The sequence below is a fragment of the Aythya fuligula genome, chromosome Z (assembly GCF_009819795.1).
Source record: "Aythya fuligula isolate bAytFul2 chromosome Z, bAytFul2.pri, whole genome shotgun sequence".
In the NCBI taxonomy this organism is placed as follows: Eukaryota; Metazoa; Chordata; class Aves; order Anseriformes; family Anatidae; genus Aythya; species Aythya fuligula.
In genome coordinates this window covers 45670948-45743036 of record NC_045593.1, presented here as the reverse complement: position 1 = coordinate 45743036, position 72089 = coordinate 45670948, and the positions used below count along the sequence as shown (strand labels likewise).

General features: G+C 37.1%; 1 protein-coding gene across 4 annotated transcripts; it reads right to left on the bottom strand.

The window, feature by feature from the left end:
* Positions 1–13746: 13746 nt before the first annotated feature.
* ERCC6L2 (ERCC excision repair 6 like 2) lies at positions 13747–67079 on the bottom strand. 4 transcript variants are annotated; one of them, XM_032205430.1, is made up of 19 exons: positions 66930–67079; positions 63256–63680; positions 60351–60470; positions 58605–58798; positions 56150–56311; positions 54485–54692; positions 52939–53079; positions 51270–51383; positions 49868–49987; positions 43509–43580; positions 42165–42310; positions 36221–36316; positions 34753–34852; positions 33634–33786; positions 32902–32982; positions 30194–31385; positions 29352–29506; positions 15687–15871; positions 13747–14936 (listed from the first exon to the last, which is right to left on the bottom strand). In XM_032205430.1, exons 1-19 carry the CDS (start codon positions 66946–66948, stop codon positions 13967–13969), a joined length of 4653 nt encoding a protein of 1550 aa, XP_032061321.1. In that variant the 5' UTR covers positions 66949–67079; the 3' UTR covers positions 13747–13966. The 4 variants fall into 4 exon arrangements, with proteins under 4 accessions (XP_032061321.1, XP_032061322.1, XP_032061323.1 ...); XM_032205431.1 differs by lacking the exons at positions 58605–58798; positions 60351–60470; positions 63256–63680; positions 66930–67079 and adding an exon at positions 58218–58281; XM_032205433.1 differs by lacking the exons at positions 13747–14936; positions 15687–15871; positions 29352–29506; positions 30194–31385; positions 32902–32982 and having other exon boundaries at positions 33628–33786.
* Between the last annotated feature and the right edge of the window lie 5010 nt (positions 67080–72089).

Genomic DNA, 72089 nt, shown 5'->3' with positions numbered 1-72089 from the left:
CCTCACTACTTAAAAGCCTTGCAAAATAGAAACAAATTACCTGGCAAGAAAGATTGAAGAGCAGGCTGTAATGCTTAAAATCCCTGTGTTACTGCTTCAGCCCATGTATAAGTTATCCCTCTAGAGGCCAGCAAAGTATCAAAAAACAGTTACTGTGAACTAGACCATAATACCACTGTAGAACCAACTCTTACCCAAATTATTAACATTTAAAACTTCTTCCAGCTGTCCAAAGGCTGCCTTTTGTACTCAGACTGAACTGTCTCACAATTATAGTAAATATAAAAAGCATGCCATAGTATTATCTTTATCGTGATCTAAATTCTGTGGAGTCATAGATGTTAGAAATACAGAATACTCACTAAAAAAGATATATTACCCTCATTCATATGGGAAGATTTGCTCAGTTAAGAAGCATGTTTGAGATTACTGCATACCGAGGAAAAACCGTGTGTATTGTGGATAGAGCCAGGAATAGGACTCTGCTGTACTCTGGCATTGATTTGCTGTCTCTGAACTTTGTGCCTTAGTTTTACTATTTGTAAAATAGATAGTGTAATAGTTAAAATGCACAGTGGACGTGGGAGAAACATGTCCTGCCTCACAGAAGTGATACAAAGATTAATTACTGTAATCAATACACAGAATAGCCTCAATAAAAAGTGCAATGGGAATGCAAAGCAATGTGAGATTTGGCAAAAGAAACAGGTATGCTCATGCCTTAGTTTTCAGGAAGTACATTTTCTTCTAACCAGCATGCTGATCTAACGCTTTCATTTAGAGTGGGTTTTACTTAAAGGCTTGTTCTTGCAGCCCTCACACAGCCACATTCCCACAGAAGTTTGCTTGAGGAAGGCCTTGAGATTCAGCTTTGTATGTTTTGTCTTGGTGCCAGGAAATATTATCCTCTTAATTAGCAGGTCCATTTCTTTGATAAGTGTTCAAGTGGCTTCGCTGCAATTTCATCTCTTCAGTTGTCATCCAGCACCTGGGAGGTAAGGAAAAAGGAAGCAAGCACTGAATTTTTCCATCCTTTCTAAAAAGTGATATTTCTGGGACACTGTTCTTGGGTGGGTGGGCGGATGGATGGATGGATAGACAGACGGAAAAGGGAGTTTCCTTTATGGGATTCCAATAATTGGTATGTGGTTTACATTCCATTCATCTGAAGGTCTCTGATTTTAATCAGAAACAGGCTTGGGCTACTAAACTACCTCTAGTGTTCAAAACATGCCCTGCTTTCAGCTAGTGACTTTTCTCACATGCATCTTTTCTCTGACACCCACGGGCCCCAAAGAGTAATGTGGTCATTTACCACCAAGAACTCAGTGTCAGGTCCCATAATAGGAGCCAGTTCAGAGCCCTCTTCTAGGCAGAGGTTTTCTGATTGCTAGCTTCACAAGTAGAAGCACTTTATAGTGTGGTATTTGAAACTGGCATTGATTTCATTAAGAGTTGGGTTTTTTTCTTTGCTTTTCCTAGGCTCATCCAACTCTGGGAAAGCCTTGTCTGGACAGTGTCATGGAGGTCTGGCAGCAGCGCTTGGTCTTAGTAGCCAGACACTAATGCAGACAACTGCCGAGAAAAGTCCCATATTCGGCAGCTGGACTTGCTGTGCATTAAGCACAAATGAATGAGGGGCTAACACCTTGTCCAGAACTAGTCAGACTAAATAAACAACAACAGAAGATGAATTTCAGCTTTGGGGCTGGTGAAAATGTGGAGAACTTCAACATAACTGCTGTTATCCAAGGCCAGGGAAAACACGTAATGACTTTTATACCACACTGGTGTACTATTATTCAGAACTCTCTTTGGAGCATTTGTGATTGGCCTGCAGAAAAAAAATAAAACTTTCCTTCAATCCCACCTTTCCCCATCAGCTAAGCTGTCTATTTCTCTAGATTCATTTACCCTTAAGTTTTAATTAGATATGCCCCAACACTTCTTTTCTGTACCTACATTGACTAAGCACTCTAGATTGTAACTGCACACACTGTAAAGATTTCCATACCATCATCCTCAACTGTACAAAGTGCTTCATGTCTCCTCTCCTGTGCCCACTGTTTGGGCAGTCAACCAATGCAGTGGAAGATCTGATGCAGGATGCTAAACAGCCTAAGAAAAGAAGAAAAGGAATAAAAGTTCAGGCCTGTGGCAACCTGGGACCATCACAGGCTTTTTGTGTGTGCTGTTTACACACCTTTTGCCTCAGTTTCCCATTGGGGTGGAGACAACTAGGGACAGATGCAAATCAGATATCAAACGGAAGGCTAAGCCCACCCTCTCCATCCCATGTTGCAAAATATGATGGGGGAGGTCAGCAGCACTGGGCTATGGCCACAGATAAGAACTGCACAGCATTGCCAGTGTTTTTCTGGCTCCCTGTATCCTGTGAAGACAACATGCAACATGGCTTTGGCATGCACTGGCATCAGTTTTTGGCATGCAACTAAGAATTGCTAATGTATTGAAGGAAGCAAAAGCATCAAGAACCTTTTTCTTCAGCCCTGTGCTTCAATAACCTCTTAACATTCATTTGTCCCCTGTTTATTCAGAAAGTGAGCCCCTTGGGACACTCTTGTTCAATGAATAATACAGTGAGACGCTGACACAGGTTACTAGCAGCCACTTAGCAAACCCTATCAGGCCAAGAATTAACATTGGCAGGTACGAAGTATTCAAACTTGCCCTTTGGGTTGCAAAGGTCTCAGAAAATCCTCCAACTATAACCCAACTATTTCCCCTCTCATGCCACAGTGAAACAGAACCTCCCTCCCTGGGCAAAGGCCTTTAGCCCTGTACTCTGCTCTGAGAGGTGTGGGTCTGTCCTGTGCTAATAAGGGCAAGATCATGCTATACACCTGTTGGAGGATGCCTTGATCAAATTACATTACTGTGCTTTACCCTGCATGGTCTTTCACAGATCCTGATCTCTCAGGCTCCAAGATCACTTTGAAAGAGATTCGTCCAGCTTGACTTAACTCAGACAGATAATGAAGTTAATCCTGTAAATACATGGGTCAGACAGTTGGGGCATTAGCTACACTGTTAATTTAGAGTAAATTTATCAAGATCAGTGTTAGTCTACTGGCCTGAAAACAATCTGCAGTACACAGCCCTGTTCTGGCTAAATAATTTCCATTTAGAAGAATAACAATGTTTTGTAAGACTCCCTGGTGTTGTCTTGTCATTTAGGTTTTTCCCACCCATGATTACTCATTTGCTTCATTAGTATCCTGACTGCTTTCTGGGTTTATTTTATTTTATTTTTTTTCTGCCATTAAATAAACCAAAAGTTATTTTGGATACTGAGATTTAACACTGAACTAGTATTTGCTGCAGTAACTCTTTGCTGCTGGACATCCATGGTTTTCCAGGTAGCACCGTTTGCTTTTGTTGGACACCAAAACAGCCTGATACAAGGTGTCTTTGGATTCATCTTTTCAAGCATGACTATATTGGGTCCACACCACATTTGATTAAGGGAAGGTGAAATCCTGAATAAATCATGGCCAGCACACCCCAGGGGACTCCTAGCAGTACAGCCAGTTCATTTAATCATCCCGCTGTGCTCTCCCTGGACTGATCAGACAGCACCTTTACACATCAAGAACTATAATCCAGCCTTTAAAGTTAATTAAGGTGTGACTGCTTAAACTTCTGCATTTTTTTCCCCTTCTCTTCCCTTGGCTGGCCACAACTGTTCAAGTGTTGCTGAAGGTTATTATGTTTAAGTATTAAAAAATGCTTAGCTAAATAAGTTAGCTTATTTGGTTTTGCTGATAGTAGCAGTCCACCCACAGAGCCCTTTCAAATCTCTTCAGTGTTTTGGAAAGTGGATAAGGGACTTATTCAGTGACGTGCAAGTTTTGCCTGAGCCAGGAATGAAGCGTGCATTTCATGAAATGAGAAATAACCTCAGACCACACACACAGTGTAATTTCTGAACTCCAACTCATGCTCTCTTCCCCTCATCCCCACACACACATACACACACTCCTGCTAAAAAACAAGATGATGACTGACATCCCTAAATCCTTTAAGCATTCTTCTACAGCTAACGGCAGAGGGAGGTTTTCAGAGCTTAGGTGGCTCATTATTAGCAACAAGCTGATGAAAAAATGGATTACTACAGTATGTGCATACCATGCCAAAAAGAAATAGTGAAAAGCCTATGCCATCTAAACACAGCTTTCAAGAGGAGAAACTGCTGATGCAAACATCTTAAAGCTATTTTTACTGCATAGGGAGATGACAAGGAGCCCTCCCCACAATTTTGTTAAAGAATAATGTTGGTTCTGTCACTCCTTGTTTAGTTTAGCTAAAATCAGTGAGTGTTTCAAATATTATTTTCCATTATAATCCCATGAAGTAAAACAGACAGATAGAGTTTATAGCATACAAGAAAACCTCACATCCTTTCCTCTCCCAAGCACAGGAATTATGGTGTATGGTGAGAACAAACTACATGCAGAATAGGCAAAGGGCAAACTTTTCCACAGCTGTTACTCTAGTGCTAAAATATTATCTCCAGAGTTTAATTCCCCAGCGTCTTGAAGCAAAACAGTGCGCTTAACCACTGACACATTGGCCAAACCCTTGCTCAGGTCTCCTTAAATACGTCCCACATACTGATCCAAAAGTAGCAGTTTCATTGTGTTCGGCAGGTAAGGAGTTCTCATGCATGAGGATTGCATCATGGCTGCTGAGCTGCCCCCATAGGGCTTAAAGAGAGCAAAAGTGCCTACAGACTGACTTCTTCTTCTCATTACTTTATACCTAATCAGAAATACCAGGAACTGTCTCACCCACTGGTATCTGCTCTATCATGGTGACACTGCATAGCTGCTTATGCATACAAATTTATATCTGTACATGTATTTTAAGCACGGCTGTTACTCCCACCAACAGCTAAACTTGCTTAACACTTTCCATTATAGGACCTTGCTTTCAGTTGTTTATAACTTCGCCAAACTCTCAGTGCTCCAGCTGAAATTTTCCATGCTGGGTGTCTGCATCAGGCTGTTTTTTTTTTTTTTTTTCTTTTTTTTTTTCTTTTTTTCTGTTAAGTTTCATGTAAAATAGTACAGCTGTTCTGAATATGGGGTTAAAGGAGAGCAATCTCCTTTTTTCCCCATTCCCTCCCTACCCCTGAAAGCTATCGAGAAGCTATTTTGTCTGTATGCTTTTTAGAGAGATATGGAGGCTGGGAAAATGTGTTTCACTACTGTAAGGCATCAAATTGTCAGGGTCATGCCTGGTACTAGCTGACTGAAAATGTCCCAAACTTTGGGACAAGTTATAAATTTCTAAAAACTGTGCTTTGCCCATGCTCTATATAGGTTTCATAGAGAGCAGCACCATTATTTTCTGTATATTCCTCTTCGACAGAAGGAGACCTTAACCTCATACATCTCCTCCATGTCCATCATCAGACCATGTGTGCATCCTTCCCACAGGCCAACTAAGAAGCATCCTCCCAGGTAGAAAAGGATATACGGGGCAGTTTGGGACTTTTTATGCAGTTTCTAGTTCTGGCCCCCAGGAGTTGCTGTGGCACCAGATCTGAAAGCATAGAAATTCTGTTTATTACACCATCAGTATCCATTGATGGTACTCATGCAGTATACTTAAGGAAGCTGCTTAACTTGAGAACAAGCAAGAAAGAAATAAAAAAGCAGAGGAGACACGGAAGGACAGGTGCAGTGAGAAAGTAGAATAGTCAGGGCAGAATGATCCATTGTGTTTTAAATACATAATACAATCTCGCCAGACTGTAGAACAGAAACAATAATTCACAAATCCCAGCACTCCTTTGTTTTCAGTTAGTATCTGTGACATCTACTAGCATCTATATCCTTTCTTCCTCTAAGTGTTTGGTCCATAGAAGAGACTGCAACCTACTAGTTACTGCTATGAGCCATTCCAATTGGACAAATGTCAGAAATTGTGATTCTAAATGTTAATGATGATCCATGTGGGAATCACTCATGTTTGAATTGCTTTTCTTTTTGCTTTTTTATTTTTTTCCTTAAAGTTTTCCAAAATCACAGCGTCAAAACCATGGCAGAAATATTAAGGCTACAAAAACAGTCAAAAGTTAGAAAATGCCAATGTTAAAACTGTTCATGGAAACTTCCATATATGTACCACAGCACAATCTTTAGCAGTATTCTCATTGATACTAACTTCTTTTTTCCCAGGCCATCGCCCTTTTTCTTTGCACAGAACAACATGATCCTGGAAATATGCCTTTATTTCTTTCCCTTTCAGATTTGCAATTCTTCTGTATAAAGAGTCCCAGAAGAAAGCCAAGAATGAAGAAATTCCAGTTTGCACCTCCAGTTCAGCTGCAGCCTCTCTGCGGCTGTGAAGAGGCCACAGCTGCACATTGGCTTCCATCTCAACTCATCCAAATTAAGCTACTGGTGACTATAATCTTTTCTAGCCCTCAGTTAATTCCTGGTTCCTACATGACCAAAACCAAAAGGTGAAACCAGACACATATCACAGACTTCATGTCTGTCATCCTGTAATCCTGCAAGGCTAAAAATGTTCAAGTCTAAAAAGCTCTCTGCAGTAGGTGGAACAGATTCACTGCAGCTTCCCAGCAATTCTGAACACTCGTTTCTTGCCTCTGAAAGACTGAAGCAACAGAAGAAAAGCTGGTGACATGCTTAAAACATAGTAACTAAATTAAAGAGGACTTTGTGTGTTTAAAACCCAGATACCCTGAGTTTAAGAAAAATAATGGTGCTACTCTCTATGAAACATACATGGAACATGGACAAAACAGTTTTTAGAGCTTGGCCGAAATTAGGCAGGCTTTCAGAAGGCTGGTTCCGTGTACGACCCTGACAGCCTGATCTCTTATAGTAGGGAGACCCCTTTCCCAACCCTCAATATCCCTCCCAAAGCACGCGGACAAAATATTCCCTCCAGGTATAAAACTGTTAAATCACAAGTCATGTATTGTAATCCAGTAATTTGTAAAGTGCAACTACAAAACTGTGTGGGGCAGGCAGAGGCAAGAGGAGCTCATACAATTTCTGCATGTAGAAGGACTAAGGCAAGTTCAAATCTGCATCTACTGGGGGGGTGTAGATACCAAAGCACAAAAGAGATGTTCTAAGAAAGCAGCTTTCTCGGAGGTACGTAAATTATATTCCCAATTAGACCACAGTATGGATTTATTTTCGTTGTCATTGAATAATGAACCAGGACAACTCGGAACTGCTGTAACTTCCACCAGAGCCTTAATCACAGAGAGGCCAGCACTGCCTACAGTTGTGAGCATTTACTTCAAACAACATAAATATACATCTGGTATTTGTTTTTAAAGCAATTGGCATAGAATGATTTTCAGGGTGATACAGGAGATCATGTTTACATGAGCGTCCACTTGATGGAAACAACTTAGTATCAAACCATAGAGGAAGAAAATCCCTTTAGTATAAACAGTTCTAGTGAAGTAAAACACAGATTCATTCTGAGTTGAGCTGGTATTCATTTAGCATCCGAACTATCCATGCTGCTTTGCCATTGTCTTTAATGAGAGCAACGTTAGGGATTGCTAACGTTAATACCAAACATATTACCAATACTTAGCCATTGGTACATGTTACTATACACTGATGCAAATTCTAATGCAATTTTTCTCTGTGTATGCACTTTCAGAAAACGGTGCTTTAGTGCAGCAGGCCTGCCCATGTTCCAGTTTGTATAGATCACTATGTGCACAATCTCAGTTGAACACAAGGTCAGAATCTGACCACTTGATTCCATCCTCTCAACTCAAGCAAACACAAATAACTCTTAAGTATCATGCATATGGGGAATACCTACATCAAGTTACTTCTTTCATTTTGGAATAGTCTTCACTTGGTCTTTGGAAAAAATGCAATTTAGCCTTTTGGATGCCAATTCAACAAAGGTTAGGATGTCAGCTGAACAACTCTGAAGCCCACCAATCTGTGCAGACCCATTTTCCTCTTTTAGAATTAGTGTCTTCTGTGCACAATCATATACAAAATACAGGTTCAATTACTATCACAAGGATGATTCTATGGTCCACACATGTTCTACAGCAAAAAGTGCGTAACATCTTAAATGTTCTGAATCTTTGTGTACCTCTCACTTGCACAATCTAGAAGTACAATTAATATCCCAGAAATTGAATGGTCTGAGTTACGTTGAGCCAGTTACCTGTTTTTTAGGTGCACTATTCAGGAAGGTAGATCCTGGTACGAAGTCTACTTAGATGGTCGTTACTTTTTTCCATAGGATGCACTGAATCAAGATGTATGGAATCGTGGAATGTACAAATGCAAGGAGAGCAAGTTTTCATAAGAATATTACCTCATTTGTTGCATAAGCTGGAAGGTATGCAGTGAATAAAATATGCAGGGCACTGCTGGAACAGGAAAAGACCTAATAGCAAAGGCAGTTAAATGCTTCCTTGGAAGAACAGAATCTTCTCCTTCTGCTGCAAAGATTCTTAAGCAAGTAACTTAAATAATCTTTCTCATACACCGTAACTGTATTCTCATCTTCGAAGTATCTAGTGATAATTTTTACATTATGATTATACTGTTAGCCATTTCTCTTCTCTAATAATTAATTATTATTAATTATTTCCTATTAATGCTGCTTTCACTCACTGTGCTCAGGCTATGGTGCTGGCGTTGGTCTGCCTTTCAGTGCTTGAAGTCATGACCCGCTAAAGCTGAGCAAATACATCCTTTCAAACTGCCTTTTTGTGTTCATGAAATGTTTGTATGCACACACGGACTTTTTTAAACACATTCATTATTGGAAATTATTCATTCTCCCTCCCCCAGACCGAAAAATGAAATGTGTGTACCACATGGCTATTCCCAAATCCAGTTATAAGCATAGCTCTAATTTGTAAAACATGCTTAAGATCCGAACTGCACTTACAAAACAGACCCAGGACACACACACTGTTTTTAAGTGGGTCTGGTGACAGTTTTGTAAACAGGTTGCTGACAGAGCTGCATTTGTTACTGCAGGCAGGGTCAGATTTCTTGCCATTTCACTGGCATCCTATTCCCCCACCCCCTGTCAAAGAATTCCCACCAAAGCCAAAGGGAACTATTGAAACCTTCTGTCGGGTCAGGGACCCAGAGCCAGAACCATCAGAACCCCATCAGCTACAAGAACAAGGAAACTCCAATAAGGAACAGGAGAGAAAAAAAAAAAAAAAAAAAAGAACACAAACAAAAAACCCATGCAAGCTGCTTTCAGCTGGAAACAGGGTCAAAAAAAAAAAAAAAAAAAAAAAAAGACATCCTTCTCCTCTTGGCTGATTTAATCAGGTGATTTAATCAGGTTAATTGAGATCAGGTGATAAATGCCAAGAAGCCATTTCCTTACAATTGGAAGCTGTTAGAATCTCCCAGTAGTCTGTGCCTCACTGCAATCAAGCAGGAACCTGTGAGTGGAAGCTGCACAAATCTCACTCCACTGAAATCCTAAACACAGAATTCCCCAAAGCCTCCTTCATTTTCAAATCCAAACAAAATGATAGTCACAGATTTCCATTAAGAAAAAAAGCTGTTTACTTTTAACATTTGAAGGATATGCCTTCAAAATGTCATACTTTTTGAATTAGTTTACCTTTTTAAAATCATACACACATCTTATTCATGACAAAAATATTTTATACACACATCCCTAGGGCACTAAATTGCACTATTTATGGGTTAGGTGATACTCCCTGGTAAAATAAGTTAAATTTGCATAGGAAGATACAGAGTAACATAAATCTTACTTCAAGACATCACCCCGTAGCTCAGCTTAATTACAGATTAAAATAAAAATGCATTTCCACAAATAAATTAGCAGTACTTGGCATAGATGTGAATAAAACATGCATTTCTATGGAGGTTTTGACATACACATTTCGTCATCTTACAGATGAGAAACAAATTTCCTCATTACTTCAGAAATCCGATGATGACTTCTTTCTTGGGAATTAGTTTGCATTTCAGCCTTGTACCAGTACATTTCTACTGCATGAAACATTCTAAAAGAAAGGAAAGAAGGAAATGTTGACCAAACTCAATATGATCACATCTTCCCCATTATCTATTGATTTAGACCATGACTGACAATCCAGTGGTGCTGGAGTGAAATCTCTCCCTAGCACTTTGGTATCAACTAAAATAGACATTATTTAGCCCCTTCCAGCTTTCAAATTATTTGAGAAGCTACCAGCCCTTTCATTTTCCCTAAAATATGTCCAGTTATATCCATGTAATTTCTAACAGATATTTGTCTCGCATTCTTAATGACGTCCAACATTGGCACTCCTCCCTAAGCAACATATTACACAATATTTACTCTTAGAGACTTGTCCTGTTACCTAACCTGTTATCTTTGGTGTGTGCTGTCTTTTCACAGTGGAAGTGAAGGCACTATGCCCTTTCTCTGCAGCATTTTTATGCATTTGAAGGCCATATTCTTTGTTCCACCAAATCTTCTCCTCTGTACGTTAAGCAGACGCAGTTTGCCTCACTAAGCAGAAGAATGCTGATCCGTAAAGAAAATCAGTATTAATGCCATCAATCAAAGGACTTAATTTATGCCCTACTTGGTAACATCAACAAGAAGGGTCCGGATATTCCCTATCGTACATTGACTTCTTTCAACTGTACATAATTCAAAGGCACCAATAACTAACAGTTTTAAAGCTAAAAGATTAAAAAACAAAACAAAATAAAAACAACAAACAGCTGCTCCAATTGACTGTCCTGAATTTCATTTTGCATCTTAATGTCATTGTATAATAAAATGCTAACAGCATAGATTCAGGGTTAAAGAAAGAGAAATGATTAGGGAACACATTTATTTTATTCACATTAGTTGTCTATAGAGACCAAGCCTCTTACTACTTCATCGTGTACGTTCAGAACTAAGCTCCTCATTCCAGGTAACTAAGTCAGATTTCCCAGTTCGGTTTTTAGAAGGCTCCCACTTACAACAAGCGCATAACAGTTAACAGACAGAGCAAAGCCTACAACAGCTTCCCATGACCTAAAGTAGAAGCTGCTCCAGATCAAATTTAAGCTTATTTTCCAATGGGCAGTCATCCAGACCACAAAAACCACCACCATTCACAGACTGCTGCTGTGCAGCTTCAGTGTCCAAGGTTTTAAAATTTCATAACATTTACCCTTCACATAAAACAATTTATACAGTATACTCAATGTAAAACCCTATGCTAATACAGCATTAAATTTAAGATGTCAAAGCTTACAGAAATCAAAGATTATGGTTAAGGTTTCCAGAGCAACATGAAGTCTTGGTCTCTTTTGGTTGTGTGTTATGATAACGTACTCCTTCACACAATATCGTAGTATTGAGAAATGTGACAGACTATGAGGCATATGAGACATGACATTGCTTATCTTATAACCACTTCTCTTAATCTGTGAAAAAGTTTTCATTTGGAGACTTTATTACAGCCAGTGTTTCAGGAGTAAGATGACAAGTTGTGGGTATGTAGGAGTCTTCTTACTCCACACATACTGTATTGCACTTTCTCAAAAACTGACAACATAACCTCTGACTTCTTGAATTATGTGTATTATATCACCTACAGAAACAAAAGAAAGATCCATTAGGTGTTTTCCTTTAAAGCACACCTCCAAAAGTATTACTTTTACACAGATGTATGGAATTATTTTTAGCATTTTGGATGCAGAATATAAAGAACTCTTAGGATCGTGTTCCTTAGCCTCCTGCTAGAATAAATCAGTGTTCCATTGCAGAATTAGTTGGGTAGTGTACAGCCCGTGTACCTCACCTTGCAATCATGACTAGATTAAAAAAAAAACAAACATTATTACACATCCTATTTGGTAACACGTGTTTGATGCACGCATCGGAGAAAGGACTTATGGCTGAACCTTCAATCCTCATTTTTAAGTGCCTGAGTCTGCAACCCTACATACCACTAGTGAACTGTTGGTCAAAAAGGAAGTTTAAGAAGTTCAACACAAAAATAATCTTCCCTGAAAGCTGTGAGTGGAAAGTAATAGTATATAAATTTGATGTTCTGAGAAGTGCTAATGTTAGATACTATGATCATATACAAGCACATTTCAATTCCTGTGTAGGAGGGTGAAGTCAAATGCAGAAAACGCACGTAAATATTTGCCTTGGCTGAAAAAGAGCAACAAGATCAAAAAGAGCACACAGCAGCTGTCATGCCAAAACTAGAGGAACACAAAACACCCTACATTTAAAGACAGAAATCTGCAGAGAACTCTACATAGCAGAGGTTGAAATGTATTTGGTGCAAAGCTGGGAATGGCATCAGTGCTTTCCTCAAGCATTCACTGCTGTACCCCAGCCTCTTCTTCAGCAGCCCTTGCAGTAGAGCCAACAGACAATGATGTGTCCACATCGAGGCCCATCATGTGCCATGATGCCTACTTATGAAACCAGAACACCACCCAGAACATACCTGCCCCCCTTCTGCCCTCTTGAAAATAGGTTCAAAGCTTAAATAATGGGATATGACCATGTTATGCACAAATTCCCCTATGCTTCCAGTAGTGACAGGATTGATGGTGTGCACACACCTACTGCACTCAGTCATTTCTTCCTTCAACTGATGATCGTACACATCGATGAGATAATGGACCATCTTGATAGAAAGGTCTGACTTGGAAGTGTGTGACTTGAAAGTGGGAAACACAACTGACAAAACTTTCAACTATCAGCAGAAGCTGAATTTAGGCTGCAATGCACTTTACAGTAATATTTAGTGTCAACAGCAAAATTAACTCAACAGATTACGGTTAATTTCTTCAACTTTTTTTTTTTTTTAAGCTACCCAAGCCTGAGTTTAGAACAAAAACCTGACAGTCCATATACACAGTAGTAAAACATTTTTTTTTTTTAAGTGCACATGAAATACCATATCATAGTTTTAAAAAATAAAATAAAAACTAACATTTTTGTTAAAACTTTTAAATAAAATCAGGATACAGTACTTATAAAAGGAAGCTTGTTTCATTTGTTAAGCTGAGCAAGAAAGACAGTTTTCAAGTATAAGCCATACTTGTTTTGCATTATTGTACCACCTATATTTTTTCATACCAAATAGATGTATGAAATGAAGACACCATGAGTCTCAATTACTGAATGGCAATACATTCTTCCTGAAATTTGCTAGAAGTCAGAATATATTTTATTCCATTTGAAAATAGAAACTTTTTTCCTTACATAGTTCTCAACACCAAAGTATTGTTCAGACCACATAACCTGACAAAGGCATCATTGAAGTCTATAAAAAAGGTAGAAATGTAGTGACATGAAATTTGACACTTCACATCATTTAACATGCAGTAGATCTCACACTGAAAAAGACAGTGAACAAACTAAAATTGGTGCTCCTTCACATCAACTAAGCCAAGGAACTCACTGCCGCAGGATACTGAAGTTAATTAGAAGCTCCAAAGCTTTGTAGAGAGACTGAGCAAAATCCAATAAAAAAAAAAAAACAACAACATTGCAGTCTAGAAATCACCCCTGTCTCTGGAAGCTCCGAGTCCTCAGTAGCTCAGAAAATATGAAGAGTTGCTTTGTCAAATCCTGTTACCATACTCAGATTCTGCCACAATGTCTGAGGGTAGCAAATGTGCACACGGGGAAAACTGCTTAGCATTGCTACCGACTTTAGGAATATAATCAGGATTCAAGAAAGCGAAGTGCACTCAAAATATTTAAAAAGAATTTAATCTAAAATGGTATGCCATAGCTTATGATAATGTACAATTTAGTCAATGTAAAATGTACACTAGTATCATCATAAATATGAATTCATCACTTTACATTTCATTTCAAGGAGGTATCATGTTTTGCAGAAGTTCTACACATTTTAATGTTCATTTAATTAAAACAATTATAGTCCAACTCATGTAGAAAACCTTCATTTCACTACATCACAAGATGTAGCAGTGGATGGTTCATCTGGATCATCTGTACTGTGTTTTTTCCATAGAAAGTTCTCATTTTTTTTCCAAAGAGAACTTTCACACACACCTCTCTTTTCTGTCACTGCTTGAGGTACTCTTTCACACAGCTTCTCTATGACTGCCAGGTCCGTGAGCTTTCTGAGGCTCTCCTCATTCTGCTCATTCAGCATGTCCCAGAAGTCTTTCGGTCTTTCCTTTGATTTTTCTACTTGCCCTGAAGGGATTCTCCTTGGTGATTCCGTAGGCTCATTTCCACCATTTCCGAAGAGGTCATTGAGAATAGAGGTATCTCCAAGCAAGTCCACAAAAGACTTCTTATAAGTCTTAGCTTTTCTCTCCTTGTTTTCTGACTGAGACAGGGATCTTTTTCTTGGCAGCTCTATTACTTCTGAATCCTGCTGTTCTTCACAGCTTTTTACAGACAGCACCTCAATTATTTCTGATTTACTGCTTAATGAACCAGATGCCATAAAATCCTTGAATGCCTGACTGTTTCTCCTTTCAGTATCTTGAGTAGCATCAGTGAGTGATTGTTTGTATTTTGTATTTTTAACACACACATTATCTTGCAAACAGGAATCACTGTGAAGTTGCTCTACTTCTTCACAGCTTTGCTGTTTCTGCATTCCTGTAGTTCCACTCAGAAGTTCTTTAGCTGATGAAAGTCTAGACTTGAGTCTTCCAAAATTAACAACAGATTTTCTTTTTCTGGTGTTTCTTGCATCCGCTTCTCTTTCCACATAATCATGAGAAACTTGTGCTGGTATTTCAACTGGAAACAAAGATTCCACCTCTGGATGCTTCGAAATGTAAAATTCTCTCAACATCTTCTGCCGTGTTTCTGATGTAGCTTTTGTAATATGTTCTGCAAGTTCTTCCACTGATCCCATATTGAAGTGGGATACCATTTCCTCAAATTGTCTCCTGTAATAATCAAAAAGAAAAAATGTTTTATAACCAACAACTTTAATTAGGAACAAAAGAAGCAATTTTCAAAATGACTTATATACCAACTATCATAGTGATTTCCTTGTCACAAGGCCAAATTAAAAATATATACCAAATCCGAATTCCAGATTTGCCAACTTAGCAATAGCTTTCCACTTTCTTTTCCACATACCACCTGGCTATCTATGTATCAATGGAATTTAATTATCAATATTGACAGCAAGAATTTGGGGAAAAAGGAAAAATAAGACAGAAAAACTCTTATCTTTCCAAAGATGAAGGGGAAAAAACATATTAAAAGAAATATTAAAAAAAATACTGAGTTTCACGATAAAAAGTTATATATAATGTCCAATCTTTTTACAGTCTATGAAAGTGATGAAATCTAGACAAAACCAGTAGGCAGTCAGAAGCTCTCACTGTAACATTTCTTGTTTCTAGACAGCTAAAACATTAGTTTGCAATACTGCATGGTGCACATACCATGAATACTGTGGTGATGACATCTGCACAGTGTCATATAACATATGACAGATCGAACCAACACATTAAACTGATTTGTGGATTCAGTTTGTTTTATTAATCAATTATGCGACTCCATAAAGTTTGAGTGGAAGTATCCCATTAGTTCTGCTCTTGCCACAGAAAATCATCAGTATTCCCTGAGTAGGGTTGAACCAAAGACAACAGTAACATTTCAAGCCTAGAATTTTACTTTATTCTCACCTACGTATTTCTTTGGGTGTCTTTCCAACCAAGAAGGTGGTTGAACCCACTCTGTGTACTTTTTTGTTTTTCTGGATCACAGGATGCACAACATAGAGGTGTTGCTTACTGTTCAACATCATTTCTTTCCCTCTTTTCATAATGTTCGTCCCCGACATCTCTTCTTCAGAGTTTTCTTCATCTTTCTAGCAAAACAAGACATGGAAATTGTCAAAACCACTGTGTCTCTGAAACAATGTTGTTATGACTGCTTCTGAAGCTCAAGAATTTGTGTGCCAAGACTGGGATTCAGAGCTTCATTGTAAACTCTGTTACGTCATCAGCTTCCTGGTACAGTGAAGGGAAGTCTTAGTTCTCTAAGAGTGAAGTGGGATACTGTTCCAAACATGTTAGTTAGGATAACTGAAAGATCACAAAATTCTCTAATACACTAACAGATGTTACACAAATACTTAATCTCATGCCATGGGACCCAAACCTCAGTTAGAACCTCCAAATATAATTGCAAAAAAAAAAAAAAAAGAAAAAAGATTTATCTGTATGTTATAGTCTTAACAATATCTTACTTGATTTATCTGGTACAATATTATTTAGATTCTCTGCTTCCTAATAATTCCTGATAATATATATTATTATATATAGTGATACAAATAGAGATACTGAAATTAAGATAAGAACATTTTTGTCAATATCAAGGCATCTAACACACAATTTATAAAACATATAAAGTTACTTTTGAAAGTATCACTATGCTTGCCTGAAAAAGTGGAGAAAAAAACTACACATTCTACTTACATTATAATACAGATAAGAGCAAAACACACTGTACTTGTACACATCTCTCCTCTCTCAGAAGGCAACATGAACAGTAAAGAATGCATTTGAACAGGGCAGGGGGGAACAAAGAAAAACAGAAAAGCTATACCATCTTTTCCCCAAAATGAGGTCAGGGAAAAAAAAAACAACTGCTTAATGACGTCCTCAGTCCCCCTACTGATACTATCTGAAAGATGAAAGCACAAACTATGTTCACACCTTGTCATCTACAGTTCAAAATTTGGTTTTGGATCTACAGTGTTTCTTCCCAATGTGTTTCTATTTGATCCATGTCCACTTCCTTTATTTCCATGGGCTGTTCACAATGTTCTTGAGCTTTAGGATTGCACATCTGTTCCCAATCCATTACTTTGGCAAGTAACCTCAAACTAGCATACAAAGAGAGTTTATACTAAGGGACTTACAGGTATAGATTTTCACTCTTTAACCTACATGCACAATTCCAAACATCAGAATTTCAATACATTATTACAGTAAACAAAACTGAAACTAAGGCTCCAATTAAGATTTTAAAAACTGTCTATATCTCAATATTATGGTGATAGCAACAAAATTAACACTGAATTAGCAGATATCATCTGTCGCATAAATATTGTATAGTTACCTTGCTAATTCTGTATATATTTAAAATATTTACAGGTTTCTTTCCTTTTAAAAAAAAACACATTTGCATAGATGATACAGAACTTACTCGGGAAAATATATTGGAAAAAAAAAACAAAAAACAAACCAATGCCGGTTTTGAAATATATCTGTTTTGATGTAATTTTGGCATGACAAAATAGTTATATAACTCAGACTTTACTGTGACAATGCATAGGGTATTTGTCACTCTGTCAGGAAATTAGGATTGTGTAATCTAATAATAATTGCCTGACCACGTTAATGCCTGTCTTAAAAGTATTTAAAGCCTCCATAAAAGTACATTCAACTACCACTTAATAAACAAGACCAAAGTATAAAAGGCAGCAACACTTTGTTTACATATCTGTTCACACACAGATTAAAAACTCTTTGGAGGAAAAAAAAAAAGGCAAATTTTGTAGACATACCGGAAGTTGTATAATTCTGCAGAGACAAGCAATTTCTGTTGAAAACTGCTAACTGTAAATAACTTCAGATATGGCATATTTACTTCAGGAAGTACAAAACTTAACTGCATGGACTAGCACTGCCAACCAGAAAGAAACAGCAAAATATCACTGTATACACACAGACAGTTCCTCCTTTTGTACCCAAATTAGCAGCTCAAAGATTTTTGCTGACTCTACAAAAATTTAGTGGAAACAAGTCATCCCAAGAGTTGTGAGAGTTAAGGGCCACTGTGAGTTACTCTTGAAAATCTTATCACAGCTCTCTGCAGCAAGGCCAATTAGTTACATGGCACCCAGTTAGGCTGAAACGCAACTGGCTCTCTTGAATTTCAGAATGTTTCTGAGAGTTTGCCAACTTAAATCCATCCCCAAACTCATATTCGTATACACATATCTACACATATGTATGCACGATAAGCCTAAGCATTTTATACCTAAGCATTTTGTCAGTAGAACTAAAAGACTTGTTTCAGTAGTTTTTCTCACGATGGGTCAGCACTGTCTAAAGGTCCAATCTGAAGTTTGTTACTCTGGATGACACATGGCTGATGTTCAAGCTACTGATAGCATTTCCACGTGTATAGATGAAAATATTCCCTGTATTTTTCTACTTGCATTACCATAAAAAAGTTAAAACTTCAATCAACACTTCAGCACTGTATTTCTTAGCTTTCTTTTCAATCTGATGTCATCTGTTAGTGATTAATTCTACTATTTCCTCCCTCTCAAAAAACCTTTTTTTTTTATTCCCATTAAATACTTGCCTTCTAACTTAACAATTCAAATCAATTTTATGATGAAAAATTCCTTTTGACAGCTATTTTCTTTTTCTCAAGTGCTTTCTCTACCATCACATGTCCCTCCCGTTATCTGTTCCTACATCCAATTCCACTTTGACTTTAGAAACCTGGTCTTGTGAATCTGAATTATCATGTGCGTCATATGCCTCAGGCAATCTTGCAAAGTAAGACAAATCAATTGAATCTCATTCAGCTAGGAACCTCTGACTGTTGTTATTACATTACTGACAATAGCACATTCAACAATGTATTCATACAAAGGGTTTCCCATTCAAAAATTTATGACCTGAAGAAGGGAATAATACAGGAAAGAAAAATCCTTCACCCCAAGGGTTCTGTGCATTGGAAGTGCACTTTACCTTTGCTTATCTTATAGTATTGTATATTAATTATTTTACTTAAATAACCACAAGTGCTGTTGAACTTCTTAAAAGAACATGCTGATGAAAAAGAATTCTTGCCAAACATTACGCCATCAGACACATCACTGTGTTCATTTTTTTTTGTGTGTACTGCAGTGCACATCTTCTAATTAGCCTTATGAAATACATGATGTAAAGCTAAAGCAATCATTAGTGGATCCCAAATGTATTTTAGAAGATCTTTTTTTAAAAAGGATTGACAGCAATTACAAAAGGAGGCTTTATTAAATACTTAAAGTACACATAGAAATTTTCACTGCTCAAAGTACAAATTTCCCTTTAAACTTCACCACTTATTCACTGGTCACCTGATAAATTAAGTGCACATATACTGAATTACCTGTAACACACCTTTATATGTTACTGCATTCTTCACATTTTCTCCTGTCTCTAGCCATTTCACATTGGCATGGGAAACAAGTAACACCTAAATTCCTTTTATCAAAGCCAAAAAGTACTAATGTATTACTGAATTACTGAACATTATATTTTTACTACTGTCTTCAAACTTCTGCCATTCCTCTTTGCCAAGAAAATCTCAGCACAAAGCTTAGGAGAAATAAAAAATTTATCTTCAAACACAGGCATGTATATAACACACCCAAAGAGCTATAGATACAAGTTGATCAGTAGAAGCAACATTTTTTTTGGATTCAAAAAAGTTACATGAGAGAAGATTACACTGCAGAAAACATCCCAGTAAATGGGGAGGGGCAGGAGTGTGTGTGGAATGTAAAAAAAAGAGCAGTAAAATGAAATTCTGAAGTGTAATTGTCAATGATGGAAAGTAACATGTAAATAAACAGTCATTTCTTCTTGTTTTACACTTATTTTCTTATCCTGTCCCATCTTCATTTATTGCATTGGCTCTAAAGAGCCTTTTCACATAAAGCAATAGGAAGGAAGAGTGGTCATTACATAACTTTGCAGAAAACAGTTTTAAAAGCATTCAGAAAACCTTGGGACTCTTACCACTCATGAACAAATGTCAGAGAAACCATTCATTTTCACCTTTCATGTTCCATTTAAACTCTGGGATTTTCAACTTAAATATGACATATACACCCTTCCTATCTTTCTGCCACAGCAAGTATTTTCCTCTATTTCTTCTTCATTTGTTAGGTACTTGTCTTACTCATAAAACTATACCTAAGGTTCTGGATACTACTAGTAAGTTCCAATTTCTTGGAGTTGCATTCTATATACGGGCTGTAACCATGAGTCCGGCACCTGCACCTTTGAAGTATTGCACAGTGTGCATCAGTGCACACTTAAAGACTCACGCTCTTCAAGGACATGCAGCTGAGAATCAAGCAAAAATGTAAGTGCTACAGTGCAGCCGTCACTTCTGCTTAGAGATTCCAACAGCTCTTGGATCTGATTGCTCCATGCGCCTGCCACCACACAGTTACAGGAGTTTTTAAAACAGCATACACATACCCAAGCCAATTCATGTCTATTTTTGATGGCAAAAAACTTCTACCTAAGTCCTTCCTGCTACAGGCACAGAGAGGTGGCTGCGCCCTGTAGCAGTGAATGCAAACATACACATATGAGCATCCTCACATGTGACCGATCATTTTAGGTCTGTGACTTCCGCCTTTTTCTCTGTAGCTCCTTCAAGCACAGCAAGAGAGAACAATGTTCATCTTAAGTACAGCAAGATGACAACGTGTGATAGAGCAGATGAGCAGAGTCTAGGGGTGAGATGAGTAGAGAAAAAGACACTGGTGCTGGGATAATACTTTTTTTTAGGCTGTCTCTTCTTGCCTATGGCATTTTCTTTAGTAACAAGTTTGAGGATAATGAAGTTCCTACAGAAGCCTGAAGATGAAAACATGTTTGCACAATTACTCCTCATCCATAGCTGCAGGACATCTGAGTATCATCCCCTCTTCTATTGTTTAACTGAAGAACCATTAATGGCAGGTACCTTGCCGGGTACTGCTTCACAGCAGCAATTCCCATCTCTGACTTCCCCACTCACACCTGAAGCAGTGTTACTAGCTTTTCTCTACACAGGAAACCACTGCTGCCAGATATCCAGGATATCATCCCTTGAAGAGTTTTGTTGTTTATTTTTGTTTCTGAAGTGAACAAGAATAGCCTTCTCAAATACCTTGTTACCTCAATCAGAAAAAAGCATGAAAACTCTGAGTTCAGTATGACTATCCTCTTAAAATTTGGCATGCAAGCAAATAATAGAACTGCAAGGTAAAATATGGCATACATTTTCCCACTATTCTCAAAACCCGACAAAACAGACAATTTCTCAGGTATATTACAAGTTGCAGCGGATATTGGGCAATTGCTATTTTGACCAAGTGATACTCATTGTATTCCAGTGACTGTATCTATCCAAATTACAATTCTATATTATTTTAGTTAATCTTTTTTCCCCCATTAGTTTTCCTTTTTTTTTTTTTTTTTTTGGTTCTCCCCATCCCCACTCCCCAGAAGCCTTTTGGATAATATATATCCAAAAGTATGATTTTTCTATATTCTGTTCTTGAATATATGCTATTCTTAGATAGTGTTTTTACTTTGTCTACATTTTATATACTTGCCAGGACGTATCATATATAAACAGACTAAAATGTTCGTTACCTGTTTGTCTTTGGTCTCATTTTCTCTGTTCTACACCTACTCATGTCCAACAAGAATTTCTTCCTAAATCATTTTACATGTCAAGGAAAATGGAGTATAATAGTGTCCTCTGAAAATTTCACATAGTTTATCTAAAATTGAGGTCCCTCCACTCAAGATCATAGAAAAGCTATCTTCATGGAATAATCTGAATGCTTCCACCCAATTTTTAAAAGAAAGCAGAATTGCTTTTCTACTTACAGATGATACAATACTGAACAAATTATGTACTTCAAAGCATTATAGTGACTTACACATCCCAGTTTGAAATATGCCTGCATCTTACTGTATATTAAATCAATTTAACACATACATTAATTTTCCTTCTGAATTTAACTTTCCTAACTGAAAGACAGTCTTAGCCAGATTGAATTGATCTATCATTCTAGCAGAATAGGATTATAGAATGAGAATTAGAAGTAATTGCATGGCTAATGTTGAGTAGCTCAACTGTCTAGAAAATAAAGCTAACCTACTCTGGAATTTTAAAATACTCTTGAACAATTGCATTTATATTAATTCTGAATTAAAATGAATTCTATGACACCTAATATTTGATAATATCATAGCAGACCAATAGCTGAAATACCATCCAAGCTACAAGAAAAAAGTTAGACTTAGATTTAGCCAGTGTTCCTATTAGTCCCCCAAAATATTCAACCAACACACAAAGCAGGACTTGCAGTTTTATGTTTACCAGAGCATGGATAGACCAATATTTAGCTACACCTGCTGATAAAATAAAATTTATCAAAGCAGTATATATTTTCCCATTCTTCATCTCACTTTTTTTTTTTCTTCTCATCCAAACAGAGACTAAGGACTACACAGACTCTAGTATTTTGCTTGGCAGTGGAAAATAGCCTACTAAGTCAAATGAGGACAGAGTGCTTTCTTTCTGTTTTGCATTTACTTCTGAGTTCCACTGTTTCTTCTCCAATACAGTACCAGCAAATTTTCTCATTGGGAGCAGTTTCTTTTAATTTGTTGTTGTTGTTGTTGTTTTTTAAAATAAAAAATTCTTATAAGCCATATGACCTTTTCACAACAAACACAATGCCATAAATTATGTGCCACTTATTGTTACTGTTTGGATGAGAGGAGATAACCAACCTATCTCAAAATTCAAAGCTAAGGTTAACTTTATTCCAGCAGAAGTCTATGGATTTTCATCTACCTTCTTTTCCACTCCCACCCCTCCATCAAACAGCAGCAAAACAGAAAGCCAGGCATGTACACCATAAAGAAAATGCAACTTACATCGCAGAATGTCACTTACATGCTGACCAAATTTAAAAATACCTACACCATACTGAAATAGTTAATTCCATTGTAAACTGAAACAGTAATCTCAATAAAGCAGCATTACAGGCCAATCATTTGGGAACAATTACTTTAAAGCTGAATGGCATTCCCCATCCCAGAAGAGCAAGCATAATGGAATGTTATCTCCCCAAAGCCTACTCATTGTAAACAACTATCTAAACTTGTTGAACCTGAAAGCTGTGCAAACACACTGCAATCAGAGTTACTATAACTGATATAAAGTCTTTGTTTAAATAATCTACAAAATGTCAATGCAATACAAATACAATAAAGAGAAATTCTTAATAACACAACTTTTTTATTTACAGTATTCTCAACAGCACTTAAATCTGCATTGGAAATACAAAGGGCACGTTTTTTCTCAGGCTGACAGCATGCTTAGTTCTCTCATTTACACCACATTGCAATAACATAAAGAGGGGTTTACCATTAATCCAGGTTTTACTACAAAGCATCCCGTTATTTCTCTGTCCAACACTGGCAAGACTGCCAAATGTCTGTCATCCAATTCAGAGGATTAAGTCTTCTTTTATAGTGTGATTCTTGTACCAATTTATAAAAATACAGATATAGTTTCTTAGAGCTGGTCACAGTCTATATTTTGGCCTGAATTCATGCCACAGAGGTTGAATATGACAGCTGGCAGGAAGCAGAGGGGAGAATACATCCTCCCCCTTTCCAGGCACCACATTTCTGTTGCCATAGTGATTAATCCTCAATTGAATGGCTGTCTTTGTACATTTCTTTTCAGTAAAACTAAGTAAACTTAAGTTGAAAACATACAGTTGGCTGACAAAAAAAAAAGACTCCACATATTCAACAGGTACAGTAGAAGTTCTATGTGACTAATACTTTTCCACGTATTAAAAAGGGCAAGTTAGCTCTAATGTGGGACATCATCATTTTTTTCAATTTACTTAGTATGCCCTTTTCCTATTTTTGACTATTATGACACATTATGCCTTCTGTAAAGTCTTCCCCAGGCTTCAGCCCCCTCTCTTCACCCCTCCCCCCTTCCCAGGATTCCTATTGAAGAAATACTTCACAAGTTCAGCTTTACAACAAGTAAAGAAAGCCTACTTCAGACTTCTGTACTTGCGTAAAATATTTCACACGGGTTGTTTTTGCCAATTAATTAGGGAATTAATTAAGGAATGCAGTCATTTAATTCAGAATAGACTAGAAACATTAGAAGATATTTAATCTTGACTCTGGGAGGCTTCTATTCCTTATTGTACCTAAGAAAAAGCTTCACAAAAAACAGTGCAAGTTACCCAAAAAAACAAAGTAACAAGCCCCTACACTGCAGGTTGCTTTGGAACCTGGAACCCACCAGGAAAAAAACCTCTCAAATACTTCATTGATGATTAAGATCTCAGAGAAAATGTTAACACTTTCATTTTTACCTAAAATTCACAATGCCAGAAGAATTTTGAACAAAGTATCACATGAATGAATCTCAAGACTTCTTTGTTTGCTTCCTGAAAGGCTGAAATAACTGTACACCTAGTCTGAAAATTACACTCTGGCTTTAAAAGGCCACCATGTCTGGTCTAGAGGTTTCTTTCACATTTTTTGTAGAAGTGCTTGTTTTCAATATTCTTTTTTCTGTAGTTACATGAGATAGCTGAAAACCCAAATAAAGAACTTATTTTTTAATAGATAGTGATGAAGTAATAGACAATTCTTCACTTGTTTGATAAAAAGAGAATTTCTAACCAAGTCTATTTGCACAGATGTATAAACAGATTTGAATCAAAAATAAAATGCGGAATGAAGATGATTCAAAGGCATTAGAGCAGCCTAAAAACAACACAGAAAATGCAAGCAAACAAGATTGTTACTCTAGTATCTTTTTTGTTTTTTTAACATAATCTTATTCCTTCATAGTTCTATAAGAAATATCAGAAAATCCTTCTTAGAAATAATCTACTGTGAAATAGCAGATGAAGTCTATCCAGTGTATCAGTAAGGAAGCTGCAAAGAACAGTTCTCAGTAGTTGTTACTGTGGTAGATATCTGCCACACTAAATGACATGCATTTTCCACTCAGGAGTTTAGAACACTGAAGTCTGGTGTGATATTCTCTGCATCATGGTATCAGACAGCTGACCTGCAAACTGCAATCTGAGAGACACACTTAACTGGTCTCTGAAAGACTTAGTGCTAAAAATACATTGCATAGCCCAGAACCTGCAGAGGATGGACTTAGTGGAAATTACTTGAGATATAATCTATATCTTCAAAGTTTGTTCAGAACAGCTGTTTGCCACATTTCTGCATGGAACAAGGAACTTAAACACCTCTTCCTATTGACACTTCAATGCCTTTCACATAAATAGCACTATCAGAAACATCAGCTCTTTGGGAGACATCATATAACAGTACGTTCTGCTCTTCTGTTCTCTCTTCCCCAAATCTACATTGATCTGACACTGCCAGTTGTGGTCAATGGGCAGAATTTGGACAATTTTCAGACACTAGGTAATGTGTATGACTCAGAAACTGTTGTTAGGAGGCTAAAATATTGTTACCATAATTCCAGTTTTCTGCCTTTAAGGGATATCTAAATGTATAAGTACTATGTCTATCTAAAGTAAATAAATTAAAATTTCTAATCTTTTAAGTGCATTCCTTGTTATATTTGAAAACTAAAGTTAAAGCAGATATACACTGCTACAGATGTCTATTTATGATAGCTCCTTCTGTAAGATGACAACAGCTTCTCTCTTCACTGGAAACATCACTTCATCTTACCTACAGCTACAGCATTTTCCATTTTTATGCATTCTGATGACCTCATCAGACAAAGGGTAGATATTCCCCAAAATACAGTATCTTTTAGTTTCTTCAAGAGCATGTGATAAAGACATTTGCTTGCTTCTTCCATTGTCATATTCAAACTATCTTCAAATGGTTATCTTTCCTTAATTCAAATACTGGACAGGACTCAGTTTGGCTAGTAATATTCATCCACGATGTGGTTTACTTTCTCGTTTGTCTACTTAATGCGTATATCATCTTGTTACTTTTACTACTTTTAGATTTTATCTAATTTTTCACAGTTGAGAATTTGAGAGAGCTCTCACATGTTTTACTCTCATTTCATGATGGCACGCTTCATATTCTGTTTGCTGTTACCCAACCCAACTTAATTTTCAGCCATCACATAGAATCTGTGGATATCCACACTAAACAAGAATACCCTATTATAAGAGTGGATGTTCTAGCTAAACTAGCCAGTTTGTACAATTCATTTGAAAACAAACAAGAATTGAGAGTATGACCGTGTTCCCTAACACCTCTGCAGAAAGAGTCAAAAGCTCTGCAACAGACTTAGAGGTGTCTATCAGCCCAGTTCTGGACACTGGAGCAAAAACCAAACAAGAAGAAATAGTAGCAAGAGCTGTTTCTTGTGGAAAAGAACCAAGACTTTGTTTCAAAATGCCTTTAGAGGTAGAGGAGGTTAGGAGGTTAACATACTATGTTTCATTAATCAGAGAAAAGGCAGATGATACATGAATCATAGCACAAGTAACATTAAGGACAGACTGACTATTCCTTACTGGATAGAAAACATGCTCAACTGAAACTTACACTTCAAAAAACATACATTAATACCCACTGCCCAGATCTCACAGACTTTCTGAAGTCAAATTAAGGAAAGAAACCATCAACAAGACACCTTTTCCTATCCTTAAGTTCAAATCTTACACTTTTTATAATCAGTTCATTAGTTACCCATGTTCTTAAGTACAATTTCCTAAATTCCTGTAAAGCTTTCTTTGACTAACAAAAAATTCCTGTTCCCTAACCTTCTACCTCGATTCCCCAGGATCCTCATGCGTATTGTAACTTGTGGGCAACTTAAGTGCCTACATTAGTCTCCATGCTTCAGCAATAAAGGACTAATAAACCTAGTTTATCCACTGTGGATAGGAAAAAAGATGAATTCAACAAAATGTCAATATTCTGATGAGGCCATCTTAGTTGCTTATTACTTATTATTTTTGCTTATTACTTAATGCTTATTATGTTGTTGCTTTCTACTCCTGTGGTTCTAGATTCATACATAAGTAGAAAGAAAAATGCTTTAGTCAATCTTTGAGATCTGCAGGAAAAAACAGTATTTCCAAACAGAAAACACATCCACTTCAATTGAATGCTCTGTTAGTTTTCAATGTTTTTGCATTCCTTTCCCAAAAGAGTCATTTCTTAAAAATAAAGTAAAATAAATTTAAAGGCAGAAACACCTTATTATAGACAGATTGTAGATCAAAGCAGGAAGACACAGTTGGCATAGATAAACTGAACAGCATAAAAAATATTTTGATCGTCAAAAAGAGACTTATGAATTGAAAATACCAATTTCTGATCAGTCTTACGTAGAAAATCAGAAAATTTGATTAAATGTACTTTAAAAAAGGACATATCATTCATAGGTCTTCATGATGCTCTCAAATAAAGCTTCAATATAAAATAACTATAAAAAAACTTCTGTTTAAAAAAGTGATAATTCAAAGTAAACAGAAACAGCTATACAATAATTGTTAGTCCCTGTTAGAATAATGATGCTAGAAATCAAAATAAATGAGAAATTTCAGTTATCAGAAATTCTGTTTTTCTTTCAAGAACTATCAGGTTATAGTTAAGATTCCAGCATTTAAGACTATCACCATTTCCCTAAAACTGTGATGGAAACTTAGCTGTATTTTTAAAATAGTATTACATCTAATACTAATCTGTTGAAATCTTTTTCGGTAAGCTTCACTTGCAATCAGCTTTTTAATTACGATGAATTAGTTGCTCTGACAATGAAACCAAACTTCAACTAATGCAAATTAATTGAAAAATGGTCTGATGGCCAGAAGAGCAAAAACGATCATATTTTTCATAGAAAACGTTTTGAAACTAAAATAATGAATAAATGAACAGAATAAAAGTTATATTCTAAGTAGATACTCTTTTCAGATGATTTTATGAGGCTTTAGCAGCTTTTTTTTAAAAAAAAAAAAAAAGCACAGAACAAGGAATTCCAAGCTCCGTGTTTAAGAATAGGCAGCCATAGAGGAATTATTTCTAGATTAATGCTTTCTATGTCAAAGCAAGAACAGGAACTGAAATCAAGAGGCAGCCTTCTCCATAATTACTGATATCTTCCTGCCTCATTCAATCTCCAAGAGAATTGATACTACCATTGCTTCTGAGTCAAAGAATAGATGGCTTAAACTGACAAGTTAAACAAGAGAAATAAATTTATAATATTTGTAGTCACACAGGCTCTAGGTAATAATAGGTAAACTGCACAAACAATACAACTGAACTCTCACAAAATAAATGTTGAGAGAGATGGATCAACACACAGTTGTTCGAAGTTGTCCTTTCAACATTTTCTTTCATTTATATTTAATTTTATTAATGTTACCAGCAACACCCATTAAGACAGCATCTTTCTACATTCCTGAGTATTTTTGACCTACTTTTCTGTTAAGAAGGGACATTCTAATGCAAATGTATTGGAATTGAAAGGCCTCACTTTACAACAGTTGGCCTGGTTTGATCTTCCCAGTGTAAAAATTCTTTGGCATCCCTGCTAATGGCTCTATTAGTTACAGTACATCAACAACACTGGAAGAAACTCTTTTAGCCACTGTGGATGTTCAACATCCTAGAACGACAAAATCTTGTATCTACAATTCCTACAGTGATTGCTAATATGTTTGTAAAGACTAAACTGGTTATTCACGAATTACTTATTATATGGTTGTGGTTTATCTTAAGGATCAGTCTAGGAAAATGCAAATGTTTATTACAATGCAAACAACATCAAAGCGTCCAGATAATCAGAGTAGATTAAAACCACTCTGTAATAAGAATAAAAATACACAAACTGTACCTGAATTTATTCCAGATTGTATGTATTCCAAATGTAATTAAAAAGACGCATGACCAACAAAAAACTTAAAACGTATCTGTTGCTGCAAAGGAGCTCTCCCAGTAAACTCTAGTTTTATGTTTCAGACATTAAGCGCAGACTCTAATGACCATTAATTTAACCCATTACAGCAACTGCATGTTTCCACCCTCAAAAAAAAAAAAAATCTTCGAACTGATTAATGTTTGACTTTCCATGCCACAGAGATTTTAGCATGTGCTGTGGAAACTGGATTTTTGTTAACTGAATCCAGGTCAAACTGAAGATTTTTCAAGCCTCAAATCAGAGCAACATGGCACAGAATTTGATTTCGAACACCTAATCTTTACTCCTACTGTTTCTCTCAGAGAAAAATCACGCAGAGGGGTGCTCTGTTGCTCAATTCCCAACTCTTTCAGGGATGACCAATACGAAAAAAAAAAAAAAAAGGTAATTTATTAGACCACCATTTGACCCTTCTCCTCCTCCTCCTCCCATCCTCGGTGACTTTGATCATTCACAGTGGCCATTAACAAAAAAACCACCAAGTTTGTTACAGCTTTTTAAGATGAAAAATGAGGATAAAAATAGACTAAAACCAACATTTCCCAAACATTTCTCTTTACCTTGGCACTACAGACTGTTACATTAGCAGGGAGCTGGGAAAATTGCTTCAACTCAAATACATCTCGCACTGCCCACCGGCTCAAGTGATTCTCAGCCTTGCTGGATCCAACCACATTCTGATTCGAATGTATATAAGCCACTTCCTGAACACCATCTGAAATATTAGGAGAATGATATCAAAGATCTTGGTTATTCCAAAACTCTTAAGGTACACAGTTATCCTCAAGAAGCATATCGTATCTTAAAAAGGTTTTACTTGAAAGCTGTAACTTTTGTTATTATTTCACTCAGCCCTAGGTTTCCCTGCTCTGTGAAATTAACAACAATCATTAGATTTATCCAGTTTAATGCTGCTGCCATTTCAGTGTGGGACTTTTTCAGATTGAGAAAGAAGTTTCAAAGTGTCCATGATTTAATGGCTGCAATACTGATGTTTAAAGTTCAGTCACTAACAGAACCAAATCTTCTACATGGTATTTCAAACTCTTAAGTCACATAAATAAAAACTAAGACATGTGAGGAAAAACTACCATCCCTTTCAAGACTTTAAAGTCTTTACTGTTTACATGGCTCAATTTGTGAATTCTTATTAAATCTTTAATCCTAGCATTTTTCAATGGACAGTAAATGTTCAAGAAAATACTGCAGAGCAGCCCATTTCCCCAGAAGACAGGAAAGTAAGGCTAGCAGGTAGAAAGAGTAACAGCAAGACATTATGAGATAACTTAGTACATTGTTACAAGATAATGAACAAAAGAACTTAAAACCTTCCAACAGTGGTAAATTAAACACATTACTACTCTAGATTAAAGAAAAGCAAGGTAATTAAATGAATAGTTACCTAAATATTTGTCCATCGATTCCACTTCGTGATCCTGATGGTCAAATTCTGCTTTATGTGCATAACTTTTATGCCCAGCGTAACTGCTGGACTTCTTTTCTGCAACAGTGCACATTCTATCTTGAATAGGATGGAGGATTTTGGACCCAAACCGAACTGTCTGTCTCTGGCTTTTACACTTATAGCTTTGCTTTCTGGCATGAATCTTCTCAACTGGTAAGTTATCTTCAGAGGATGAAAATTCATCTATGTTCTGAGATTCACTTTCCTTTTCTTTTCTACTGGGTTTCGCTTGCAGCTGAGATTTGGAGCAGTTACCGAGTTCATTGCTATGGGCATGCCTTTGTTTCCGTCTTGGAAAGCTGGAAGTTCTCAACTTTTCCGATTCAGAATTACAGGGAATTTCAATATCATCAGACTCATCACTCACATCACTTGCACCTTTCAAATCTCTTGCACTGTTCTTGACATCTTCAGAAGACCTGATTTTGCTGACATTTGATTCAGTACTACAGAATCCAAGTTGCCTACAGTCTCTTTTAAATATAGACCTATCTTTTGCTGACTCTAAAGGATTTTCAGACAGTGATCTGTGTATTTCAGCTCTTTTAGTAAGCATTGCTTGGTGGCATGCTGAAACTTGGGTTGGAAAGATAATGTTATCATTCTCTTCAGAACTACTTTCAGTTTCCATCACTACATCATTCTGCTTTGAAATGCACTGATCCTCATCTTCTCTATCCTCTTCCTCCTCAGAGTTTGATAAAACAAGCCAATCTGCACTACACATTTCTTGTTTGTCAGTTCCATTTGGTGACTGAGCAGCTTTGCTGCGCTCTGAAACATGCACATGGCTTAGATGTTTCTGAACACGAGTACATTTGCTATTTACATTTGTTCTTGTAGTCTGACCATCAGAACTTGAATGATAAGAGTTGTCATTATCATTTTTTTTGGTAGTTTCAATTTCACTCTGCAACAATTTAGAAAAACCACACTGCATTAAGGAAAGCTGTCCCTTTGTTACTGTTAAATTATTTGCACTGCAAGGCCTCTTTCTGTCATTTCTTTTCATGGAAATTTCCAGCATATCATCATCACTAAAATCATTATGAAGATCTATTTCTTCTCTCTCTAACTGTGCCTTAGAGTTTGGGGGATCTCCATCTCCTCCAAAGTCTGGTCGTTCATACTAAAAAAAAGAAAAATAGATTATAGCTGTTAGATACTACAAACAAGGTGAGGCAGAACAAAATCTTTAGCAGAACAATAAAGAAGACAACACTAAAAAATTGTTAATGCATCTCAGCAGTGGGCAGCATACTCTAAATCAACATTCGTTTTCCTAATTCACACCCATATTTTTTCAGTTTATACTAATCTTGTTGCAACTTTCCATCTTTCAAAGGTAGTTTGAAAAGTGACTTAATGATTCAAGCCATAAAAAAGCCTTTTTATGAATGGTATTCATAAAAAATCTCATTGCACTATGGTCAACCTCCTTGTATAAGGCAGCTAACAGTTTAAATGAGTTGTAAGTACTTAAGATTCTGCTCTAAAATTAGTTGAACCCTACTGCAATACAACAAAAATTACCTCCAGGCAACCTTAAAACACTTAAAAACCTATAGGAGTCCGGAGTACAGCTCTAAAATTGTATATTACTGTGACAAGAACTGTGACAATATGTAAATGGGAAGTCAGAGGGTAAATACTCAACTTTTTTTCATGTAAAAAAGTTTTAAAAGTTCAGCTTAATATATTAATCTTGATACAATCCTGCCTGTGAGAGTATTTAACATAACCCAAAAATTGTGTCACCAAGTCCAATTTGAGGTCATGACCACTGTGAAGTCACACTGATTTAAATTAGTATTGATAATTACCTGCAGAACCTCCCTTCCAAAACATAAGAGATAGCAGCTAATTTTCAGTATAATTCGCTGTGATATGATATTTTCACCCTTAGAGGCCATATTCTAGACTCTATTGCTTATTTCCCAAATCAACTTAATATAGTGTTCGGTCAAAAAAATAAATAAATAAAATGTTTACATTTAAGCCTAGCCTTTAAAGAAAAACTTCTCTGGTTCCAGAAGTAAGCCTATAGATTCATTACTTGAATTAAAAAGCCATGACTGAACAAACCACTGATACAATAATCGCTGTTTTAGTCCATCAACTAAATAGCCCATGTCTTCCACAGAGGGCCAAAAAGCCTGAAACAAGTTTTCAATCCTCTGAAACAACTCTATTCCTTTCCACAATTACCTAACCAAAATCTTCCAAAGAGCAGTAGGTGCCAGATTCTTAAATGACTGGTTGTTATAGCAGGTCATATTGTGATAGCATAAGGCTATCGCTCTTAAGGCAGTACAGAGCAATCCATCAGAAAAGAATGTTGCTGTATAGTAACAGCATGTTAGTAAAACTTTCATTGAGCCTGATGATACCGAAGTACTGTAAAGGTCACAGAACACTGTAACACCAGATGTTCAAAATATTCTATTGTAAATCCAGACAGCAGAACATTATATAATGATTTATAATATGTACAACAAAAGGCAAGCAGCCAATGAAAGACGGCAAGTGCAATCACATGTAAAAGCATTACCAGCCTAACAACGTACCGACAACATTTGCTACTGTAGTGTCACAAATTAGAGAGACATTCACACTCTGCCCTGTATCCCACAGAGATAACTCACCCTTTCTGAGCTGTATGGAGGAGACTCTTCCTTTAGCCAAGTAGTTGCTGTCATAACTCCCGCTTCTACTCGCCCTTCCCTCTAAAAGAAATCAAAAATATATAGAGAACAAAAATTGTATCCTCTCAAATTAACAAAGGCAGACCTAACAATATATTTTTTTCCCTTACTATAGAGGTATAGGCATCTAAAGTATAATAAGCAAACCCCAGACAAAGACCTGCATTTTAGCAATAAACTTACTTCTCTTTTGATCCAAACCCATGACCTGCAGGAGCACACAACCCACGGGAAAATTGACCTATTGTATAAATTGTATCTTACACGGTTTCAATATTTTTTTTACACCTTTCTTCCTCCACAGCAGAATACTTGCTACAATTATATATATTAATAATTACTTAAAAATAATTTGCACTACATGTTTTGGAACTGGGACAATAGCCTACAGAATATGAAACCTCAGTTGTACAACTCCCTCCTGTAACATAGAGAAAAAACAACCTTAAGCAAATCAAAAAACTGTTCAATAAAATTTAAGGAAGTTTTTCCAGCTTATATTCTGCAGAGAAATTAGCAGGCCTATTTCATTTAAGGTACTACCAAGAAACATGGTTAAGGTTCACCATTCTGTTTTGTAAAGTGCTTCCATTCAAAATTCTGACAAAATATCTCATGAGAAAGGAAAAATATAGAACTAATAACCAAAAGTGAAAGGGAAAGACTTCACACCTCTAGGATTTCTTTGGTAAGACAAGACCCATGAATCCTGAGTTTGAAAAGGTTATGGATCCCAAAAAGCTCTCCCTGATGTTCCTTTGATCCTTGCACTGCCTCGAAATACCGCTTGGCATTTTCACTTCCAACCACCGCGCAGTGTAGTTGCTAAAACAGAACAACACAATAGATTTCAGAAGTGTTTGCTCCAACAACATGTCAGAATTTCCTGGCATCTATGTTATATACACAGCTTTAGTTAGAGACAGCAGAAATTCCTAAGGGAGGATATTTTGCTTTAATTTCCCTGACAGATGGTGGTATAATAGACTGTGGTATAGTATGAAGCTGCTTAGTTTTACTGAATAAATGAATACACATCTATTTCAAATATTTTACTTCACTGTTATCTAGTATCAGATACCTACTATAAGAACTACTGACACTCCCTCTGTATCTTGACTACTTATTTTTTTTACACAGCCTTTGGCATTGTATACTTACTTAGTAAACACTAAACACAGCCACAGGATAAAATATTCAGAGATTAATAGAATTAAATTATTATGTACTCTTCCAAAGTAGCTTAAACAGAAGAGACTAAAAAGCCTTCCACATGAAACAGAAACATGTAAGTAAATAGTTTATCAGGCAGAATTCAAGAATTCTTGAAGTCGGGGAGATTTAGTTTTATACAAATGTTGAAAAATGTGCAGTCCTTGGAATAATGTATTTGACTTTAAGAAAAAGAATGCCAAAACTATGGTTTTATGAATACCAGAGATGTAATACTTTTTGTACCTGTCTCTCAGTTGTTGGTAGTACTTGAGCTCTACTCACTTCTAGTTCTAGCATTGAATAGGCATTTTCCTAGACAGCACGTCTCTTAAACTATGTAGGCCAGTAACTATACAACCAAATTACAGTTTAACTTTAGCAACCAAAGGCACAGATTATATCGTTCTTGAATTATGCACGGTATTCACAAAAGTATACTTCAGGATACATATATAATTTGAGTTTCTGTATTTTAGATTTCAATTTTATTTGCGTCAGACACATGGCTAGGTCAACTAAATGAAAACTGAAACACCTATAAAACCCTTTTTATTTAAAATACTTTGTGAACTTTACCTGCTTATAAACTTGACGTAAGTACATCATCTCCTCCACAGTTCCCAAGGATATCAGTCTAAACACTTTAACATCCTTGCATTGACCAATCCTGTAAGCTCTTTAAAGAAAGTGACTTATTAAAAAACATTTTTTTTTAAATAATTAAAGAATAAAGCAAGCTTGTAGGGCAGTGAAACAAAGATCACCATTCCAACAAAATGAGAATGCTCCAAATCATTTATGAGTTACTTTTCAATTTTTCCAAACTCTCTCAGTATTTAATTCCCTTTTCATTTATCCTTAGTTTTCCACGTTTCTTCTAAGTCCTATCCAGCTGCAAAAACTTTCATCTCTTTGTATCACAAGGCTTGTCTCTCATTTCTCTAAAAAACACTTCCACTATGTTTTTTCAGGGTCTTTTCCCTCTCCCTCTGCATCTGCTCTTGCACAAGATATTCTTGTATTTGCATTATACATGAGTTAGATCATGGATTACTTCGGGCAGTCTGTTCTTTCTTAACTTTATAAAGCACTTTGCAAGTTACAACATCATAAAAATAACTAATGAACAGGCAGTAGATTATCTAAATGGCAAATTCTGGGATTTCTAACAAATTATATTCAGAAAATTCAATGCATGAAGTTCATGAGACGCTGACCCAATTTATAGAAATGTGATCTTAAGAAGACTCTTTTAAAGACGGTCCCTTCCAACAACACGCATTTCTGATATATGTATTTCTGTAGGACAGGTGCACATAAACACCTCTTAGATATCAGAAAGATCCTGAAAGCAGAATTACATAATTGGATGCGACAACAAAAATAAGTTTGTTTCTCCTCGTGAAAATACACGTATCTACTGAATTTTTAAGGCTTCCAATGATCTTTACTTCCACAATTCAAATGTTTGTCCTGAACTCCTAGGGAACATCCTGTGGTCAAAGATCCTAGAAAGACAAACCAAGATTCCTAGAAATACTCCACAAAGGAACACTATCATGGAAGTGAGTGCTGGTAAAAGACTAATCTCCACAAGGGTGTGGTAGAAAAGAACATAAATGTTTTTCTTAAAGGATTCTGGAATTCAAAACATCACTTGAACTAGGGTCAATGACAACGTACTTTGCCCTGACAAACACAGGAAAAATGCCATCCGGCTCTACCCAAGCACTTGTTTTTAGAGATAACAAAGAGTTACAATAACTATGACTTTTTTTATGAACCAACTGTAATGGTGCCACAAAAATAAAATGGAAAATAAAATACAAGATTAAGATATTAAATAAGATACAAAATAATGATTAAAAACAAGAACATCAAAGCTAAAAAAAAAATAATTTAACCAGACATTTCTTACTGTCTTACAGATAAGCCAGACTATTTAAAAAATGTCTTCCCTTAGAAAAATTATAGTTGGACAATTAGATTACACAACCAAAACAAGAGTACAATATAGTTCACGTTACGCATTTTGAGAATATACCTGTCAATAGCCTGAAGATCATTTGCTGGGTTCCATGTTGGATCAAACAGTATTACAACATTTGCACCCACAAAATTAAGACCCAGTCCACCAGCCCTAAAAACATAAAACAAACCAAACAAAATCGACAGAATTATGTGATAGCAAGAACAACACTTTTTTCCCCTCCCCCCCAACGTATTAGGTCCATATAAGCATGAATCTTCCTTGCCTCATTAAATCAGCACTACAGAGATACTGGAAATTGGGGCATGGCTTTGTGTTAATGCTGTGTTGACAGCTCTGCGCTAATGTTGAGCTGACTGCCTCCAAGCACTTAAATAACCACTACTGTGAGATGCAGTCTCCTCACCTAAGTAGCAAGATGACTACGAACTGTATGACCCATTCAGTCACAACCAACTGCTGTGACCTTCACTACAGTAGAAATACTGACTTCTTCATGCAAGCTGAGAGCTATGCAGCCCAATTCCCCCAAGGAGTATACTGTAATTCATAACCATATTTTTAGCAATTAATATTACAGACCCATAACAGAAACAGGAGAAGTATAGCTTAAGCAAAGAGGGACTTAAGCATCTGCATTGAATTTTATTTCCTCTAGTCCCAGTACATGGTCTTAACAATAGTGCTATACTTCTTGGATTGAACTGGTCAAAATCTAGGGTAAGTTGCATCTAGAAGAATGAACAACTTTCACCAGTCTATTTGTACAGTATTTAAGACAACTGCTAAAAATAAAGCTAGCCACACATCTGTGTATGAGCAATACTCGTATACATTACATGTAAAAAAAAAAAAAAAGTCCCTGTAAAAAAAAAATTTCTACTGTTGGGGAAAAGAGTTGCAGAGGTACCAGTTAAATCACCATAATTAAATAGCTGTGGCATGATTACAGGTAAAGCCTGCAATCCAGAAGAGAATTAGAATATACATTTAACCTGAGGTAACTAACTACCTAATGCCCTGGCTGAATCCAACAAAACTGCTCAGTTACTTGAGTTTGAAATGTGCATAGCTGTATCAATTGATAGGAACCACAGTGAGGAAAATACAACTTCTCATCCAACTGCAAAACAAGCATATACTGAACATTCTTTTCCACTGTCTCAACTAATGTTCCTACAGAAAAGACAAAGACTTCTCTATATAACTACAAGCTAAATAATAGCATTTAAGTACTAGAACAATTGTTTACATTGTCATAGGCAGCAATAATTTGAAAATGGGATTTTCTCAAAGACTTATTGCAAGACTTAAAAGTCTACTCAATACAATTTACCAAACAACTGTTTAACAGATTACTTTACATTCTGCTTGTTCAAAGCAGTGAGAAAGATAAAGGTTACAGGGAAGTGAACGAATGGAAACAGAAACCAAAAGCTTACAGAACCCAACCACCTTCTGGTTTACATGGAATATTCTTCTAATGTAAACACAGTTGTGGTCTCTTCCTACTAGGTGTAGCGTGGTGTAGTGTTAATAAACCCTGGAAAGGCTGAGGGTATAAAAACCTGCCAGTATTAATGGAGGTTTCTGGAAGATGAGCAATCTCAACGTTTGAAATGTTGAATAAAAATCTTTGTGTTTTTCAGAATAATTTACTGTATTTTTGAATTTTGGTGTATTTCTTTTTACTGAGGGCAGAATTCATACTCTCCTCTTACCAAGACAACCATGCAGTCAGACTGATGCATAAGTCAACACATATTTCCAAATGCTTTCTCATAAAAAAATGCAGTAGTTGGAACTGAAATATTAATTCTCAGTGAAAAGCCTCAGTGCAAGTTAAATGGACAAACTGCAAAAAATAACTAAACAGGATACTCAGTGTTCTAAAGATTTTACCTTTCAATAATTTTAGGCATGTCACAAAAATTCAGATACTCCAGAACAGAAAAACAATGCCACCTATATCCTTCATGGACAGAATGAATGCAGTAGCTAGTTTGTGCATTGTAAAAAAAAATATCCTCCATTTTAAATATCATTTTAATCAGCTGTTTAAGTCATATTACTGTAAGATGGTCCATGCAAATTAGTATAATATGACTTGAATGAAAAGCCCTTTATTAAGGGCCTTATAACATTTCTATTGCAAACAACTGTTTTCAAAAGATCATTTTATTTAAGACTGCACACTGCTTTTTTTTTTTGTATCCTGTCACTGACAACTTAATACCACAATGTTCAAAAGTTACAAAACACTATTGCATTAGGAAAGTTTCCATGAAAGCTGTGACTACTTAGTTGTATTTACTGAGATGCTTTTGGAGCTTACAAGTTCTGTTTCAGTGAGATCTTGTGGCTGAGAGTTCTTTCAGTGTGATTAAATGCACATAGAATTATTTGCAATAGTTGTGAAGGTAAATGAAGCTCTGTAATCACGTCTAAAGCAATGAACAGTCCAGTAATGGGCAGTAATTCTGAACCCTGCAGGCAAAATGGAAACATATACTATACCTATTCACGATAGAAACAGTCTACAAATTTCTGTACCCATCATCATCATCTAAGCAAATCTCTCTATATAATAAAAAAAAGAGAAGGAGGAATAGATTTTCATTAAATTAATTCCTTCAGAATAATTCTAAGTAAGGACTAGCATTGAAAACCCAGAGAAAGGTAACTTAGCTGTTAAAGTGCAAATACTTGTTCTTATTTCTTCCAGAAAATTGTGATAGAGCCTCACCACATCGACTTCAGTATTGTCTGTAGGCAGTTTCCTCTCTTTAGGCAAAGGAGCATCAATGAAGTTCTAAGCTCTCACATTCTATCAAGTTAATAATTCCAGCAAGTATTTCTAAACTAAAAAGTACTTCAGGTGGCCAAGAAGGCCAATAGTATCCTGGCTTGCATAACAAGCAGTGTAGCCAGCAGGTCTAGGGAAGTGATCATCCCCCTGTAACCAGCTCTGGTGAGGCTGCACCTTGAGTACTGTGTTCAGTTTTGGGCCCCTTGCTAGGAGAAGGGCAATGTAGAGACGGGCAATGTAGCTGGTGAGGGGTCTGGAGAACAAGTCTTATGAGGAGCAGCTAGGGGAGCTGAGCTTGTTCAGCCTGGAAAAGAGGCGGCTCAGGGGCGACCTTATCGCTCTCTACGGGTACCTTAAAGGAGGCTGTAGTGAGGTGGGGGTTGGCCTGTTCTCCCACGTGCCTGGTGACAGGACGAGGGGGCATGGGCTAAAGTTGCACCAGGGGAGTTTTAGGTTGGATGTTAGAAAGAACTTCTTTACCGAAAGGGTTGTTAGGCATTGGAATGGGCTGCCAGGGAAGTGGTGGAGTCACCATCCCTGGAGGTCTTTAAAAGACGTTTAGATGTAGAGCTTAGGGATATGGTTTAGTGGGGACTGTTAGTGTTAGGTCAGAGTTTGGACTAGGTGATCTTGGAGGTCTCTTCCAACTTAGACAATTCTGTGATTCTGTGAAAAGTACCGTTCTCTTCTTCCAAATAATCATGCGATCTCCCAGCAACACCAGTGCAGAACTGAAGTACTCCAAATCAAATTTTACTTCATGAGCCCTAGAAGTTCCAACAGATCTAAACCTCTTTTTCCATAAAGATCAAGGATGAAATATCATGATCTATATCTACTGGCCTGATGGAATTTTTAAGCTCTGATGAAATCAGCCATATTTTCTTTCAACATAAAGAGTTTACAAACATTATGAATAGTTATGTGAGTCTGTTTGGTACTAACATTAAATGCAATACCTGAGGTCAAGCTATAGGGATACAACTTCAGTTTTTAACTTTACTATTTAAGGCTCCATTTCTCAAAAACACATAAACCAATTAAAATTTGAATTTTCAAATGTCTATGAACCATATAGAGACAACTCCTGGCAAAAAGGCCATTTTACTTATATGAAAAATGGAACACTAATGAAAAATGGGAACACTGTATGTTTAACAGTGAAGTCATCACCACTGTCTGCAGTGTAACTCACTAATTTATTGATTGGTACTTCCTGTTTAAAGCTGTTAATTGTGTCAGTCGAATAAAATGGCAGACTCAAAATCACTACGCTGGGAATTCATCCTTTGCAGAACACATTTTTACAGCCAAAAGAATGCGTAAGTATTTTTGGTGAAAAACAACATTTGTCTCTTTGAGCAATGGGACAGAGCACATACAAATTGACTACAGAGAACAGTCAGCCAAAAACTTTGCAATACAGTATCAACAGAAGAGCATGACCCAATTCTGTCAACATGTTTCAACTTACTATGTAATTAGAAATAAGACAATAATATAAAGCCCTAATGCTTGAAAAATCTGAGTAAAAGGAAAACCTCTTGTATGGTAGAATGGAGATAAATAATTTTCTGATTTCCAAAGGATTACAAAACTTAAGCTGCTTCCAGCACTATGTATTAATCAAGCAAAAAGATCACTTTTTGTCTTTTGTGGTGATTTACACTAAGAATTGCACCTCCTGTTTAACTTAGTAAAGATAGGTTATATTGACTGCAATTCCATCATTGATTGTTCCTTCCATTTACTAAGTTGAGAAATGCTAAAACCACTATCAATCACCACTACCAGGCATAGGCATGCACAGCTCCCCTACCTCAGTATTCACAAGTGCAGTAAGAGAAGGTCCACCTCTATTCACCTAACCTTCAGAATTGTGTCTGTGTAAATTAATAGAAGAGGACTGAAAAGGTTATAGCAACAAAACTGAACTACTTATAAGCACAGACCAGTGAGTTGTCTTATGCTACAGATACAGTAATACCCTGCTGTCTTTGGTGGCAAAGAACAGGGACTCTTGAAGGTCTTAGGGAAGCTGATGGCCAAAATCTGAAGTTACAAGCAAAGGCACATGACCAGCACTACAAATCTCCTCAGAAGCCCGCACACATGCTCCAGAGGGTATCCAAAGACAGTTCTGACACGTGTTTGCAGTGATTTTTAAGATGATATCTGATTTCTAATTAAACAGAGTTAGTATGGACCCTTCTATTTTACTCCAACACGTATGCTTTTAGCAAAGGACCAAAGTGACGGTACAGATAAAAGCATGTTTGCACGTTACATGGAGTTTCACTTGTGCTGCTGAGCAATGCTGGTACAGCATCAGGACTTCCTCTAATCCCCCCCCCAGAGCCAGCAGGCTAGGGGTGGGCAAAAAGTGAGGAGGGGACATCACTGGGGCCGCTGATCTAAACCAATGAAAGGGATATTCCATACCGTATGATGTCACGCCCAGCAATAAAAGGTGGGAAGGGAGAGGGAGAACAGGGAGGCTTTCATTAGGTAAGCATGTAACTTCCTGTGCAACCATTATGCATTTTGAGGCCTTGCTTCCCAAGACATGGGCAAGCTTTGCTTGCTGATGCGAAGTAGAGAATAATTTTCTCCTTTTGCATCTGTTCAACCTTTACTACTTTTTTTCCCCCTAATATTATTAGTCTTTAATTAATTAAACCATCTTTATCTCAACCCATGAGCCTTTTTTCAGCAAAATTTTCCCCCTTGGTGTTTTGAGGAGGGGGAGTAAGAGTATTGTAGTGTTTAACTAGCCTTCAGTATGAAAGCACCACAAGTGTTTATACCCACTTGCTAGTTCTATTAATAATGTGCAAGAAATGGAGTTGGTCTACAATACAGTGAAAGCTTTTGGTAAATCATGGTGTTATGTCAGTAACTGTTTCCTCACTCCTACAGGAACTGGAAATTTGAAACTCTAATTCAGAGGATCTCCTTTCTTCAGATCTTAGAAGCCCTCAAAAACAGAGGAGATGGGGAGGGCGGAAGCCTCTAGAAATTTTACAATGCGGGTCCACAGCAGTAAGTCCATGTTTGCCAACAAACATACTTCGCTTTCTCCAAAAAGTTATCCCTCACAAGATCATAAAGCAAAATCTAGAACAACCTATTTTTTACGCAGTACAACATCTGAGTGAAACAAAAACACAAGAAGTTAAATTCTCTTACATTGTAGATACTAGGCATATGTTGATTTCTTGATTTTTGTTGAATTCTCTTACGATTCTCATCCTATCTTCTGATTTTGTATTTCCATCAAGTCTTCGGTAATCTAGCCCAGACGCCATACAGTACTGCTCCAGCACATCTAGCAGCTGGGGGGGAGAGGAGGAAAGGGGAAGAAAAAAGATCAAGTACTCATTGGTATCTTTTCAATTACATGTAATCACTAGCGCCTTCTTTCTTGAATATTTCCTATAGACAAAGGAACAAAAATTAGAGCAAATCTTCCACATTTTGGTATCAGAGCCCTTGACTTTCTATAGCTGTGATTCTACAGCACTCTAAGGCGATTAATATTGGTCTGCTAGGGTCTCATACTTCCACTCTGTCTGTCTGTCCCACCTCTACATGATGCTGAGTCAGTTCACCTCAATAAGCTGATAAGCAACTTAAAACAGTTTCCTACCATCTTAGCAAGTTAACGTGACTTTAGGTATGGTAAATGAGCACCAGAGCCAACAAAGAGAAACAAGCTGGTATGCAGTCAGAGTTTAGAGGCATGGAGTAGAAGAAATTGCAGTAACCAGCAGACTTGTCCTGAGCACTGAACCACAGCTTAAATCACCTAAACATTAACTTGCAATCTTCCTTACAGCCACAAAGTGATTAAATATTTAAGACTCTGAATTGTCATTCAGTATTATAATGCTTTTTTTTTTTAGTGCTATCATTACAAACGTTTAAAGAAACCAATGTTATATATTGCACCACTTCAAGAAACTCAATATTTCCTGACAAGAAAATTATAGAGCAAGTCTCTAAAAGCAAAGTGCAAATACCACTCTAGCTCCAATTAAACAGCCTTAAGCTTAAAACAACTGGTTTGGTGTTTCAGTCTCAAAGCTGAAATTTGAGTACTGCTGATGGTCAAAAGCCAGCAAAAGAGGAAATTTAAATACTTTGCAGAGTATTTACACATAGAGTAGTAACACAACAGTTGTATGATACTTCAGTCGTAATTTGCAGTGATGCTGCTCTAACTCAAGATGCACCAACTGAATTCAGTATTACAAATATACCTCAAGTACTAAAACAAATCTAAAAAGCTGTAAGGAAGTAAACGGAGGCTTATGTCTATTTTGCAATCAGTATTTTTATCATGAGATAACATAAGGTTTCAACATGCTTCTGGAGTATTGTCTGCTGTCCTTCTCTATCATCATTTCACACAGCACAGAGGAAAAAAAAAAAAAAAAAAACAAAGGCAGTTGAATACTGTTTATGTCCTTACTGCTTTACACATCAGAACTTGCTGCTGTGGTTAATAGAGAAAAATCATAAGAAACTCACCTTTGTGGAAAAGGAGAAAAGAAGAACTTTGTCCTTGTTTTTTCTAAAGTGATTTAAGAGCTGCTGAAGAACCTACAAATGAACCACAGAACACAAGTGAAGAGATTTCATCTACAGGTCATCTCAGATGCACTCAGTTGTGTTTTCAGACTTTAAACATGCTACACTAATTGTTTGCAAAGCCAAACAGCAGCATAACAAAATTAGTTTTGTTAGTTTTTTAAAACTAACATAACAAAAATGTCAAAGGTAACAGATGCTGAATGTATTCATTTTCCAGTAAGTATCTCCATGGTAATCATACCATTAACAGGTATATTCAGAAGCTATTTGTATCAGTGCATAGGCTGCAACAAAACGTTACTTATCTCACGCTAGGTCAGGTCGCAAATTCTTGCTTTTAACAAATGTGCAGAATTCCCCTGAAAACAGGAAGGCCTGTTTAAGTTTTCTGCACTACATCTAAGTTCAGAACTTCTTGGAACTTGTCTTCTTAAAATAAGCAGTGAGACATATGCCCCTCCCCGCTCCCACTCTTGTCTGTTGCTCTGTTTACAGTAGGATCCAGCTTCCCAGACTATGCACAGACATTGAAATGCCAATAATCCGCCCACACACAATGTTCTTCTGGTGGGGAAGCAAATAATCTAGAGCCGTGTGTATAATAGTGATACTGTTATTTTCAAAAGAAGCATGTCCACATCTGGCAATGGCAGCTCCAGAGTACTGCGTAGAAGCAATACACGAAGGGGAAAGAGGAATTTTTTACACCATGTCTGTAGTTTTCTCCCACTGGGCAATAAATATTTAAAAACTTGTGTTTTGTTTTCTTCTCCCACTGATAAATACTTACACTTTTAATTCACTCTAATTTCACTAGAAGCCTAACAAATCTTTGACAAGCAAATAATGAGGAGTGTTTATATTAATTTTACAGTTCTGGACAATATCTAAAATATAAGACAGCCATTCTACACCATTTATAAACCCATTTGTATATAATAGCCAGAAAGTTACAAGTGAAAACAATGTAGAACAAGATGTTTTACAATTAAACCAGGCAAAAATAAAAATATAAAACTGGATTTATTTTATTAGGAAAAAGAATCACATCAGGTAATTTAGCAAGAGTTAAGTGACTTACTTTTGCATTGTTTAGTTAAATTAAAAAAAACAACACACAGTGACATGCTTTTAAAGCAGAAGGAATTTGGTTACTGTAGTTCTGTTATTATCAGAATAAAATATAGCTCAAATAATTTCCTATGGGAGAACATAAAAACAAATCCACCCAGTTTGTTTAAATAAATTGGATCAATGTCACGTCCATGGGGATTTTAGCTATTCTAGATCATAAAGAACACTGAAAAGTAATGAATGATTTTACACCGAAGAGAAATAAATTCTATGCTTGCACATCAAAGTATTATTCTGAAATCTGGTAGCTTGAAAAAGTAAATAATTGTTCATGAAAAATAATAACTGATTGTTCCAAAACAAAAGTATTTTTGTATGAGTCCATGTAAATTTACATCACTACATATTGTGAGTTGTTTGACTACGATGAAATTTTGCCAATCATATCTGAGAATTCTTACATATACATGTCCATACTAAATTACAGGATTTTTAAGCCTTCAAAACAACGTGTACTTGGGTTACATTTATATTCAATAGTGGAAGTCACTGTTATTTGCAAAGTACTCCCCACAGACTTCCGTATTCCTACTAAAATAATGACAATACGTTAAATAGAAGTAACTACATAGGATTAATTTAAGGGTTTTATGTTAAGAACAGTATTCCAAAACTCCACAAATGGATGCCTGTGGAAATATATATGTGTATCCTTAAAAAAGTGCCATTTCAACTGCTCAGACATTTAATAGCCCTTCACACTTGAAAAATATATCACCTATCTCAGACAGGATTTTAGCAAAACTATAGAAATTATCAGACAAGATAGCCTTGAGGATTACTGCAGGCTTTAAAATTATTTCTCCTTTAATTTATGTTACTTCTTTTTCCAAACAGCTTTTGTATGGAGGCAGAAACTGTAATTTGCAATCTTTGCTTTTCAGAAGTAAAAGTGTAATTTGTCCTTATGGTCTGTAGTTCCAAACTTTTTTTTTTTTTCACTTCATGATGGAAAAGTAGTGGTTTCCAAACTAGGCAGCACACCCCTTTTACTTCCATTCTCATATATTCAGCTACTTCAGCTTAAGTATCTAGGCATGAAATTTACCTCTGCAAAACAGTTACAGCTACTTTGCTAGCAGTTGTAACTGTTTTGAACTTCATTGAAGAATCCATGCCTTTTTCCTTTCCTCTCTGGAATAAATTTAAAGTAAGTGCCACAAACTTTTCCTGTGCAAATATGCTCAACTGCAAAAGATGAATCACCTGTGCCAAAATTTCCGGGAAGTACGTACTAAATTTTAATTAAAAGAACTAAATAATACCTACTATGTCTATGCTACCAGATGAAAGTTATGATAACATTTCAATTAATTTCTAAAATGTATCTATAGAACAGAAAATTAGAGCTACTACAGTGGCACAAGGCTATTAAAGACGTTTTCTGTAATTAGTAAATATTCTATTTCTCAATAAGCATGTTAAAAACATATAAGGTAGTTTTCAAGCTCTAATATCTGATGACCCTCCTTTCTGCACTTCCTGACGGTAAGAGGTCCTTCTAAATGAAAGAGGTCCTCAAAATGAGTCTGCTCAGAGAATCTAAAAAAAATAATCTCAAACAGCTTCCGCTTAAAAAAAAAAAAAAATCAGAACAGAAAACAAGTTAGACAGTCTTGTCTCAGAAAACAAACCTCTACTGCAATCAGCAGCAGTATTTGGGCCCTTCAGTACAAGAAGGACATCGCGGCCCTGAAGCATGTCCAGAGAAGGGCTACGAAGCTGGTGAAGGGTCTGCAACACTAGTCCTGTGAGGAGCAGCTGAGGGAACTGGGGGTGTTTAGTCTGGAGAAGAGGAGGCTCAGGGGAGACCTCATTGCTCTCTACAAATAACTGAAAGGAAGTTGTCAGAACCTGGGGGTCAGCCTCTTCTTGCAGATACCTAGTGACAGGACTAGACGGAATGGTCTCAAGTTGTGCCAGGGGAGATTCAGGTTGGAAATTAGGAGACATTTCTTCTCAGAAAGAGCAGTCAGGCATTGGAATGGGTTGCCCAGGGAAGTGGTGGAGTCACTGTCCCTTGGTTGTTTACCCCCAGTACCAGATACACATGGACCAATTTTTGGCAGTACAATTATTCTGAAGTAAAATTCAATGGTCTCAAAAAACGTTGTTTTTCAAAAATGGCTACTTGGCCCACAACATAAAACTTCTCTTTCCAGGCACAGAGATACCATCACATTCTTCAGAATATTCAGACATATTTCCTGAATTAATGCATAGTAATTCTAAAAAATTCTATACAGTTTGCAATACACCAAAACAGGTACTACAGATTTCCAATTGAAGCATCACATAGACGAAACCAGAGGTCATCAACAACGCAAAGCCATACTATAAATCTACTGGGCTGTCATAAATGCAGCACTTGAAAATTCATAAAGTAAAAAACAAAATAAACATGCAAGAACCCCTTGTAATAATAGATCAAAAGATCTTACATCAGCGTAACTTCAGTGCCTGGTAAAATTATGGAGAAGATTGTTCTGGGAGTTACTGAAACACACCTAAAGTATAACACTGTCATTGGTCAGAGCCAACATGGGTTCACTAGGGGAAGTTATATGTATGTCTAACAAATTTAATTTCTATGACAAGATCACTCAGCTAGTTGACCAAAGGAAGTCAATGTAATCTTTCTGGATTTCAGTTTGGCTTTTGATACTGTCTGTCCTCTGAGAGACAAAATGGACATCCTTCTGGACAAAATGACCAGAATGCTGTTAGATAAAAGCATAATAAAATGGGTGAACAATTGGCTCATGGGTCAGACCCAGAGTTCTTGTAAATAGGGTCACATCAGGCTGGCAACCTGTCACTAGTGGGGTTCCCCAGGGCTCTATTTTAGGACCAGTCCCTTCAATGTTTTCATAAGGGTTTCGATAAAGGACCTGAAGGTGTTTTGAGCAAGTTCACAGGCAATATCAAATTGGGTGGACTCTGTCGAGGGCCTGAGGCCTTGCAGAGAGATCTGGACAAATTTGAGAGCTGGGCTATCACCAATAATATGAAGTTTAGCAAGAGCAAGTGCTAGATGTGTTTGCTGGAAGTGCTTGCACCTGGCAAGGGGCAACCTTGGGTGTATGTACAGGCTGGGGGATGAGAGGCTGGAGAGCAGTCCCACAGAAAGGGATCTGGGGGTTTTGGTCAACAGCAAGCTGAACATCAGGCAGCAGTGTGCCCTGGCGTGCAGGAAGGCCAACCACACCCTGGGGTGCATCAGGCACGGCACTGTTACCTTGTCAGGGACATGACTGTCCTGCTCTACTCCGCACTGGTATGGCCTCACCTTGAGGTACTGTGTTCAGTCTTGGGTGCCACAATTCAAGCCAGACACAGAAACAGGCTCTTCACTGAGAGGGTGGTTGGGCACTTGAACAGGCTCCCCAGGTGAGTGGTCATGGCACTGAGCTTTCTGGAGTTCAAGAAACATTTGGACAATGCTCTCAGACACATGGTCTGATTTTTTTTTTTTTTTTTTGGGGGGGGTGATCCTTTGGAGACCCAGGAATTGGACTCGACAATCCTTTGGGTCCCATTGAACTCTGATAATTCTATGATACAATAATTATAGTTTCTTATGGTGGAGGAAAGAAAGGTCCACATTGCTTTGCATTTTTGCCTACTACTAATACAATGTCTACAACTAGTACAAAAAGTCTAAGCTGACTTTTTTTTTTTTTTTTAAGATCATAGAGTAATAAAATGATCTGTGAAAAACACTTCAAAACATTTTCTTACTTTTCCACAGCATTTTATATTGCACTTACCTCTCATCTACCAAAACCACTGAAAAAACATTTTTCAAAATAAATGTTTCGAAAGCAAAAGACAGCTTTAAAAACCTAGTTTTCCATAAATACTTAATATACACTGTACTTTTTAAAAATTTAACTTCTCCATACTAAGACCCTCCTTATGAACTTTTTTTTTCTCCCACATTTACCTACAGTCTGTTTACCTCAAAATATATGAAGATTGATCTGTACGGACTGATCACATGCTAAAAGGTCAAAAATGAAATAAAAAGCATAATATAGTAGGTGAGGAAAGTCTTTAGTGAGACATCCCAACAGTATCAAGCCAACAACGAAGTTAACTTTCATGAGATAATTAACTGTATATTGTCGGATACAGGCCTCTCTCATGTATATAGTAACAGAAAAAGATGTTGCTTGCATAACAAGAAATCAAAACAGTGATCGTAATCATCACTGCTAACAAATGCGACTTTGTTTCTGCCTCCCTCCAGCCCCAGTGAGCAGTTATAAACATCCTGGTTTATAAAGAAAGCAAATATACAGCATACCTCACTCTGAACAGCTTTTTATTCACTATTTATTGTTGTCTCAGAAATACTCCTAAACCAGGTATACTTTTCTTTTTAATTAACTACATTAAACATCTTTTTCAGTTATTCATCCTGTTCCCCTCTATAACCAACCAGGAAAACTCACAGCTCCTGAAATGAGGTGTTTCACAGGTTTACACTTAAGATGTTTATTTTGATCATCTTTAGGCTGGATCCTATGAGCTTCATTCAATGCCCCAAGGATTAGAAAAGACAATAAATACTCAGTACATCTTCACTAGCTCCACGCCACTCATGATTGTGTAGAACTCTATAATTTGAAATTTTTTCCAGGTTGAAGAGTCCCAGCCCACTTGGTTCCTTCCACCCATTAGCACTGACCACCTTTGTAACCCTCCTCTGAACCTTTTCAAGGTCTAACACATTTTTTGAGAGAAGGGACTGAGCCAAAATACTAAAGGAGGCACAAGTCACTCAATTCATAATAATTTACTTTTGCTCTATTTCCCTTTCCTAAGTATTCCTGACTGGCACCAAGTTGTTGGTTTCATAGAACCATCTGTCATAACCCCAGATTCTCATTCTTGAGTGTCAGGGTCAATTCAGTGCCCATCACTAAATATGCAAAGCAAGTATTTTAGGATATCAGTCTTAGCATCACAAATTACTCTTTTCCAGTCTTTATATGATGCAATCCTGATCCAAAACAAGTCATCTCTGCAGTACCACCACCACCACAAAAAGAATAAGTAAGATAAAAAAACCATTAAGTGTATATTTTATTACACCCATACACTGAGACAGATCTATTATTATCAATACTTATTTTTCCTCTAAAGAAAAGGTTTACCTTCATTTTTCCACTGTACTTTGGATCAGAAATTGTTTCAAAGGCTGCATCTTTGCTTAACTGCACAAAATCTGGAAAACTGGAAAAGACCTCGCTGCACACCCGTTTGATATGTGCTTCCTGAAAGAAAAGCAGGAAGTTTGAACAGGCATTAAAAGTCACAGCTGCACTAGCTAACAGTAAGCCATGAAAGGAGTCAAAGAGGCTGAAACAATCTGCTGAAGCAACTCTACCAGAAAGAATTATGTATTTTTATTCAGTTTGGTACAGAAGTATTGGATCACTCATCTCCTGTGTGTTTTGGTTTGCTTCATTTAAAAAAGACAGAAGATCCTATGTGAAAGGAAACAATCCAGTTGCTAGAATAAGAGATGGTGAAGATTTCTTCTCTGGGGCAGAGACTGCAACAGGACTCGGCTTAAAGAACTCTTCACTTGGTGTTTGCATGACCCAATAGTTCTGTACCAGAACTTCTCCTGTATCTGTTACTGTAATTGGATTTCTACAGTCCCACTGATATAAAAGAACACAGTATGGGAACTGCAACTAAACTTGTCAAAAGCCAAATAAAACTCTATTGCTAAAATTTGGATAGATCACACATGTTACATCTCTGTTTCCAGAGGAGCGGAAAACATCTAATCTGTCAACTAAGAATCACTATGAAATGTTTTCACAGCAAGAACTACATATGCAACACACAAAAAACACGTGTGTATTAACTACATATGTCTCTGGGCACTAACAGTAACACTTCCTAATAAACAAAACCTTTTTGATAGAACAAACTTGCCAAAATTTGCTAGGACTTTCTCATTTCCTTCCCTTTGTGGTTTCTGAGAGGAAGTGATAACATCCCTGATACCTTTGATCATTTTGGGATATTAAGGTGCACTAGAAGTATTTTTTAAAAACCTCTGTCTTTTGTGGTTACTTGCCATAGTAACAAGAGAAACTGATACTGTTCTCCCCTTGTTTTGCCAAAACATTTCTCATATTATTTACAGAAGATCATTTCTGAAAATAAAATTATAGAGAAAAATATAAATAAGCAATTAGAATGTGTTATTTGCACAAAGTAAACACTTATAATAGTAAACACTTTGTAAACATTTCTAATAATGCTATTTCTATTGCATTTATGACTCTTTCTCCAAGAGTTCTTCAATTTTAATATAGACCCTGTTTCCAGATAATCATCAACTATATCAACATTCCACTGTGTGCCATCTCTATCTACTAAATAATGGCTGGATTCTAAGTTACTGAATGGAAAGAGAATTTTGAAAAATATCTGAATTACATTTAGTTAAGATAGAGAAAGAAGACAGCAGAAATTTTTATTCAAAAGTTTTCACCCCATTTTCCACAAGTTCAACTGTTTAAAACTTCTGAAACTAACCTGTTGCTTGCTAGTGTTGTCTGTCTGCAGCAGTGCAGCATGATTTGCAACTTTCTGTAGGATTGTCAGATAGCTGAAGCGCAGTGACTTAATTGTTTCACCATAAGCATTCGCCTACAAGAAACAAACAAACAACAATGCTTGATGCAAACAAATACACTTGAAAATAAGAAAAGCTAAAATACCGTTCTAACAAGGTTCAATGTATTAGCAGTTCTGCATAGCACTAAAATTGATTCCAAACCGATGCATTCTGTATTTCTAAGAAAAATGCATTAAGTTTTTATTCCTAGCTTCATGGTCCTTTTAATAAAAAATGTCTTCTCAAAAAGAAAAAAAAAAGCCATGTTCATTCTTTGCTAACTACTTCAGATAGCATGATATCTGCAGAAATTAATATAACCAAGAATTCCTTGTTAGGCAAAAAACCAGTAACCTTACAACTGATGTAAATGCAAATCAAAGTAGAGTTGTTTGAATGACTTCTTACCCTACAACTGCTAATTTTACTGCAAAAATTTATAAGGTTTCACAAACAACTAAAGTAACATAATTCAAACAACTTGAAATGTTCTACAATGCAGCAGCAACAGCAGCAGGTATTTTTCTGATTATGGTTGGCTGTTTTGACCAATACTAGTTTTCCTTTCCCTGATCAGGTTACTAAATTTCATTGTTAACTTTGGAATAAGTCAGTCTGTAAGACCTCTCAAGTATTCCCAGACTTGCCTAATGCCCTCTGTGAATCACATTCTACAGCATTTTACATTTTTCTATAAAACATCACACTAAACAAGAGCTTGCAAAGAGCTAATGGCACTATTCATGGCAACTTAAATGGGCTGACATTGTTTTTAAATCAAGATGCAGAAGACTAAATAAACTACATTAGTGGAATGGGAAACAAACAAAAAAAAACCACCAATGCTTGAGAACCTAAATAGGCCAGAAGTTAAACAGGGAAAAGCAAGTGTGAGATATATACTTCTATGTGTTTAAAATACTTCCTTAACCTAAGTCTACTAAGAGATACAGAGAAAAACACAAAGCTGGATTAATCAACGTTAAAGAAGAAGGAAGGAATCTGCAGAGCTGTTCCTAGTGAACAACATTCTGCTTGCGTTGTAAGGTTTGTCACAGTTCTCCCTTCAGTAAGGTAAATAAAAGCACATGTATAGTGGCAAAGAAAGACATGATCTAACTGTAGTCATGACACAGCCAAAACCCAGACAATCTGCTGTGTCCAGGTTGTCTCTAATTTGTATCTTTCTGCACTGACCAGTTAAGGTGCATGGTAGCAACATACTTTACACATAATGAACATCCCAATGTATTACCCTTTCCAACATAAACTGTATCACAGACATACTTAATACAACTTTACTATACAAGTTGTATACAACTTTATTAAAGTTGTATTAACCAAATTTACTGTATTAATAATGACTACCTGCAGGGCAGCTAACTGCTTATTAAGGCAGCTAGCAAAGCCTTAACTTTGCTAACTCCAATGCCCTAACTCCAATGTTTCTAGTCAGATATCCCAAACTAATGGCCAGACAGCCACTTCAATCTGCTCACCTTCAGCAGGGAACCTATTGAGAAAATCCATCTACTACTCAAGTATGCAAGTCTTATGTTCTAAAATTCAGACAATGTAAATTCTTACTTTGTAACAACAGTTCTTCCTTTTACGGCCGCTGTTGCAGTTACAGGGCTCTCCTGCTCTTAATACTAAGCTTACATCCTCTGTCTCCAGCACAGCCTGGTATATTGCTTTCTGGAATTCTGTCAGGGAACAGTACACCATCTGCCAAAGAGAAAACCCCAAAAATACTATTATGAGCAGCAAACAATAAAAGCAAAGAGCATTGCATCAAGAATGCTCTGGAACTAGAGTAGAAAACAGTAATATATTTGCCCAAATAGTTACAGGAATTTATTCTACCCCAAACGAACAAACAAAAAATCTGCATTTTTACACAAAAGTAGTATGAAACGGTATCCAAAACATACATAAAGTTGTTTCATCCCTTCCCAAAATTCTACAAAGAATACAAATGTCAAGCTACAATAACTTGCAGTTAGGTTTCTATAAACCTTTCAGTAGGGCTTTTGTGGAAGGACAGGAGGAGGGAAGAGTGAGAGAGAGAAATGCGTAATTGTAATTAAGGATTCCCCTGTGCTTTGCCAGTTGCTTAATTTGCCCTTTCCTCTTCTTAGGCACTAGCTGTTTGTAGGGCAACACCACAGGCAGCACAAACAGAATAAGCACTGAGAAGGCAAGGATCTACACAGTGCTATGGCCAAAACTCTTTTCCCTCCTCTCAGAGACCATGGGTGGCATCTCCATGACATCTTTAGTCTTAACCAGCAGGAGACAGAAATCCCAAGACCATTCCTTAACCCAGGCCACCCACAAAGCAACAGCAGCATGCTGAGCTATAATAATACAGCAGTAACTTGAACATATACTCACATTAACAAGAGAATGAAAAGAATAAAACCTGCTAGATTTAGAAAGGCAACTGACTGACATTTGTGTTAATCTTTCCTTTAGAAGACAGTTTAGACAACATTATTATAACCTAAGGATGAAGAACAAATACCAAATTTTGAAAACAAAAACATTTTCAAATTAATGCATTCATCTACTTAGAAGGAAATATATCTAATAAGAATTAATTAGAACTCTTAGCTATAGAGTATTATTACTGTTTATATGATGTTTGCAATAGCACTAGATGAACAGGATTACAGACCTAATAATCATTATTTTTAGTTTGGGATTTTTTCTTCTACTTAATGATTGACAATGAGAGTTAGAAAAGATTCAAAGCAAGCTGTTCTACGTACAATGTATCAAGTTGCAAATTCAAAAGTCCTACATCAAATTTCAAGAGATTTACACACATTGCATTGGGTTTGCAATGATAAGCACAGAAGTGCACATAAAATAGATGTGTAAATCACTAGTCAGAAGTCTAGCTGAGCATTTTCATGCTTGATTAACTCCATTTCAACATGCAATCATAGTAATTATGTGAACAAAGCACACTACTGCATGTGCATTTTTTTCAAGGCTCTGGATTCTTCTTAAATTCATAAGTCCAAAAGAAAACCATGAACTAGTAGAGGCATGACAAAAGAGAGAACAATAATAAAGAAGAGAAATATTCATTAGCATTGTATTTGAAATGTACAGGCGCTCTTACTCTATCTTCCTTTTTTGGCAATTGATCACTGATAAGTGCTTTAGTACGTCTCAGAAACCAGCCGGACATTTTTCTTGCTAGCTTTGCCATGGCCTTACGACCTGTTGCTAGCTCTCTTTTGGTTGCAGTGTGCCTCTGACCATGCTCCACTGGATCAGAAAATTTCTTCTTGAAATGCATTCTACTACCCAAAAGTCCTGGTACAGCCCTGTTAAAAAAAAAAAAAAGTAGGGGAAAAAAAGAGTGGGGCAGGGGGTTGGTCTTGAAGGAATAGCAGCGTTTTCTTTACACCAAGACTGCCGATCCCTTTCCACTGATTAAAAAAGCATACCATACATTGTTTTTGGCTAACAGCAAGAGATGTTAAATTAGCAACCAGTAAGGAAATGAATAAAAGTGGTGTATATAAATAGAAACATACACTACTTCCAGACATTCAAATTTTTTCGTTTACTTATTGTGATCCTCAAATTTTAAAGAGATTCCCCTTAGGAAAAGGCATGCCGTCTCCAGAAATCTACAGCTCAGCAGACCAAGTCACAAGCATACAGAAACTCCAAACTCCAAGGCTGCTCCTGTTTAAGAGCTTAAATAGGAAGCTAGACTGTCACATTTTCAATGTTTACCATTTTTATTAAAAACAGGCTATATAGATACTACAATTTACTGAATAAAATTCCAAGAAACCCAACAGAAACATGAACTTAGTAATCACTGGCATCACTATATATTGGAACAACCCATCAACAACATTGGCATAGTTTTAATGGACCAGATACAACACTAAGCTTAGCATTAAAGAATTTCTTTCCTGATATTTCAGCTTCAGCCTGGATTTCCTTAAACCTAAAGAACGTTTCCTTTGTTTTTCCTTTGTAAAGTATCGCCAGTAAAGCTTCTATGTTTGGATTTATATCTAGGATTTCCACCTCTCTCTCAAAAGTTTCCTTGGACAAGACTGTTGCGTTGTAAAATCTGCACTAGTTCATTTTGAAAAGCAGCAAAATACTATTACTTTCAACTTCCAAGTATGTCAGAATGACCTGCACATATTGGACAAAACAAAGGCATGATGTCATTCAAAGCTGTGTAATCATTCTCAACCTACTGTGTGGAAGAGAGAAGAGAAAAAAAAAAAAAGTCCTTAGAAAAGAAAGAGAAATGAAGGGAAAAACAAACAAACAAACAACTAAATGCTTCCCAAATTCCTCAAAGAAGTAATCATAGAATAAAATGAATCATAGAATGACTTGGATTGGAAGGGACCTCAAAGATCATCTAGTTCCAACCTACTTGCCATAGGCAAGGTTGCCACCCACTAGATCAGGTTGCTCTGGGCCTCATCTAACCTGATCTTCAATACCTCCAGGGATGAGGGCATCCACAATCTCTCTGGGCAACCTGTTCCATTGCCTCATCACCCACTAGGGAAGGTTAAGAGGAACTCCAAATCTATTAAATTCCTGCAAAATACGTATTACAAGCGGACCTAGAAAGAGTTTACTTCAAATTCATATATGGAAAAATATTTACATTCTCACAAATATGCTGTCTTTTCTTGTCTTGTCAGAGACAAGTCCAAATCCAGCTCTATCCCAATCCCACTACATAATTAAGATATACAGGTGTTTTACCGTAAAAAAAAAAAAAAGCTATTTTATTTACCAGTCCATAACACACCACAGTTCCTTCATATTGTTTTGAAGAATGGTTCCAGTAAGGCCTATGCGAACACTGCATTTTAAGGACTTCATGGTTTGAGTTATTTGAGCCTTTGGATTCTTGATTCTATGCGCTTCATCCACTATGACAGCAGACCACTCTACACTGCAGAAGAGCAGAAGAAATACTGTCTTAACTGAAACTACGTATCCCATCACTCCACATACACATAAAAATTGACATCAGTCACACACATAGCCCTGATAAGTATAGCCTAAAAGTATGTATTTTTTTTTTGTATTTTACATTGTGTTATACAAAGCAGTTTCCTCATATTCTGTTTGTTTAGTAAATTTAATTGCCATAGTTAAGTATAACAGCTAAAACTCTTAGACAAACAGATGAACCAATGTCAGCTGTATCAAACATTTTCTGTGAAGAAAGCTTTCCATTTCCGGAGCAATCAACTACAGCATGTCTCGCCAGCACTATCAATCAGCACATCTTACCAGCACTAATTCCACTCATTAAGAAGATTTAGAAATAAACTGAATAAATCTCTTACTGTGAACTTCTGAACCATGACTAACATAGGTATACTTCATTTTTTCCTCCCCAAAAAACTATCCACTGTAACTAGGAATAGACTCAAAGCATTTCTAACTGCAGTTTCCTAAATGAAAGCATCACACAACTTCTTCAGTATCTATAAAAAAAACAATATGGCAGAGGTGTCTTAGAATTTCATGATTTTGAGACCAAGAGGCATATAACAGCAGAAGCAGGGACTGAATGAGACTTTGCAACCAGTTCAAGTATAAAATTTGAAGGCAAAATGAACTGTCCACTGTGATATAAATTTAAAATCATCAAGTCCCTAGGAAGAAATTTAATAATTTTATAAGATTGCTTTATATACATGAATGAATATTTCAGTTAAATTATTTGTTATTTGAAGCAGCAAAAGGCTGAAGCAGATGCATTTATATAAAACCTTTTTCCTGAGTGGGTCTTATGCGTTTTACATGACTACTGTGAAAATCATCTTGTAACATTTCTGATGCCTACTAAATACTCACATCCAAGTTTCTTACATTCCTAAAGTCTGCTAATAACTTAATTTACATGAAGAATGGAGTCTATGTATTCTTTCTCTTTACAGAACTTCTACATACCCGATCTAAAGCTTTGCTAACTTCAAGGATATGAAATTAGCTATGAAGAGCTTTCACAGCTAATCTACTTATTACAGAAGCTTGAAAGTCAACTAGAGAACGTAAGAACAAAATCTTGTCAAGCCATCCTTAATAATAACTACTTAGAGCCAGTCTGAGGCCAATCCATCATTCTAGCTAAGCATGACACCTCTCAGTGTCAAAAGAGTATCAAGCCCATCTAGTCACATGCTCTGCAGATATGGTTTGGTAAATCCATACACTAAAGCGATGTATTTATTCACACATGGGACCTCCTGTGCTGACGTGGGCTATTCAATCTCCAAGTGTGAAGAGTTCCTCAGAAAGACAACAGGAAGAAGAGAGGGTACTGCTAGCATTACTCCTTTAGTCTTCTCCTATCTGCACTTCTTTTTCAGCCCTGCAGATAGATCGTTGGGGATCAGATTGTTTTGGTGATGGCTGTCCAGAACAGCAGGACACACAGGGCCCTGGGCCTTTCCTATCACCCGGCACAAGAAGGTCTGCAAAGCCACTGACAAACGACACTAGCTGCTAAGGGCAGGCTGCTACTACTAACAGAGAGCTGTTCATGCAGCTTGTACCCTACTTCCAAGATGAAACAGGGAAAGAGGACCACTAGGATCAGGTGAAAAGCTAAGTACTCCCAAATATAACAAAGGGGAAGGCAAAACTCCTCATTTAAAACCACTGGCAACCATGAGACAAACAAAGTAGGACTTCTAATATGATCTAATCTCATAAAGACTTTGATTCAGCTAAGTTGATTGTGTATTTAAAACTGGATACCTATATACTTTCCCTTGTATATCTAAGTTTTTAGGACTCAGGCATTTCATCAAGCAGGTGAAAAATACAAATAAAAAGGAAAATACCTTGTGAACATTTGATAAAAAATTCCACACCTCTTTTTCCTTAAACTGTATTGAAAGATAGAAATATCTTCTGCATATCTTTATCTACCACTGTTTCAGGAAGGCAATTCCTGCAGTTGTTAGAGAACACTTCATGAATGGGTTAAACAGCAAGGACAAGTTTTATGAAAACTATTCAAACACTTCTCCCAAGCATCCTATTACAAAGAAAGTATAGGGTAAACTCTCCAAAGACATTTAAGTGGGATTCACTTCTTCCATGCAATGAATCACTGGATTTTAACAGTAAATACATCACACATTAGAAATATGTACTTTCAAGGAGTAACACAGAATAAAACAGGCATTTAAAGCTGCATGTGTAGAAAAATGCATTAAAATAATTACCTGTTAAGTTCATCTAAATACAAGCGAAGCGTCTCATATGTTGTAAGGGCAACTTCACATTTCCCCTGCTTTATACGGCTCAGGTCATCATCCTTTTTACTGCCATGTAAGATGGAGACTTTGAAGTACCCCCACGTGTCTAACTCATCCTTCCAGTTGTACAGCACTGAAAGAGGGGCCACTATGAGGAAAGGCTGAAAACAAACAACCGTCACAGTATTACTGAAAATCTTCAGCACAAACCTTTCTCAGTAAGGAATATCAAAATCTTGAGATTTATTTTACCACTTAGTAGTTTGAACTGTTTATTCTGTCACTTCAAAGCACAATACAGAAAATATCTGAACAGTCAATATAAATTCAGAAGTAAGTTTACTGAGTGTGCAAATACTACATGAAAAAAAACACACTGTAATGGTACAAAAAATAGCCAAAGTAGTACTGATATTTATTCAAATTATCAACTGCAGTAAGACATGATATACTATCACACTGCTTTCTTATAGCATCTGCATCCATATACCATGTAATGTTTTACAGATGCTAAAAACAGAAGATTGAAGAAGTAAAGCAGCTTCCTCCAATCCATAATTCTGGTTAATACATGATTAAAACAGAAAGCATCAAAAAAAAATTAAGACAATCTGTATAACACATTTGTTATCACAGAAAAATAACATCAAGTGAGATGGGAAGGGACCTCATGTAGTCCTAATCCAACTTTCTGGTCAAAACAGAGGCAACATTGAATCCAGACAAGGTCATTTATAGCTTTTCCCACTCAGGTCTTGAAAACACTTAAGGGATGGACCTTTCTCTGTGACCTGTTCCAATATTTTGTTGCCCCTGGAGTAGAATTCTTCTTGTCCTGTAGCCAGTCAGAAGCACCCCTGTCTTCTCACATTACATGCTACCCCTTCACCTCTTCTTGCTTGCCTGAATTTCTCAGTGAACCCATAACCATTGTTCACAAAGCTATCGTCATACAGATCGTTCTGGTAGTCAAGATATTCTAGTCATTCCAATAGCATAAGCATTGAACAACAGAAATTGCATGGGTCCTCTGACGTGTAAGATTACAAACGTCCTATTTCTCCCATTCACACAGAATAGAATCACAGAATCCTCTACGTTGGAAGAGACCTCCAAGATCACCTAGTCCAACCTCTGACTTAACACTAACTAGTCCTCTACTACACTGTATCACTACGAATAGTTACATACATCCCTATTTGCTGTAACAGTATTTGATTATGTAGATCAATCAGCCTTACTTATGACATTACAATAGCCATTCAACATGCAAAGTCACAAGAATATTAGCAATAAGCTTACCAAATACATGCATTAGTCTTAAATATTTAAAAGTACTATTACAATATCCACTCATATACATACAACATTTCTTGTAGTTTAGGAACACAATCACACAAAACTATTATGTTCTGCTCACTGACACAGACTTTTTAAAGTACTCTAGCCACAAATCTCACACAGATACTTCCAAATGTTTTGCACTAGTACATACCGACAGCATTAACAGACTAGGAAACTGTTAGACAATGCGCTGTGACAATCTGGAAAACTGAAGGCTTCCCTGACACACCCAGAAAGGCCAAGAACCCCCTAACCTACCAAATTAACTGAACATTGAAAAAGAACATATGTGAACTCCTAAAGCAAACAAACAACAACAATTATTGCCTTTTATCAAAATCCTTAAAAGCTTATCATTAAAAGATGTACCTTCTTAGGGCTATACTTTGATTCTTTTTTCATTGTCCTCCGTAAAAATTCTGGCATATTATTTTCAATATCTTCACGTGTTCCCTTCTTGTGCAACACTGCAGCCAGAAATGAAATGACCTTGAGAAAGAAAACAATTCTCAGCAATCATGTAAAAAAAAAAAAAAAAACACAACAACAAACAAACAACAAAACAAACAGAATGAACAAGTTCCACTGAAAATAAACACTTCAGACAAAATCCTGAATGGGATTTAGTATTTCTATATATAATATTTATATATTTATCTTATTGTAAATCATTCTCAGTTTTTAAAATGGGAACCACTCCCCTTGGAGAATTCTGAATTTACAAGGGCATTTGTAAATTTATTAATTGCTCTATTTGCTCTTTAACATTGAAGTAGAAATGTCTCAAAATTACAGAAGAAATTATAAAGAAGACAGGAAGGGATAAGGCACATCTTGCAGTTCTCCTGACATGAAGGGCACATGAGTGTTGGATGAGGAGAGAAGGAAGAGACAATTGCTAACCGTACTCCAACCCTACTTCTGCAAAAGGGAGAGGTTTCTGGTATCTGGCCAGAACATTTAAATCTGTAACACCCACTTGGGACAAATGACATCCATGGAGCTAAGCAGAAGCAAGAACCAATGCAGCATCAGGGAGGTACCCTTCTTTTCAAAGTTCACCGGTCTCCCTTTACTCAGGACTTTTGCAGCTGCTTCACAGCTGCTCATAGCAGGGCAGAGGTAGAGCTGTCAGCTGTTGATTTCAAAAAAGAAAAAAAAGTAGCCAAAGCTTTCTCTCTCCGGTGATGGGGGAGAAGAGCCAGCCAAGAGCACAAGAGTTGATTGAAAAATATCTGAAAAGAGTAGAGTTAGATGAGAAGAACACAGGGAAACCCATCATATATAGGACTAGATGGGAAAAGATATATGGAAAAAGTAAATGAATGCATAATATTTCATATACACCGAGACTAAGAGGCAAGCTTACACATGTTGTTTGACTTCACTATCTTTTTAAATCCTGTCAAGAATGGCAATAAAATTCTACCAAACAAAATCTGCATGTGCCTTCCAGATCCTCCAGTTTCAGAAGAATTATGCATCACACATTTGTAACAATAGCAAAGGTGTAAAAGAGCAACTCTGCTGAGAAACCTTTGGCTCTTTCAGATAATGCAGGAAGAGATCTAAAGGCTTTCATAGAAAACTTTAAATTACTGCAGTCATATAAAAAACATTATTGCACTTGTTTACACTTCAACTTGAAAAGAGAGAGCCATGCACTCAAGCCAATTTAAGCAAAAAACAGGAGTAGAAAGAACATTAGAATGCAAAAATCTTACAGAAAAGTCTATCTCAGATATCAACCTATAATTTAGAAATGGTAAGACTCAAACAACTGATAAACAAAAGCAAAACTTTCTGTAACACTAAGTCAGTTATCTAGTACTTGATCAAGTTTAAGTAGTATTTATTCTTTCATACATAGTAATCTGTACTAAACAAGTGAACTCATCTTTTAATTCTTATCTTCCAAACTGCTTTCCCACACTGCATTATAAGAGCATAAATACTGTGTTTCAATAAGGTAGATTTTTTGAAGAATATCTTATGGATTGCTTTCTTAAGTGAACTTGACATTGTGATTAGAAGGCATAGTATCACATCCAAATTCTACAAAGGAACACAAGTCGCTGTATGCTCAGTATGACCTGGTCATCAGGGTATCAGCTACAACTCTCAAATACAAGACATAGAAGCAAGATAACTTTATTTTTTTCCTGATTTAATACTGTCTTATGTGGATGCTTCAACAATATTAAATCAGATATTTGCAATTCTTGCATAACTACTTAGTTCTTAAGCTGCCATGGACAAGAGATGTGGCCAAGGTTAGGTGAAGCACAAAGTAAACAGCTCCAGTTTGGTTTTAATAACTGCATTAACAGATCAGTAGCACCTCTGCTCATCCATGATACACCTCTAAATGCCCTATCCAGACAAGTTTTGCCAATTTAGTTTACTTATTTCTCTAAATGCTTCACTAAAGAACAAGCTTCTGCGCACTGAAGCATCAGCTGACATTCTCCTCAATGGAAGCGCAACAGACAGCACTTGCCAGCAAGGGAATGAGCTGGCATTTCACATGTGGAAGAAGAGCAATGAAAGAGGGACAAAGACCATTGCATTCAATGGGCTAAATTAAAACCAGACAGATTAAAGAGAATTGTTTCAAACAAAACCACCCTAATTTTAATAAAATAAATGAATAATTTGAATCACTATTCACAGCATAATGGAAAAATCCAGCTATACTTTGTCCTTTCATCAATATAAGTTGTACTTCCAACAGAGTGACAAAAGTAACATGGAACATCTAAGCACTTTTTCCCAGATAGGGGAGTAAACATGGCTTCTTCTTCCAGTTCCCAGTGCAGTCAAATTATTCATTTCCACAAAAAAAAAGGAAAAAGACATTTTAATACCTACAGTCAGTTAAAAGGTGTATGTACATTTGCCTGTGCAAATTACTTTCATTATGTGCAGGTATCAACCCTTAAAATACATTCGACATGAAACAAGCACTAACATTTTAACTACTGAAATTACCCAGCCTTACACTAGAAGTGGTCACATGCCAGTTTTGTGGCCTGTTAGGGGCTGATTTAAAGTAGCACAGGTTTCTGGATCGAAGTACTGTTCTGAGTCGTCACATCCTGCCTCCTACAATTTCACACCAAGAAAGGGAAGTTAAACTCCGCTGAGGTGGCTTTTCTCAAATAAGTCAATTTAAAAATAAATAAATAAATAAAATAATTTACACCTCACAGATAATTTTTTTGCAGTTTGTTATCTTTTGTCTCAATGTAGTCATAAAGAATAAAATAAATACCTGTATTGTCTTTCCAAGGCCCATATCATCTCCAAGAATACATCCCCTTTTATTAGCGTAGTGTCCATACAGAAACTGGGCTCCTTCCCTTTGATAATCACGTAGGTATCTATTAATTGTATATGGGATAAAGTCGCCATTGTCAGATAACTTAAAAGCCACTGCTGAAGACAGAAGATTTCGGTCAGGAAAATAAGGCTTTTCCAGATCACCATCATCAAATATTACGCTTTTCCAGGGACCTCTACCAGCTTCAACTCTACAGAGTTTAGATACTAGTATTTTCTTTTCTTCAGATTCCAGGAATGATACAGTAGCAAATGATTTTCCATTCTTGTCCTTTTCAATAGATGATATTGTTCCTTCACAAAGTTTCCCATTTTCAGGACAAGGTGCAAGGCATTTCTCTCCAACATGCCACGTACCTATGGAGGGAAAAAAAAGCAGAACAAAAACATAATGAAAAACTAGCCAAAAGCATGAAGTATTGCATTTGTCATACTAATATAAATATTAGATACAAATTTGTTTGAAAAGTGCATATAACTTAAGATTTTATTGACAGCAGCCCTAGTATTAGTGTTTAGAAACTGCTTAGTGTTTAGAACAAAACCCTGAGCTAGGTATATTATAGTTTGCTGAAGCATTGCTGTTTTATAAATGCCTGAAAATCTGTATGAAAAATATCCTTTGTAAAAGCCAAACTCTGATAGATTACATTGTTCGGTGATCGTTTCACTCAGCCCACACAAACACTAAAAGGTGATACCTGCAGATTTAGCATCCAATTAACTGTCCATGTAATCTGGTCAAAGGGATCTTCTGTATTAGATACATTTCTCATCCACCTGAATCTAGTAGTGCAGCTTTAGCAAGTTGTTTTACAAATATAATCATGCACGAAAACATCACCTTTCTCCTTACTAAGTCTAGCATTAGGTTAAAAAATAAGCAAAAACATGTTTAGAAACAACACTAAGTGTACTGTAAGAACATACAGTATCTTACCATATGCCCATGTTGTTCACTGAAATAGCTATTTACCAAATTCCTTATGTAGCCGTCAGGCCTTAAACTGTTAAGATCTGTTCCTCTGTATGGTCTCTGTAAAGTCTTACAGCTTTCATACAGCTTATCAAATACTAACAACAGAGAAGATTGATCTGCTTTATTTCCAGCTATTTCATATACAATTTTAAAATGTTATATATATATGCTGCTAACAGAAAAAGATAAGAACAGCAGTATATCAGTTGAGAGAATCCACATCAAATTGACAAGGAAACATCCAACAAAATGTCTTCATTAGAAAAAATAGGGCATTCACTTTTTATAGTCAAAAGAGGAAGTCCTAGTAAATTAATGATTGCATGAAAAGGTTTTCAAATCTGAACTGAGGAAGCAGGCCTCCAAGTTTGTGGAAACAACTTCTAGCCTTGTCCTGCTCAGCTTTCCAAAAACTAAGTGACAAATACAATTCATTTCAGAACTTTTGTTTCTTATTTATTTGTTGGAATAAGTTTGCTGCATCTGGGAAAGTCATTAGCAGAAGCAGGCAGTGAGGCTTTTTTGCACAGGAGTAAGAGAGAATCCTGCAACAATTTGTACTTCATACCCACGATCAGTGGCAATACATACACCCTTTCACACTCCAATTCTTTGCAGATGTACAGAAAAAAAACGTAATCTGAGTGCTGAGTAAAAGAAAGAAACAGAAATACAACCAAGTTAATTTTCAGAAGTAAGGAACAGAAAAGAGGAAGTGCTGAAGGCAAGAAACTCCACCTTCCCCCACTTTTATGTCTCAGTGCAAAAAGCTGATGGAGGAGACAGGTTGTTCTCACCAGTCCCGGAGCTCCTGGAAGCGTATACTCACAAGGTTATTCTCTACACTTTATTAGCTAGTGATAAGTATATTTCATTCAGTTGGTTAAATTGCATATAGTAAAAGAAAACAGAAACATCCACGTAGCCCTCTATTCTGTAGCTAGCAGTGGCCATAAATGGACTTTCAGGTCACAATGAAAAAATCACAAGTATACAGAATGCCTCTCTTCTAAAATTCTTTAGCCTTTAAGATTTTTTTTGAAGTATGGAAATTCCTTGGGACAGGTTTCTGCTTAGTAAACCACAGTGGACCTCTCTTCCAAGTAGCTTAATTCCCCTTTCAACACATGCAAATTTCTTGCATTTGATGTCTTCTGACTAGGATGTTCACAGGTGTGGTCTGTTTCACCTGCAAGAGATTTGCATCCTAAACCAGTGGCCCACTAGTTTTTACACTATTGAGATCATAAACTAGGATCACTCCATTTGATTCATGATTCTGCAGATCTCTTATGCTGCCCTTCCATCATCCTTGCTTGGGATGAGAAGTCCCACCCCACACCCTGTGCCCTGTACATAAGATACTACATACCTTCAGTCATGCCTGAAGATCTTCCCCGAAATTTGAAGCTCAAGTATATCTTTCTGAGGCAAAGGCTGATGTACACACAGTATATTCAACAAATTATATACAACTAATCTCTTGAACTTTAAGGTATTTGTACTGTCTTACACACATGCCTAAATCCATGAAAAACAAAAGAGGGAGAGAGCATGACTTTCTCCCCTTAGCATTTGAATCTTTGGGCAATTTCTCAAAACTGAGAAGCAAGACTGAAATATGAAACTAGTGATATCCAGCTCATTGGTAAATATGCAAAACAGAATTTAAAATACATGAGTATTTCCTATTTTAGTTTCTTTTACAGTAATATCTGTGACACGTAGCCTTTGAAGAGTACATTAACTAGGTTAAAGCTATGATAAGATGACAGTGCCTTTGTTTCTAAGGCATTTCCTTCAGTTTTACAAGTCACTTCTGACTTGACAGAACTAGCATTCCAGGTGCAAAGCAGAATAGAGAGCACAGGACAGTTACTTCAGAAATACAAAATTCTAAATCTACTAAGAAAAATGAGAAAAATGGCAAAATAATGGTATTAAGGATACCACTGCTGCAAGGTTCCAGAAAATAACGCTGTACAGGCTGAAATAAGAACTGCTACTTTAACTAGCCTGATTCACTAGCTTCTTTTTTTTGGAACCAGACAATTGTTTATGTAGGGTAAGACCTTTAAAGTGAAGAAATTTCTCTACTGTGGCTTCCAAGTATAGCTGCAGTACACTTGCCATCTGTGGAAAATGAGGGTATTTAAGATGTTTGCCTGTATCTATCTATCTCATTACCACTTATGAGAAAATGCAAAGCGAGGTAATGGCCTACTGTCACTCCCTAGCCCGCTTTAACAACTATTCCTGCAGAAAATAAGCAAAATCACTGCGAACGCTCTGTAGATAGTGAGGTTGAACCACTTTAACGTACAGCTGGAAGCTTTTCCACTCCGACAACCTACCTTCAGCGCACACTCAACACACCATGAAGCAAAACCGCGGCTTTTCCTGAAAAGTCCTAAAACTTGCTCAACAGGGGAGGCTACGGCTAACATTGTCTTCCAAAAAGATGACGAAGCGGAGAGCTTCGCCTTCACTTCAACACACACCACCCCTTCTCCAGAGGAAAAATAACACACGAGCCCAGGAGGCGGCCGTTCCTAACGGAAATAACCGCCGCGCGGAGCCTCCCCCGACACCCCCTCGGGACTCCCCGACCGCCCGCCCGCCCTCACCTGCGGTCGCCTCGCACATCCCGGCCGCGGGGCTGCGCCTCACGCTCCCCGGGGGCGGCCGCGGAGCCCCGGGCAGGACGGGCCCGGCGGAGCGCTCCGGAGCCCGGCGGGACGCCCAAGGTGGAGCGGGGCCGCGGCCGCCATCTTGGGCCCGGCACCACCCCGCGGGGCACGGCCGGGCCGCGGCGCTAAGTATCGCGAGGGTTGGGGGCTGTCTCGGGAGAGGAGGGTGGAGAGGGGCTGGGGGGAGGGGGTTAGGTTTGTGGTTCTCTGAGGCGTGAGGGTGCAACGTGTGTACTCAGACAATAAAACACATCCAGCACCACATCTATTGGCGAATACTGTTCAAAAATACACCACCAATAAAAGATATTGCCTTAAAAACATCCGTGTAGTCTTGTAGTTACCTGCACCGCGTCGGTCCTAAAGGGATGTGACAAGAACTGTCACAAAGCCAAGGCTGGGAGCAGCACGGTGATGTTTCAGATTTCGAAGCTTTGGCAAAATAATTGCACTGCAACCTCACTGCGACCTCACATACTTAACGAACCTCAGCCCTCAGAACGTCTTAGATCAGCAAGAATATATGCTGTGATTCTAAGGCAAACTTTTAAACGGGGTCATGTTTGAAGATAAAGGTTTGTTTATACCACAAAGTGTTTATTTAATTTATATTATGTTGCATTTGATTCTTCTACAGAGATACTTGTGCTTAATAAGGATTCTTCCCAGAAGAGTACATCTGTTATCTTACTGTAATAAATACAGTATTATAGTTGCCCAATAGGAGGAAATAAGAAATAGGTTAAACTCCTTAAACACTTTAAATTTTAAACACTTTAATTCTTCTAGCAGGAACTAACATTCTGACTATACTCCAATGGTCCCATTCAGTGGTAAGGCTTCAGTGGCTTATCTGGAGCCAGAATTGCCCATGAAAACCCAACTGATATTACTAGGTTGAGTCTCCATTACACCTAGGTATGCTCTTGTAACTCTTCTTAAGATAGTCAACAAAGGAAGAAAGGCATCCTTACTTAGCTTTTTAGTTGGTTATCAGATAGCTTTCCTCTGCTGTTAAAATTCCTCTCACAAATTACAAGCAGTTTCTGTAACTTTACAACACTTCGGGGAAAAAAATTAAAATAATAATAATAATAAACCATAAAAAATGGAAGCTAGACAGAGAGAGAGAACTTTCACCAGGACATTCTTTCCTTGTAGGACCAGGCCCACAATGAAAATGTTTTCAGAAGTCAGTGAATTAATTACTTATGTAATCTATCTGTTACAGTTTTTAGAATATAGAAGTCCTTCCAGGAAATCGTTCTAGCTCAAGTTAGAAGCGAGGATTATCTCACACCATGTTTCTGCAGGAAAAGATTTGTAAGATTTTATTTTGAAAAGCTGTTGATATTACTGAAAAGTTCAATATATCCAAACTCCATATGAAAACTGGAACTTTGCTTATATTTAACTTTAGATCTCATAAGACTAAGTATTAGACTCAGGTAATAACCAAAATGAATAGGATAATGGGGATATGCACTTTGAAAAGATGTGCTGTATTCCTGAAGGCATTTCACATGGCTTTCCTGTTCAGTCTTCTTTGACAGATGGAGGAAATGAACTAATTGCTGTGCATCTCAAAAGGGCAGCTTAGTTACTTTTTACAGCATCCTCTGTGTCAGCATGTCTGAAAACAAAACAGGTTAGTGGTTCTCAGATGCACTGTTTGCAAATTGAGCTGAAATCCATAGAAAGCACAAGCACCTAGAATTTTTGAAAATATAAGACAATTGTCTAATTCTGTACCAGAAGAAAAAAGGGGTTGTTCAATTCAGTGATATTAATTAAGCATGATAACATTAAAAGTGCTAGTTAGAGGAACTTGGTTATGTGGTATGTGCTGAATTAATATTTTGGAAGGCCTTTTGTCTCTACCTAAAGTTTGTTTGTCACACAGTTTTACACATCCCCTATTAATAACATTCAAGAAGCTCTTGCAATTCTTGTTGGAAATAGGCCTGCTGGGGTGCTATGAAGTGTCTGTGCGCTCATACACACTTCTTAGGAAACATAAAAAAAAATTAGAGCTCTTGTGTGCAGCTGTAGGGCTACACAGTATGGTTGTGATCAGTGTGGTGAAATAGCTCACACAAATGGAGTGATGGTGTGGATATACAAATGGAGTGATGGTATGGATATACAGGGTCCGTTTAGGATGGATGGACCAGGACAGGGAGGAGTGGGACAGTCTGTTTCCTTGAGAGAGCTCTGCCTGGGGACAGATCCCAAGCCAGCTGAGAGTTTATAGGTTAGGAGTAGAGAGCAGACCAAAGGGGGCAACATTCTTGTAGATGTCTGCTGCAGACTGCCAGATCAGAAAGAAATAGGAGAGGTCTTTTTCTGGATAATTGGAGGAACACCCTTGTTTGCAGGCCATTCTCCTCATTGGGATTTTAGCCACCCCAGTAATGTTCAAATGACAAGTGCTGTAGCATAGAAGCAATCCAGAAGTGGTTTTTTTTTTTTTTTTCTCACAACTTCAATCCAGGAGTGCACTAATAACAACTTTCTGACACAGGTGATCTCCACAGATGGAGCTGCCCTGTTGAGTCTCATACCTACCAAAAAGATCTGGCTGGTAGTATGAAGGTTGGGGGCAGCATCGGTGGTAGCAGCCGTGAGACGGTGTAGTCCAGGATCTTGAGAGACGGGAAGAAGGTAAATAGCAGGATCATGATTTTGTACTTCAGGAGATCAGGCTCATGCTTGACCAGCCTTCTGAAATGACTGGCTTAGTGGACTAAGGGAGAGCAGTGTAGGTTATTTATCTTGATGTAAGCAAGGATTTCAGAATTTTCTCCTATAACATCTTTTATAGACAGAGTAATGAACTATGGATTAGATAAAGGGATAGTGAGGTGGATTGAAAACTAGATGAACTTCAGAGCTCAAAGGATTGTGAGCAGCAAAATGTCCAGCTGCAGTCCCATTACTAGTGGTATATGTTGGGGTCAATACTGGGGCCAGTACTGGCCAGAAAATTTTCATGCAGATGTTGGGACAGTGTACATCCTCAGCAAATTTACAGGTGATACACAATTGGAAGGAGTGTTTGACAGACCGGATAGTTGTGCTGCCATCCAAGAGAGACTTCAATAGACTGGCAAGCAACTTTGCAGGTAAGGACCTATGGTTCCCAGTGGACAGAAAGTTGGCAATGAAGAAGCAGTGGAGGCTCACAGCGCAGAAGGCCAACATGCTGGGCTGCACAAGGAAGAGCGTCTCCAAATGGTCAAAAGGTGGTGATTCTCCTACAGCACAGTTTGCTCAGGGGTACCAATGCTTGGAGATACTCAGATCCCAGCTGGGCATATGCCTAAGCAACCTGCTTAAGGTGAATCACTCTGAGCAGGGGAGGTTTGACTAGAGGTTGGAGCCTTCCAACCTTAACCATTCTGTGAAGTATGTAGGACAAACTGAATTCTGGCTAACTGCTAGTGCTATTACTTAAAAATGAAGAGCTTTAGATACCAGGCAGATTGCTTAGCCAAAGACCAGTTTGTCCCTTGTAGCCCAGTGTCAGAACACAGGACAATAATTCTAACCTAACTATATGCATACTTCCAATCTCATTTTCCTGTTAATAACTCACAAGGTCTTCAAGTCCTTCTTCTCTTTCTTGCCCTCAGTCATAAAACAAAATCCTGAAAATGCTAACTAAGTGTGTCTGGAAATGCTGCACAACACGTAAAACATATGCATAACACATAAAAATAGATAACACCTTGAGAGTTTAACTCAATAAATCAGATATACCTTGTATTGCTAACTCATTCTTTCTCAAAAACAGACCAGACAGTCTTAAATCTTCTGAGCTCTTAGAAGCCAGGGCAGTGTAATTCTTATAACACGCTGCAAAATTGTCCTTTAAAGTTTGTCTGCCAGATGATGTGTTATTCAGCTTGAATAAACCTGAGAGACTGATTCCACAAGTGTTACAAAGTATTGATTCATTTCCTTCAAGTGTCTGGTTAAAGGGTAACTTGAGGAAAATGCAAAGTTTTGTCCTTAAATAAATATTGTATATAAATGGATCATGTCAGCAACACTCAGATTTCATGATTGCCTGGAGTGGGAACTGGCTAATGAGACTTGTCAGCTCCATTGGATTTGTTGCAGATATTTGTGTAGAGCAGTTTTGAATGTTTCAGAAAAATATGTGAACATTCAAAAGGTTTGTGGAACAGTCTCAGTTTTGCTCTGGGCCTGGTTAAACCGAATCAGCATAATTGTTCTTCAGAGGATCTTTTATTATGTGTTACACATTTCACTTTACAAATATAAATTATTTCAGAAATGGAACAGAGCTTTCCATTAGGAGCAGTAGTCATAGAAATGGTTTATGGAGATTACGGTTGAGTTTGGTTCCCGTAATCCCTTTTTTTCCTTCAGGAAAAAATAAAAAGCATTTGCTTCCTCATGCTTGATTTTACTTTTTTGAATTTTGATTGACACCAAATCATGAAGGGAAAGACTTAAAAGTAGTGCACATGCAAAAAGAGAGTGAAAAAGACTAGAAGTGGAAAGACACATTTTTTTTTCCTTTTTGGAGGGAGGGAGGGGGGAGGTGGAGTCGGGAGGTATGTAGCGAGTTGTCCTCAAGCAATAAGAAAGTCAGGATTTAAAGCCTCCTAACCAGATAATATGCAAATGCAGTGTGATATATGAGACTGGACATGCAGCTTTCATAGCTACAATCAGAAAACCTGGAATGCACAACCCTTGTAAACAGGCCATCTGACTTAATTGTCAGGTCAAACCTAGCCAAAGTATTGCTCATCAAATAAAACTGTAGGGTTGCCTTGGAATTGTGATGCCAGCTGTGAATTGTTAAGCTTCTATGATGTTCAAAAATGAAGAAAAATCTGCATATAGTTGTAAGCATAAAGAACATTTTTTTTTTTTATTCTTTCTAACTTGTTTTAAGCAATTTGCCTCAATTGTGTGACATAACCTGATGTGTTTCAATTTTCAATGAAACATGCAGAGACATACATCGCTCTTTTCCCCTTCCTCCAACCCCCCCCCCCCCAAAAAAAAAAAAAAAAAGCCCTAAAATATGTTGGAAAGCAACTCTGAAGCTCCATTAAA

Coding starts and splice junctions, on each gene's coding strand:
- ERCC6L2 (XM_032205430.1), bottom strand. Junction 49,988..51,269: donor ACAACACTAGCAAGCAACAG/GTTAGTTTCAGA, acceptor CTTTTCTTTCAG/GAAGCACATATCAAACGGGT. Junction 42,311..43,508: donor TTTTCTCCTTTTCCACAAAG/GTGAGTTTCTTA, acceptor TCTCCCCCCCAG/CTGCTAGATGTGCTGGAGCA.